Source organism: Canis lupus, chromosome 17, assembly GCF_011100685.1.
Source record: "Canis lupus familiaris isolate Mischka breed German Shepherd chromosome 17, alternate assembly UU_Cfam_GSD_1.0, whole genome shotgun sequence".
NCBI classification, from domain to species: Eukaryota; Metazoa; Chordata; class Mammalia; order Carnivora; family Canidae; genus Canis; species Canis lupus.
In genome coordinates, this window is record NC_049238.1 from 443,294 (window position 1) to 511,572 (window position 68,279).

The following is a 68,279-nucleotide window of genomic DNA, read 5'->3' on the forward strand; positions in this document are numbered from 1 at the left end:
CGCGGCTCGTCACACCACATCCTGGGTCACCGCCCAGCCTCACGCACCCAGAGGCTTAAAGGACACGTGTGTTCCATGTCGCAGGGCCTGCGGGTGGGCGTCCAGGGGCTGCGAGCCGCCGTGCGGGCCACAGTGCGGGGTCCACGCCCGCTCACCGGGGCAGGTCCACTGCTCGGCCGTCGCGAAGCCCCCAGGGGTCACCCCGAGCTCCCGGCCAGTGGGCATCCGTCGTATGGGCCTCACTTCACAAGCCAACAGGAGACCCTCGGGCTCCCGTATGCTCAAGTGAGTTCTCACAGACGGTCACCCAGGCGGGGGGGGGGGGGGGGGGGGCACCCGCCTCCTCCTCACCATTCCCTCCCAAGTAGGAGCAGGTCCCCGCCTCTGCCCTCACTTGGGCACGGCCGCGGAGAGGCAAAGATGAGGGGTTCACTTTAGGATCCTTCTGTGACCATCACCAAGTGCTCCATAAACAACATTAAAAATGAAAAATTAAAAAAATTGAAAAATTGAAAAATATTTATACCATCTACTAAAATGCTTAGTACACTTAATGCACAAATAGTTTCTTAAAAAATCAGTCAAAACAGCAAAATTACCAATAAAGCACCAGGGTTGTGCGGGTGCTATTGTTGGGAGGTGGGAGCGCAGCGGGGAAGAGCGGGTTCCGGCATCGGGGTGCTCAGCTCAGCCTGCAGCTGCCGCGGCCTCATCCCTGCAAGGAGGGGCTGCGGGGCCTGAGAGGAAGTGAGTTCATCTCCCTAGAGCAGGGCCCGGGGGCTCAGTGGTTGAGCGTCTACCTTCGGCCCAGGTCGTGACCCTGGGGTCCCGGGATCGAGTCCTGCATCGGGCTCCCTGCATGGAGCCTGCTTCTCCCTCTGCCTGTGTCTCTGCCTCTCTCTCTCTGGGTCTCTCATGAATGAATAAATAAAATATTTTTTTAAAAATTAAAACAGTAGTATGTTCTTTTTCCAGCCAGACTGGCAAAAACCAAAGAGGATGCCGGTCCCGCGAACGGGGGAGAGGACGGGCACCGTCCCGCGTGTCCCGGTGGGACGCCCGGGTGCCCATTCAGAGGGCTCACCCGAAGACATGTACTAACAGTATCCAAAACACATACAACACTTCCAGGAACTTTTTGCAAGGAAAAAAAAAAGTGAGAAGAAAGCAAATCCATATGTTTAAGGATGATCTTTACGGCGGTGTTTGTACCAGTAGAAACCAACCCCTGGAAACGGAGTGACTGTCACTTAGCAGAACAGCGAAGTAGGAATCACGACCAATCCACCCGGTAGATCGCAGACGTCGAGGTCCTAACACGGGCGCCTCGGGCTGCTGGTCCAGCTCGCGGCAGACGCGCTGGCCTGCGCCGGAAACCAGGCGACCCTGGGCATTAACTGCGCTGGAATCAAAGTGAAAATGACGATAATTAAAAAAAAAAAAAAAAAAGACCACAATACAGGCTGGCTTGGGGGAAATGCAGACAACATACTATTAACTGAAAAATTAACTTTATGAACGGGTGAATAAAATACAATGATATCTTAGTTTTGAAAACTCTAATGTGTCCAAATGACAAAATCCGGAGGGACACATGCCAAAATGTCAGCGATTATTCCCGGCAATGAGCTGCAGGTGATTCGAGCTTACTTGCATTTGTCTTCTGGACTTTCTACACGCACATCAACTGCTTTCACAAGAAGAAAAAGTGTTTTTCCTTGAAACCATGAACACATGTTGCAGCATTGTGCGCTAATTATGACATATTGTATCAATTTTCCTGACATCAGCACAAATATCAAAAAATCTGAGTCCTCGCTGTATTGTCAGAGATTTTTCCTATTTTTTTTTCTAAGAGTAGAAAATACCGCTTTTTTGGAGGAAAAAAATACTGCTTTTTCACGTAACACTGACTTGCAGGCCCCCTTCGTCCTCGGGCTCACGTTGCGGGGCCGTGTCTCTGCTGTGCCCACGGGGACTCGGATGTGGGGGCCTGTGTCTGCCCGAGTCCGAGGGGGAGTCACCCACCGCGTCCCCTGCAGGGCCTGCTGCGCCCGGCGGCTACGCTCGCTCCCAGGGCTCTCGGCGAGGAGGGGCTTCATTGCTTTTCCCTCCACGGCCGTTTCCAGGACACGACCATGCCCAGATCACGAGGGCGAGCAGGGTGTCCGGCCGCCCCGGGGGCCTGAGGCTGAGCAGTGGCCACGGGAGGGACCCCAGCTCCGGAGAAGAGCGGGGCGGCCGCTGGCCAGGGGTCTGGCTCCTCCTCTGCACGGTCCACCCCACGTCCGCCCCGCTGCGTGCGCCCACCGCCTGCCTCGGGGAGGCCAGCGCGAGACGGGGACCGGCCTGAGGCCAGCTGGGGTCCCGCACATGGAAGGCCGTGGCTCTCGCCCGCACGCTCTGCCTCTCTCTCTCTCTCTCTCTGTTTTCGACACAATCTTCTCTCTGTGCCAAGAAACCTAGAGTGTGTGGTTCTGGAAATAATCATCACCTGCACGTTTAAGTCTGCGCTTCATCAAGCCCAGTGAGGTCTGCTTTCATGCGAACTATTAGAGCGTTTGCATTTGATGAAAAGGGTTACGAGAGTCGCTTTTAAATGGAAGACTTTGAGATTGCACCCCGTTTAGAAGTGGAGCATTCCCTGGGAGTGTGGGTGGAATCTGTAAAGACCGTGGATGTATTTAAAGGTCATAGAACATCCTTCATCCTTCTACAAGGACGGGTGTGCAGAGTCCGCTGTCCGTACGCGTCGGCGGGGGCTGGTGGGCCGCGCTGGCCACGGATGGGCCCCGGGGCCGGGCGTCAGGGTCGCAGGGAGAGGGGACGCCCCCCCCTTCTGCGTCACCTGCCACAGTCAGACATGGATCCCCAGCGTCTGCTCTCACCCAGCATCCCGCCGACTGCCAAGGTCACTCGGGCCTGGTCGTGGCCGGCAGGAGCCGTCTGGGACAGAAACGGGCTATAAACACATCGAGGTGTGCACCTGCCTCTCAAAGCTTTGCGAGAAGCGAGTGGTTGGCACTCTCTGCATCCTCGAGATTTCTCTTGATTCATGTTAAGTTTTGCAACATATGCAGATCTGTAAAAACCACGTTTTTCTGCGACATTTGGTGAAACAGGACCTCGCACAAGGTTACCCAGAGGAGGAAAGGCATTGGAGGCCCTGGTGGGCTACTCTCGTCCCGTCCTGCGCCTTCCCTTCCTTGGGGGACAGACTCTCTCTCGTTTCCTCAGACGCCTCCCGGGGCAGCCCCTCCAGTGGGGTGCGGGCGCCGAGGGCCTTGGGCTTGTGTTGTGTCCCAGCCACGGTGTCTGGCAGGGCATGGGCTGTGCCGCTGGGGCAGGGCCTGGCCACGCGGGCACCGCCGCCAACAGTGCTGCTGGACCCCGTACGCTACCACCTGCGCTCGGCTGCCCTAGGGGAGGACCAGCCTCACGCTGCTGTAGGGTCTTCAGGGTTGTTGTGATGTAGCTTCCCGTCTCTGTTTGACCTGGTGCGGTGGCCCCAAGCCCCATGGGGCCCACATGGCCCAGTGGCCGACGAGGGACACAACCAGCTCTGGGAGGGGATCCCAACCGCACCCGCCTGAAGGTACCAGGCCACTTGGAGGTTGGCGTCTCCACGGTTCTTACCTGGTGGGGGGCGCGTCCCCGAGCGTCCCAGCCTCCTGAGTGTGCGGCTTGCTGGACCCAGAAAGAATCCGTGTGCAGAGGGCCTCCGGTCCATGCAGCACCCTCGTGGGGACCCCGCCTGTCCTACTGATGTTTTCTCACCTCCAAACCTCTGCTGGGCTGAAAGGGGAGCGCTCGGGGTCTCAGGGGGCAAAGACACAGGGTCCGCGCTTGCCACGCGTCTGTAGAGAAGCTGCGGCTCCGGCTGTTAACTGAGGGCCTAGTTCATTGTCCCCAAGTCCAGGGAAGGCTGGCCCAGCGGGGTGGGTGGCCTGGACCGACACGGGCCGTCCCTTTGTCGGGGTTGCAGCTGTGCTGATGGAAAGGCCGGTGATTTGTCCCCCTGAGAGCACAAACCAGAGTGGCCACAATCGAGATCCTGGTGACTCCAAGCGAGGAGTGACGTCTCCCACTGCTTGAGGCCGGAGCCCCCCGACCTGACCCCGGTGAGAGCCGGGCCCTCGCGCGGGGAGGGCTGAGCACCCCGATCCAGAGCAGCTGAAGGTGGGGCCGCGTCAGGAGCGGCTCCGGGCACTTAGCCTCTTTCTACACTTTCTAATGTGTGTGTTTTCTTTGAAAGGCGCCAAGAACGACCCAGCTGCATCCTCTTAGCGCGTTTATGTCCATGGAAATGAGGGGGCTTTCAAAGTTTAATTATGGAACTTACTGCAGACACGTCTAAATAAGGGGAAATGAGTCTTCTGAAAAAGACCTTCGTTAAAAGCTTGTACAAATGCGGAAATCATGTTCCTCAGACACAGGAGGGCTCGGATCTGAGTCAGGCAGGAGGCCCGGACGGTGCAGTCAGGACCCCTGGTCGAGGGGCTGGGGTGAGGGGCTGGGACTCCCGGGCAAGGAGCTCGGACCCCCGGTAAGGGGGTGGGACCCCCGGGCGAGGGGCTGGGACCCCCAGGTGAGGGGCTGGGACCCTTGAGCGAGGGGTTGGGACCCCCGGGTGAGGGGCTGGGACCCCCGGGTGAAGGGCTGGGACTCCTGGGCAAAGAGTTGGGACCCCTGGGTGAGGGGCTGGGACTCCGGGACGAGGGGCTGGGATGAGGGACTGGGACTCCTGGGTGAGGAGCTGGGACCCTTGGGTGAGGGGCTGGGACTCCCAGACAAGGATCTGGGAACCCCGGGTAAGAGGCTGGGACCCCATATGGGGCTGGGATGAGGATCTGGGACCCCAGGGCTGGGCTGGGCCTTGCCTCCTCACCCCCCAGGTCCCGGGACCGGCCTGGAGTGTGGGATCCACAGGGAAATGGCAGGAGGAAGAGCCAGTGGCCTCCCCCCCCGCCCCCCGGCCAGGCCACCTGCTGGGCAGAGCCAGGGGACGGGGTTCCCACCCAGGGTCGGGGGGAGTGAGTGAGCGAACACAGCAGCAGAGACAGGCCTTCCCGCCCCGGCAGGTGCTCCGTCGGGGGGAGGTGGCGGCAGCCAGAGGCAGCCCCGAGACCATGGCGCAGAGCAACCTGGCGACGCAGAGGTGATGGTTTCCGCGTCAGTGGGTCCGCGCGCTTCGTGTTCTTATCAGAAGATGTTGAGTCGATGAAGAGACCAAATCCAACGCTATTTTCTATAAAGGAAACATGAGGAAAACAGAGGACTTGAGAGGCTGTGACCTAAAGGAAACTCTTGGCAGTGAGCTCGGGGGCTGGGGTGGGCACGGTCCACAGGAGGCCGCGGGGAAGGCGGCATCCCCGGGGCTCCGTCCTCAGGGCTCCGCCCCGACGCTGCAGGGGCGAGGGAAGCGGGCAGAGGCCCCCGACCGCGGCATGAGGGCACGTGCCACCATCGAGCTCGTCCGTGAGAGGGCGCGGGCTGGGATGCAGAGGACTGGAGCACCTGAAACTAGAGAAATCATCTTTGTGTTAAGTGCATGTGGAGCACTCTTAAATACTGGACCCCGAGAAAACCTAAAAATTTCAAAGACCTAAAAAGAAAAAAATTCAAAAAGAACAAATATCTGATTTAAAAATTCAGATTATGGACGATGAACGAGCAAAAGAGAGCAAAGAGCAGGAATCAATAAAGATTAAAGAAGAATTTGATGAAGAAGAACACAAAGAACAGAACCGATAAATCAGGTATATGTCTTTTTTTAGGGAATTAACAAAAGCAGCCAGACCTAAAGGCTAACTCAATCAAGAAATGAGGAGGAAAAAAAAAAAAAAAACAAATAAATCAGAAATGACACAAGAAAAGTCGCCATGAATCAGAAGGAAAATTTAATATCCCAAGGCGACAGTTTGTGTCCGCACATAAAATGTAAAAACTGAAAGAAAGGTTGAAATTCATTTTATGAATTTTATAAAACTGAGCACAGCGTCAGAAAGTTCGAACCGACGGCCTTAAGTTACTCAAGATCTCTGCCGTAGAAAGCCGTAGGCCCAGATGGCCTGACGGGATTGCTATGAAATGTTATAAACCTGATTATCTCGATGCCCCCTAAGCTCCACGGAGCAGAGGAGACGAGGGGAGCCTCCCAGTCCCCTTCACCGGGGGTAGAGCGTCCGTTCCAGACACGAAGCCTGGGGCCGTGCAACTGCAAACAACTTGCGTTTACTAACAACGGTGCAGAAAAATTAAAGTATTTGCAAAAGAATCCAGCGACACTCGGCCCGCGCCCGCCCCGAGCCCCCTCCCGCGGGCAGCGCCACCCTCCACGTCGCACAACGTCCTCCCGCGCTGGGGAGCGCAGGCCTCAAGCGAAAGGAAAAGCCAACCTCCCGAGGAGGAGGAGGGCGTGCAGGGCTGGCCCGCGTGTGACCCGTGTGCCCGGGCAGCGACCTCGGGGCTGGGGGCTCCCTCGTCCGTGGGGCTGGCGCCTGAGCCGACCGGCCTGGCCCACGCGGCCCAGGGGGCAGGACTGGGTGTGCACCTGAGCGGCCAGAGCACGGTCTGCACAAAGGGCCCCTTCTGCTTCCGCGTGCGGGGTAGACGGCTTGCCCTCCACCCGGACACGGGCGCCCGAGCCCCCCGACACGCAGGCGTTATAAGCAGCTGGACGCTTCCTCGCGTCACTGTCGCTTCTCGTGACCTGGTGTGATTTCAGCTTCGCGCTGTTGGATCGGTCGGTCAGCGGCCCGGCACCACCACACAAACATCCATGGGGAGACAGGCACCCAAACGACACGATTTTAAGTTAAATCTAACCCTGTTGTGACCTATGCTTCCCTCTACTTCCTGTCACAGTTTTCAGAGGGAGAGCTTGGCTTTTGTTTGATTTTTGGTTAATGTAGGAGCCAGGAAGGGGCCTGGGTCACAACTCCGGGAAGATGTTGGTCCCTCGGGGGAGTCGCAGTGAGGCCGGCAGCCGGGCCGGGGGGAGGCTGGAGGCTGTCCGCCCGCCGCGTGGGTAGCGAGACTTTGTTCTCACCTGGGAATGAAGACAGCATGAAATCACCCAAAGCTAACATGCTTAGGGGAATGAGGATCTCAGGAACCAAGAGCCCGGAGGGCGGGGGGGGAGTACAGGCGCTGCCGCCACTCGCCACCGCCCTGTCCCCCGCCGCGGGCAGCGTGGGGACGGACACGCGCCGGACCCCGAGCCAGGGCCGGAGCTGCGATGGAGGACGTCCGCCCGCTGCCCCAGGAGCTGGTTCCGGGGAGTTTGCGGTCCTTTATCTGGTTAGTAACGATCTGGAAAAGGCGGCAAGGAGCCCAGTGGCGACACCTCAGTGGGTCGACATCCAGAGGAGTGACTGACCCGGCTATGAGCCGCGAGGACATCGGACTTCGGAAAAGTACAAGCACACCGTGATCGGGCCACTGTGACGTCAGACCCTGCTGCAAAGGGAAAGGGAGATTCGTTCTTAAATAGCTCTGTTTGGCTAAAGATGAAGCAGCAATTTATCTTAAAGGGCTCGATCATCCCCGAAGACATATTTACAAAGAAAGAGGACGGCTCAGCTCTGTCCCTCCTGACACAGAGAACGCTGCCGTGTAAGCGTCCTGGGGTGGAGGCCGGCCCGGCCCTGCAGAGGCTCCCAGCCCCCCCGGTTCTTGCTGACCCAGGGCCTCCCCGGGCCGACCGCAGGGACAGAGCCGCATACAGAGCCAGCCTGTCCCCCGCGTGCCACCCAGATGGACCCGGTGACTGTCCATGCCGACGAGCCCTGGTCGCCACATCGCTCCTAGTAGGGTCCTGTTTTGCCCTCCAGTTCCCTGGTTTGCGTGGTATTATCGTCCTCGACCCCTGGGTCAGGTCCCACCAGGTCCCGGCTCCCCCCGAGCAGCCTGCGGGCGGCTCACTCACCCCCCTCCAGCTCGAGGCTGCTGCGGGCGCTGTGGGGCCACCAGCCTCCAGCCCCGTGGTCCGACCCGCATGCCACGAGCTGCGTGCAGAGACGCTCCCGCTCCTGATCCACGTCTGCCCACCTTCCTCCTGGTCCCAGGGCACCACCTGGCCCTGCAGATCCACCAGAGAAGGCGGGACCACGGCACCCCGGGTGCTTCTGGACCGCACGCACGGCTCCACAGGAGTGGCCAGGCCGGGCCGCCGGAGGTCTGGGAGAGAAGGCCCGGTGGTGACAGGAGGGCGCACTTGTGCTCCCAGAGAGCGGCGTCCACCAGCGGTGCGGGCCCAGCACAAGGAAGACCCTAACCCGGGGCTCGGAGGTCCCACCACGCGGCCGCTGCAGTCATGGGAGGTGCCCTGCGACGTGACCGCCTGCGAGTGGGGCTCCCGGGGCTCGCGGCTGGGGCAGCGTTGGGGGCGGGGAGGGCAGGGGTCGCTGTCAGCTAACCAGGAGGCTCTGGCCCCAAATAAGTGGCTCCCACTGCAAACCTCTAACCAGGGGCGCCACTCGGGGTGCAGTTACCTGGATGCGGCGGGGGCGGGGGCTGCTGCCGCTGTGGGGTGCCCCACCCGTCTGGGCCTCCGACAGGCCTGGGTAACGTTCCCACAAGCAGGGCTCCCCCAGGGGAACCTGCAGCACCTCGGGCCCCTGCACAGGCTGGTCTCACTCTTGGCAGTGGGTGGGGGGCGGGGAGGGCAGTGGGTTCACCGCCAGCGAGGGTGTCAGCGGACCCGCAGCAGTGACAGCCTGGAGTCCACAGGTGCCTCTGGGGCGGCAGAGGTTGAGCTGCTTCCGCCCAGGTGCCCCCGACCCCGACGGCCAGCCTCCAGGCCCGGGGGCATGGGTGCCCTGTGCCCACCGCTGCTCTCCCTCCCAGCGGCCCAGATGCTCCTTCCAGGGCGTCCTCCTTTGCTCTCCGCGCTGGTGGGCACAGACCCCCACAGCCCAGGAGGCGCCCCGACTGCTCCCTGCCATCCCCTCGGCCCACCCTGGCCCCGGGCACTGCGGCCTCTGCCCATGGAGGTGCCGGCCCTCCCGCGTCCTCGGGCACATGTCGGCGCATCAGGAGGGACCGTGGGGACCGGCCCAGCTGCTGAGGGGCCTGCCGACCATCCCAGGCCGCCCCGTCCCCGCCAGCGACCGCGTTTACACACGCACCCATTTACGTACCAGCGTCTGTGGGGCGATGCGGCTTCGTTTGGGAGAAATGCTGGCGATTCTCTCATTGCCTCCGATTTTCCCGTGTGCCCCCATGGTGTGGGTGGGTTTCCTGCGGAATCGCGCGCAGGGCGGCAGGTGCCGAGGGCAGGACAGGGCCGGAGCCCGGGCGGCCCCTCTGCTTCTGTTGGCGGGCATCACCTCTGCCCCCTCGGTCACCGTGTCATGGGTCCCCACCGGCACTGAGGTCGGCGCGGTGCACCCGGTCTGCGTCACCGGGACTCAGCAACTGCATCGGGCTCCCCACGGGGTCCCTGCCGCCGCCCCCCCTGCCTGTGTCCCTGCCGCTCTCTGTGTCCTCATGAATAAATAAATAAATAAAATCTTTAAAAAAAGAAATACAGCATATATTTTCTCATCGCATATTTTAATTTAATGATACGTGTTAAATATAACACATACGTAATCTTATATACCGCATATATTGTATGTTATGTGATTTCCGTACATGCCTTATATTCCCTACTATACGTGCAGAGCCGAGACACTAGCCCGCGTGTGTCTGTGTGTAAAAGGACATGAATTGCCTAGTGGTCAGCGCCTGGGTGTCCCCATAAAGTGCAAGGGAAAACTCCGGAAGCTGCGTGCCCTCCTGTAACATGGAGAGAAGGGCTGCCCCCCCCCCCCCCCCGGGACAGTCAGCTTGCCCAGGAAAGCTGCAGGTTTACAGGGCGCGGTCTCTGGTGTCTTGAGCTTCGGGGCGGTCCCCACCAAGGCTGGGGGCAGGCCCGTGTCCCCTCTGCCGTCACTGCTGTTGCCAGTGGGCAGGCCGCCCCTCAGGAAGGGTAACCGGGGACGGCCAGCTTCCTTCACATCAGTGGTTTCTCAAGAAGCTCCGGCTGCCGGGGGTCCAGTGACACCTGCGTCCGTCACGAGTCCCATCCGGGGGAACACGCAGCGGCCTCTGCTTCCTCGCCGCCAGGTCACGGCACCTGTCACGGCCGCTGTGGGCACCTGTGACCACCTGTTTCTGAGTCTGTGTTCACATGAGCTACTCTGAAGACCGATCCGTTTGAATTTGCTTATTCCACATGAAAATAGTCGTGTCCCAGGTAGAGTCAGGGTCAACCTAACTCCGGGATTCTTCAATGTAGGGTTAACTGACCCCGATCAGGTGCTGAGTGAGGAGGGGTCGCTGGTTGTGCGCATTTCCTCAGGGGTCCCTGGACCTCGGTGTGTTCGCGCGGCGCCTCTTCTATCCTGGTTTTACGTGGACGTCAAGCAGCGCCCCTGGCACGGCATCCGGGGCGATTATCGATCACGGTTTAGGCGACGCGGTTTGGTGTGGGAGCAGGAAAGTGGGAGCGCCTTTTTACAGGTGAGACCCACGCAGACTTTTTGCTTCCTTGACCCAGTTTTCGTGTGTATGACCTGGACCAGAGGACTTTGATAAAATATCACAGAAGAAACAGAATTCCAACATTGTTCAACCAAAATTCTACTCTTGCAGGTAAGGAAACAGGCTCACAAGGAAAAGTGACCTCTCAGGGAAAGAGTCGTATAGAACACCTTGATCCGAAGCAAGACATTCAGCCTCCCAAACGCCATCGAAGCAGCCTCTAAAAATCTCATAACTGTGAGGATGTGAAATCACATACGTGAAAGCATTTCTTGACTTCTCGACTGCTCCTCGCAGACGAGGCGCTTTGTTATCCCGCTCTTCCCACTCTGGCAGGGGCGGCAGGCGTTGTACTCCTGGGAGCCACTCTTTTTCCGATCTTGCTGTGATAAAGAACATCATTTTTTTGGCTTTCAGCCTGACATAAAGGAAAAGACCAGTCCCAGCAGGCGGCTGTCCTGTCCCTGATGCCTGTCCCCGCGTTGTCAGCGCAGGGACCAACCCCCCGAGCCAGGACCCGAGCCAGGAAGGCAATATCAGCCGCTGGGTGCTGGGGGCAGGAGAAGCGGCCCTGTGAGGTGCACATTCCCAGCGGCCCGGTTTCTCCCTCTGCTACGTGGCTCACATTTCCAATTTTGCCCACTTATGTTAATTCTGCTTTACTGACTCTGGCAGAGTGTCGGTATTGAGCTCGGAAATAGAACAGTAAAGATTGTTAAATGAAGCAAATGTTTTTGTATTTTCTAGGGATGCCTGGGGTGTGGAGATGTTATGATTCCAACTGGATTGTCTGCTGAGATAACGGACGTCGTATTCCAAGTCGCAAATTCCCGGTTGAGGAACCCTGTGACATCTCAGAGTCCTGTGGAGGCCGGGAGCATGGAGGAGGTGACCGCCGCCAGCACCAGGTCACACAAGCTGCCAGAGACCACACACGGCCCCGGACGATCCTGCCTTGAGCTCTGATTCCGAAACACCGGTGTGATGGACACAGTTCCCGGCATTGGTGTTTGCGAGTTTATCTCGCTTACTTCCCCCCGTCTCAGCAGATTCGCCGCCATGGGCCAGGCGTGGGTCTGGTGAGGACGGCCGGGCCTAGTCGCATGCGTCTTTCCTGGAAAGTCGTCTAGCAGAACGTGATACGCAGAACAGCCAACGATGGTGCAGAGCAAATGTCCAAAAGGACCCTCACACCGGGTGATTTAACCATATGTTTTGTTTTGAATGCCGGTTGCAGGAATTCCATTATTGATCCTGTTAGTATTGATCATGGATTACTCCCGACAATCCTATTAAATACAAGGATTTACTAAAAAGTTAATGAACTAACAGAAGCTAGTATCTATTACGTATAAAGATACTCTGCAAATTATTAAGGAAACAACATACTGGAAAGATGCAGAGTACGATGCGGTGATTCTCAGGGGGAGAGTTGAGTCTCGAAGATAATGGTCAGCAAGTGGCGGTGGGTCGCGAGCCTCGGATGCTCATTAACGGCTGGGTCAGAGGAAGAACGGTCCACGGCCGCCAAGGGGGACGGGTGCTGACTGTGAGCTCTGGCTATGCGAGCCCGGGACTTGCATCCGTGATGACCTCTGTGGGCCATTCTGACGTATGGGCAGGACTGGGACTGGCGACCGTCACCTCATGTAGCTGGACACGGGCAAGTTTGGAAATGTCAATAAAACGGATTACTTTATGAAAAAATACAGTTGGCCAAAACTCATTTAAGTTAAAAAGAAATGTGACTCTCTAGTCAATACGGAAACGTTTAAAATAATGAACATTCCCCGTCGTGGTTCTGGAATCGGAAGGTTAGGCCCACGAGTTCTCTCTGGCAGCTTGTGTGAATTGGCGTTGAGTCTGTCCCAGAGTCTGTTCTGGGCTGGAGAACTACCCAGTTCATCCTAAGAACTGACCAAAGCTTGTCGAGCGCCCTGCACAGAAGGACAGCGCGGGCCCGTCCTACCTGCAGCACCCGCGGGAACCCCGAGCAGCGAGACGTCTCCCATGTCTAAGACGCACTTGCTCAGATGAGGAGGCTTGATATTCGGAGGCTGAGTATCGTGCTTTATTATGTCGTTCAGGCGAGTGGGGAGATGTATTTGATTGAGTCCAAAAAAGAAATAAAAATAAAGTCTTGCACCCATTCCGGATAAAAAGGTATCTAAACCAACCGTAGAAATCATATTAATGGGTAATCCCGTTAATAAATATAAGCAGGACAATAATTCCAACAACCTCAGTTACCTTTAAAACATGATTCTGGGAGTTCTCATCAATCTAATTAAGATGAAAATAGACTTTTTAAAAAAATACAACTCTTTCAAAACTATATGCAATAGACATTCAATAAATACGCGAAGTAAGTGAGCAATTGAATAGATGAAAGCGTGCGTCGTTTTAAATGAGATTGCTCTGCGTCCAGCAGGTGATCCAGCCGCACTTTGTGCCCGGAGCTTGGGAACCCGGGCAGCCGCGGTGGGCCACACAGTGGTGGCCCCTCTTGAGACGGTGGCCCTGCTGGGACCCTCGTCTGCCCCCGCCCCCAGTGAGGCACCCGGAGTCCCTGCAGTTGGAGAACCCCGGGGGCCTGGGGACCAGATCCCGCCAGGCCGCAACCACAGAGCTGCGACCGGGCACAGCAGCTCGTGACCACCCCACTCACCTCCGGGACCGCGAGGGCCCGACCCGGAGGCTGCAGCGGGGACGGGGACGAGGGAACGGGAAGGGGCCTCACCATGGCCACGCTTCAGAGCAGGTCACGTTCCTCTGTTGGGCAGCGTGGCGCCCACAGCACCACCGTGCTTCCCCGAGAGGTGCGTCGCTGCACCGAGGCAGCAGGAGTCAGAATAGATGCTTGAAGGGCTCTTGAAGCCGCAGGGCAATGATGGGGGCGACGTTCAAGTGAACCAACCCTGAGATGGAAAGACGCAAATACACTCTTAAATTACATTAAAATGGGGCAGCCCGGGTGGCTCAGCGGTTTAGCACTGCCTTCAGCCCAGGGCGTGATCCTGGGGTCCCGGGATTGAGTCCCGTCCCACATCGGGCTTCCTGCAGGGAGCCTGCTTCTCCCTCTGCCTGTGTCTCTGCCTCTCTCTCTCTCTCTCTCTCTCTGTTTCTCATGAACAAATAAATTAAAAAGAAACTTTAAAAAATTACATTAAAATGTAATTTACATGCAAATTTTCAAAAAATTCAAATCTCCCAAGGTGACAAAAACCGTGTAATTTCAAAGCTGTTGGAATTTGCATGTTGTGAACAATTTCATGTATCAGAAAATATATATCCTGTGGTCCACATCTTAATTACTGCAAAACAGAGGACGGGGAGAGCGTCTAATACTTCATAGCGTGGCGTTCCCGGCAAGACCTTCAGGGTGATGTGAAACATGAAGTTATATATGAAGGGTGTCTTTTAGTGAAATATTTCCCAATTATTTTATGCCTTAAATAAAGTAAAAGATATTAAGACTGTAATAATTATTAATGCTTCAGTTTGTAGCTAACTTGAAAATTCCGTGAACTATGCCACACTGTGTATCTTCATCTATCATGCATGTTCCCTGTGTGTGCTTTTCCTACATATGGTCATATCTCCATCATATTTTGACGCAGCCACAATCCAACCTCTCCATTCCCCTTAGCAATGAACTTCCCTAAAAAGTGCTTACCTCCCACTTATGCTTTTAAAACACTCTTATGAACAATTTACGACTTGCAGAGTTGGCATGAAGTAACACCCAGTTCCTCTCCACCAGTGGCACCGTGTTCGCTTGACAAAAAGCAGATGGTTTTCAACATACCTCTATTAAAAAAAAAATCTCCATTATAGTCAGGAAATAAATAATAATAATAATAATAATAATAACCAGAAAAGAAATGAAAGCAGTGAAAAGTTCCTTTCTCTGAATGTCGTATGTTTAACTAAGACACTACAATCATTTTTAATTAAGAAATAATATGGGGCATCTCAGGGAGGAGGTAATACGGGAACTGTTTCGCTCTGAGGTCGCGCTGGCCGCCGCCGGGGTGAGCCGCTGGCCTGCAGGTTCTGCTTTGGAAGGTGGACGCCGCGGACACTCGGTCACGGCTGCCCGTGGTCACAGCGTGTGGCCGCGTAGCTGACAGCTGCCAGTCTTTCCACGGAGATGGAAAAGTACATTTCAGACATTTTCATCTGGAATTTTTTGTGTGAAGCAACAGATACATGTGCCCATAGGAAACCTCTCAGGCCTTAAGATAATTTTGGTCACTGGGACGCCTGGGGGCTCAGCATTTGAGCGTCTGCCGTGGGCTCAGGGCATGACCCCGGGGTCCCAGGATCGAGTCCCGCATCGGACTCCCTGCATGGAGCCTGCTTCTCCCTCTGCCTGTGTCTCTGCCTCTCTCTGTGTGTTTCTCATGGATAAATAAGTAAAATCTTTTTAAAAAGGATAGTTTTGGTCACAATTTATAAGCATCCCGTTCCACAGCAAATCCCAGAAACAGCAATGCCGTCCGTGTCTGCGATTCTTCACGGTCAAGTCAAGATGCTCTCCAGCGTCCCCCGCTTCCATATGCTCCTGCGAGGACACCTTCAACAGAGAACGTTGGAATTTCCTGACACGTCCAGTAAAGCTGCCTGTTTCTCGCCTCCTCCTAAATCGAGACCATGTCTGGGTGACGCTGCCTGAGCCAGTGCTTGGAGGGGCGCCCACCCCGGGGGTCTGCGGGGGCCCTGACCCCGGCATCTTCCCCTGGGCTCTCGCCGCCTGTCCCCTTGCTCAGAGCTGGACTCAGCCTTTCCCTCTGCCCGCCGTCCGCCGTCACGTCCTGTCACAGATGCGCCCCTAAAATGCAGTCACCTCGTAACTCCGGAGACATGGTGGCAGGAGTCCCCGGAGCCCCGGGTGCCGAGATCCATGAAACATTAGTACCAGGCACAGCTTAGCACCTGAGTCGTGTCGAATTGCAGGCCGTAGAAAAGCAGTCGCTTATGGTGACTCGTATCATTGTTTTGCTTTTTTTAAGACTTTCTTTTTAAGTAATGTCTACACCATCGTGGGTCTGGAACTCACAGCCTGGAGATCGAGAGCCACATGTTCCACCCGCTGAGCCGGCCAGCTACCCCTTACTATAGTTTTTAAACTCTGGACAGACCGCCCCGTGGCCCTGCACGCTCCAGCTTTGTACCCACCACAGGGATCCGATAGCTCAGGAGAGACGACCGTGAGCCCCACTGTCGGCCCTCAGCGGGCTCAGACCCCCGTAGCACCGGGACTGATCACGCCGCCTCTGGGAGTCTCATACCTTGGTTCAGTGCTCCTCGTGCGATGCTCCCGTGCTAACGTGGTTGTAGGGGGTTCGTTCCGTCATGTGTGTCCGCACAGTCAGCGGCGGGCAGAGTGCTTGCACCCCTGAACTTGCAGTCTCCTAGGACGACAGACCGTCAATGATCAAACACAACATGTCCAGGTCCCACTATACAAAATAATATTTATACTGATAATTAAAACCATATTTATCATCAGCCCATTCAGGATGCTGCCACTAAATGCAGGTACGTAGTCTACTTGCAAGGAATGTAATTCCTACGGTATCTCAATTTTCAAATAAGATGCAGTAACATCGCCTCCCATGGGAAGAAGTAGCAGCTCCCAGACTCAGAGGTGGCAAAAAAAAAAAAAAAAAAGGTTTTTTTTGTTTTGTTTTCTTTTTTTTAAAGATGCCATATAATTGGAATAGCACTACATCGAAACTAAGATGTGGAGAAATGCTAGCTAGAGAATGAACACAAATCATATCAGTACAAATCAGTAAAACCTGACAAAAGAGGAAGATATGCGTTGCTTAGGAGAAAAGTGCAGGAGGGGAACCACCTGGGTGTGGAAGCTGGCGAGGGGACTCAGGGCAAGGCACAGGGTATTTGCCTAAAGGGTTTTTACATCTTTTGTTTTCCCATCTAGGGAGTGGAGAAAGCCCTTTATTGTGGAAGAAGACGTAACCCATGAAGATGGGAATCACACAGTTTAATGTCGAGTGGACGTCGCTTGGATATCCAGTCTCCTTCCATGAAGAATTTATGCCAAAAAACCTGTTGAACCAGGAGGTCCAGGATCACGAACACCGATTTGCAAATCCCCTGATATTTTCTCCAAGTAGGCAGCCTACATTTTAAGGGGCTAACATTTTCTCACTTCTTCATTTTATAAGGATAGAATATGTGTGTGTGTGTGTGTGTGTGTGTGTGTGTGTGTGTGTGTGTGTGAGAGAGAGAGAGAGAGAGAGAGAGAGAGAGAGAGAGAGACGGGGGTGGGGAGGAGGGGAGAGAACAGAAAGTCCCTTTGTTTAAGAGGAAAAAGCTTGAAACAAATAGTTTTATTAGGAACAGAATTCGAAATTATGATAATTTGATATCTTGAAATCATGAGGAATCCAATTAAGATAATTTCGTTTCTTTAAGAAAGAACACTACCTAACTGGAAATCAGATATTATGACTTTCTGCAATGATCTAATGCGATGTAGTTTTCCACTCTCCTGTAACGGTCACTGACATTTCCAGTGTTTCTCTCTTACAAATAATGTGGCCATAAAGATGGTTGTAGGTCTCCTTGGGACACGGTGATGGATCCCCAGGGTGCAGAGGCAGGAGGAGAATCACTACACGTACAAATCTCCCCCTGAACTCAGTTTTTAAGGGGCCACTGCAGGCAGATGAGCCACTGGCACGTTGCACATCCAGGCTTGGGGTCTCATGTGACCTCAGATGTGGTATTTTGGGCCCTGCATATTGTTAACCACCTGATGAGTGTCTGATGGCATCTCACTGGACTTTCATTTGTACCACCCGGATTACTGGCATGGTTTCCTGTATTTTTCAATATACTTATGATGATCATTGAGGATTTCTCTTCTGTGAACAGACTTCTTGTGTGTTTTGCCCATTATATTGGGTTTGCAGCATTTTTGTATAATTTTATCAACATTACCCATTCTGTAGAAGCTAATTCTTTTTTTTTTTCTTTTTTTCAGAAGTGTGTTACAGGCGTTTATTCAGTCCCCACAACAAGCCTCTGAGGCAGGGGTCATTAGGGGATGATTACCCTTTATAAAGGTTCTGTAACAAGTAGCCTATTGGAGCAGAGCAGAGAAATAGTAACAGGAATCCCATATTTCAAAAAAAAAAAAAAAAAAGGAATCCCATATTTCAAACATATTTCAAACCAGGTGGGAATTCTGAATCTGTCTTGCCTTTGTTTTGATTAAGTTCTCTGAGCCTTATCTTCATTGAAGATCTCTACTATAATTCTATCAAGATCTCTACTATAATTCTTCTATCAAGAATAAATACTGTATCAAAATAAAATCTCTTGCTTTGCCAAAAGGCAAAATGAGTCCCAGCAAGTACCACTTATAAATAGGGATCCCAGGGGAGGAAGGATATCAAGGGCCAGGGGATGCAGGTGGGGAGACACTGGGGCTGACGCAGCCCCGGGCTCTGCTGGCATTCTGGGGCTTTTTGGGTCTGAATGTGGTAAAAGGTAGCTCAGGAGATGGAGAGCTGGTATTCTTTGAAGGCTTGGCCAAGCCCAAGAAGGCTAAGCGTTGGGCAGGAGGAGTAGAAAAGTAGGCCTTCTGCTCTTCCGAGTAGCGCTCCTGTGGTGTCACGGCTTCCCGGTATGTCCAATCACGTCAATGGAAAGTAAAGCCTTCAAGCAGGGTGATTCAATCAGCTCTTAGGTACACAGTCCAGGGGCTTCGTGGGTGGCAGATCTGGCACCTCTATTCCCGGCAGCAGCACCACTCCTCTGGTGGCACACCAGTCCCCATATCTGGGGTGTATGCACACTCCTGGGTCCCCCAGGGGTCAGCATCCACATCCTCTTGTTGGTAGTAGTAAGCAGCTCCTGCCACATGGGCTGCAGTCTGGGCCAGAATCTTGGGGCGCCGATTAGGGTGTACCCCGTAGTCAGCGATGACTTCTATTTCAACTCCGGGAGGTTCTCTCTAGCGTGGCCCAGGTGGTAGGCCACGCACTGGTCCACGGGTCAGTCAGTTGTCGGAGGTGGCAGCTCTGAAGGAAGGGTGTGAAGGCTCGGTCAAACGTGGCAGGTGTGCCCAGTACCAGAAAGGCCAGGGTAGGTCCTGGCAGGGGTAGGTGGAAGGCTGGAGGCAAGAGTGCATTATACCATGCCACCCGAAAGGGGTAAACCTCGAAGCCAAAAGGGCACAACGTGTCCTCGATCTTCTGCTTCAGTTCTGCGACTTGTGGCTCCATAGCACACGCTTGCTAATTCTTTTTAGACCACATGAGCTCCTTACAACTTTCTAATATATATGTATATATACACATTTTTTGGAAAAGTCATCATGCCATTTTTTTTCCAAAATTGCCTGTTTACATAAATTTTGAAATAACATTTTCAAGATCCATCCAACAAGAACCTGTTGAGATTTTCACTAGAACTACAGAGAATTTAGAGTCATCAGGGAGTGGGTGACATCTTTCTGATAATGAGTGTGCCTGTCCATGAATATGGTATGTAGGTTCATTGATTATTCTTTAATTTTGTTTAATAAAAAGTGATAGTTTTCCTCATTATATTCTCTTGGTTTTGCTAAATAAGCAATTATCTTCAAATCAAAATAGGGCCTTTTTTTTTGTTGTTTAGTCTTTATGGCTTTTTGTTATCTTTTAGTTTACAGAATGGATTATCACTCAAAGTGTGATGTTGAGTAGAAGTGCTACTAGTGGCCATCTCTGGCTGTCTTCAAACCAAGTATGATGCTTACTCCATTTTCTGGTAAATAGCCTTCACGACTTTTATAAAATGTTTAGTTCTTTTGGTTTCCTAAGAGTTATTTTTTTAAAAAATCATAAATGGGTGTTTAATTTGCTCAAATGCTGTTTTTTTTCTATATCTAGTAGGAAGCCCATGTGGTTTTCCTGATTAGCTTGAGAGCAGTTTCTCATCACATTAATATATTTGTAATATTAAAACCATCTAGTCCTTTCTGGGATCATCCTAAATTTGTCTTGATACGTTGTTTTTGCTTTGTTGTGTACGAAGTGTCTATGGTTTGCTACAGATGACTTGAGCAACAAAATTAACAATCTTAACTCAACAGATATAAAAATCCACACCCAACTTGAGTATATTTTCCTCAAGCACATGAGGAACATTTAAGAACTGACCACGTACCAGCTGTAAACAAGCTGAGGTCATTACAATAATTCAGTGTAAGAAATAGAACTTTCCTGACCATGGCACCGTTGTTAGAAATAAAAAGTTGAATGTCATTTTAACATACAATGGCATACATTTATAAAGTAAATTAAATACATATATCATTCACAGATGAAAGAAATACCAAAGAAAGTTAGGAAATATGTGCAGATGATTAACAAAAATACTACGTATTAAACTTTTGGAGACAGGGAAACCAGTGTACAGAGGACAATTTATGGCCACTGGTGCTCACAGCACAGATACTTTTTTTAAAGGCTGAAAAATAATGGTTTAAGAATATAACTAAATGCGTATGCCGTTAAACTAATTAAAGAACTGGTTTAAAACCTCCTTACAAAAATACTAACAGGCTCAAAGGTTTTATATGAATCACATCAATGCATCGAAGTAGGGATAATCCTAAACTTTTACAAACCATTTAGAGAATAAATATGAGGGATTATTTTTTAAATGCCTTAAAAAAATTTTTTGGGGGGATCCCTGGGTGGCGCAGCGGTTTAGCGCCTGCCTTTGGCCCAGGGCGTGATCCTGGAGACCCGGGATCGAATCCCACGTCGGGCTTCTGGTGCATGGAGCCTGCTTCTCCCTCTGCCTATGTCTCTGCCTCTCTCTCTCTCTCTCTGTGACTATCATAAATAAATAAATTAATTAATTAAAAAAATTTTTTTTGATGAGTCTCTTATAGGTGAATTTGACTATCTGTATCCTTTTTGTTTTTTTTTGGGGGGGGGGTTGTTTTATTTTGTTTTTTGTATATTTTTTATCTCTATCTTTTTTGTATTCAGCTGAACAACCATTTGAATCTGACCTTGCACGTTTCACCTGTGTGCACGTATTTTGATGAGAGATGTATTTGCACGTACAACCACCTTGTCTCATGGTTATATGACCCAGGTATTGATAGTTTTCTATTTCCTACTCTCCTAACTGCTTTTGAATTGATTGATTCATTTCATATTTTTCGCTCTTTGTAATTACAAAGCTATTTATTGATTTCCTATTCTCTTTTTAGTGACCATTTTTGAAATGTTGACATGTATCCAAACATTATCCAAAGGTAATAAGTCCCAAAGTGCTGTTTTGATGGGAAATTGGTAGGTCCATTTTAGTAAGTCATACTTGTCTAAGAAATATTAATTTATTGCAACACTTTAATAGTATTATTTTATTATATTTTGTTTAATCTGCAGTTTATATAATTAGATGTCCTTTTTATTCTTGATATTGGCAACTCTGAATTGGCCTCTGTAGGCTCTGTAGAGACTTGTCAATATTAATAGTATTTTTATAGATCTATTCTTTGGCTTTAGGCTTTCCATTGCATGAGGTTTCTATTTCACTAATTACCCCTCTTATCTGGTTGATATTTTTCTAACTTCTTGAGAGGATGACTTAATGTTCAGCCTTCCTCCTTTTCTTTTTTTTCCCTCCTTTTCTAATATATCCTGTGACTCTGCAGCTGACCCCCATGTGCTCCTACGTGGCTCCCACGTTTGGCAGGTGGTGCTACGAGCGCTGTGCGCCGGCGGCTCCGGGTCTGGCGCTGCCCCACAGTCTGTTCTGGATGCAGTGACCCTTGGCAACAGAGGCTGCCTTGTGAGGTCCCTGCTCCCCGTGGGCCCCCTCCAATGCACCCCAATCCACTTTCTGGGGGCCCCGGACCACCCTTCGCCCTCCTCTCCAACTTCATCGAAAGCCGCGCAGCCTGGTGACTACGGTTCTGCACCGGGTCGCCTGCGGGGCACACCTTCCTCTTGGCCCTCCCACTCCGGGCTTCCTCATCGTCCCTGCTCCCACCCTGTCTCGGGAGCCTCTGCATCGAGGCCAGGCTGTTTTCCACGCTGTTGTCAGCATCGGAAGTGTCCGGCTTCGTTGTCTGTTTCTTCCTTTAGGTCCTTCATTGAGCAGGTCTGCTCAGGGGGCAGGAAACCTATTTTCTCACCCATCTCTCTGTCAAGTGCTTGCTGCTTGAGAGGTGTCCAGCCGGTGTTTGCTGACTGACTAAACGCATGAATGCAAAGGTGAGCACAGTGTGGGTGCAGACAAGGTCCCTGAGCCATTTGTGAGGGGCGGGAGCTGAGGGTCCTCGGCCCACATCCTGGTGCAGCCCCCACGCCCTTCACAGCTCACGTTTCCCACCTGCCAATGTGACCTTTAAAAGGGTGTTTGCCAATCACACCAGACAGAGAAGAACACCACCCGGGGCCGTCACCAGGACTGGAGGTGTGCTCACTGGGCTCCCGGGTCTTCAGGGATTTGGGGGGCCTGTCTCTGAGCCTCAGGAGCTTCCAGACTCGTGTGCCCCCAGGAAGCCACACGCAGTGTTGTGGGGACGTCAGATGTGGGAAAGGCCTGCGGGGCCTGGGGCCTCGGGTGGGACGTAAGGCTGCGTCTCCAGGGACCACTTGGGTGGGTACACAGAGCCGTATCTACGCAGTCACTCATGTGTGTATTTCTGTATTTCTTCATTATCTGCTTTAAAGGCCAAAAAGTATGAACGTGAAGGTTTCCTGGCCGAGAGGTCCCACCAGCCTCCCTTACCACCAGGTCCTCGCGTGGCTGACCATGGCTGACCGTGTCAGTGGGTAAAACTCCTCGGGGAGAGAGGAGGGAGCGAGCTGAGGGCGGGCGACGGGAGGACGGAGGACAGGACGGGAGGGAGTCCGGGCAGGGAGCAGAGCCCAGGCCTTGGCCCGTCGGCCGTCCTTCCGTCCGCTCCCTCCGTGCTGACCCTGGGGCCAGCTGTAGGACCTCAGTGTTCCTGCTCGCATTGTCTCCCGCATCATAGTTCACACTGACAGCCTCAAAATATCTTAATTCTGTTCACTTATTTTGATTCTTTTCTGCTGAGTGTGGTTCAGCTCAAGATCGTATTTCCCCCCACTTCCCAGTTTGGAGCCTTTCCGTTTGTTTCCAGCAGCATCTTTAGAACCTACTGGATTAGATGCCAAGCTCTTGCCTCTGTCTCGCTCAGGCTTGCGGGAAGGAAGAGCGAGGCGAGGGCTCCGTCCCGGCTTAATTAACGGTGACGACAGCCTGTGGCCGAGGGCCCGTGTTCGGGCTGCGAGCCGCGCTCCTCCTCGTGTTTTCACTTTCCGCCACCTCCCGGGAAGGTCCTACCCTGGTGGAATACAGGAGGTGGGACGATAAATAAGGTTTCATTACAACGAGAGCGAAGCACACATTATACGCCCCATTCTTTATAACAATTGCCGGGGACTGAGATTGCCTGTTTAAATGTAAAGTACAGCAAAACGCTAAAATTCAGGTGATTATGTCTGTTTCGCTAAGACTTTAAATCCGCTGTCTTTTAAAACATCACTTTGCATTCATATATTATTTTCCAATGACTACAATTCCTTTTATACTACGACTTTATTTTATGAACAAAAGGAGCTTTAAGATCCCATTCTTAGATGGTGTGTTTCTCTTACTATTTAAAGCGAGAATTCCAGCTGTAGGGGAGTAGCTTGAGGAGCTTGGAGAGCACACCTGGTCCCAGCACCTGTGTGGCCTGGGTCACTCCTCCGCGCCGTCTGTCCAGCACGGTGTGCACGGTGTCGTACGCGCACGTGGATCCAGCAGCAGAACTGAAGAAACATCGCACTTTCTTTAGCAGCCGGCACCACTTTTCAAACCTTCCAACCTCGTGGGTCATGTTTCAGTCACCGTCACAGCCAGGGTCTCACTGGTTCATAGACTGTCTTCCCAGGACGGAGAGTCTGAGGGACCCAGAAGCAGGTCAAAGGCAAGGTCATCCCAGCGCTGGCGTTCCCGGGGAGCGCTGCGAGACGGAGCTGCCCCTGGACCACGGGGCTTGGGGTGTCACCCACCCCAGGGAATGGCCATTCCCGCTGAGTGAGGACAGGAGACACTGGGGGACTTGGGGAAGCGAGGGCGGCGACATAGCAGAGAGGCTGGAGCCCCAACACGGATGCGGGTCAGTGGCTCCAGTGACCCGGGAGGCCCAGCCGGGTCTGAACCTGTGCTTTCCCAGGCTCCCGGGTGACGCAGGTGCAGCCGCTGGGACCCCAAGGATGAGGCCTCCAGACCCAGGTCCCCACCCTCACGCTGGCCGATGGCAACCGTGGCCCCTCGGGAACCACGGCCACTCACGTGTCACGGAGTCACAGGGTCACAGTCACGGGGGTCACAGAGCCAGCGGGGTCACGGAGCCAGCGGAGTCATGGGGTCACGGAGTCACAGGGGTCATGGAGCCAGCAGGGTCACAGAGTCACGGGGGTCACAGTCATGAGGTCACAGAGCCAGCGGGGTCACAGAGTCATGGAAGGGCGTGGCCAGGGCCTAGGATGGGGTGGGGAGAGGGTTCCCCCAACAAACAGACGCTCAGGTCAGGCCTAGTATCCAGAGGACACTCAGGGAGGAGTCCGGCATGGCTCCGGCGTGCGCCACCAGGACACGGCACGAGGTTTGCCCTGTGCAACCAGACCGTGGCAGGACAGCCCCCGGCTCCCCGCCTTCCACGGAGGGGTCACGGCCAGGCCCTGCCAGGCTACCTGCTTCCCCGGGGCCCTGCCCAGGCTGGAGCCCCACTGCTCGGGCCCCTCTTCCCCGAGGGTGGTGGGTGCTCGTGCCCCCCCGACCCCCCAGCTGGAGCATCCCGCCCACCCTGGGCCCCCCCAGCTCAGGGCGCAGACGCAGTCCAGGGAGGCCTCGGAGGTCACCAGACGGGGACGATATGCTGGACGAACCACATCCCCAATATCAAATACAGGGATTTTAGGGGAACCTTGGACTCCTAGAGAAGAGGTACGTTTGAGATGAGTAGAAGGAAAGGCTGTTCCACACGGCGGACGGCAAGTCTGCAGAAGGCGCCCGTAGGAGCCATTCGAAATGGGACCTGCTCTCCCGAGGGGCCTGTGCTCCCCCGGGCCAGACTCTGGCCTGGAACAGCTGCTGAGACCAGGGCTGGTGTAGACGGCGAGCGGGCTCGTCAGGCCCCGGGAGCCCCGCTGACTGCCGCCCGGACGCATCCCCAGGGCCTCAGACTCCTGTGAGGAATTTGTTAAAAGGAGAAGCTCTGGTGCCACCTGCTGCTTTCAGCCTGCAGCTGGCTCCTCTCGGGCCCCTACAGGGACAGCCTGGAAGCCAGGCTCCACCCAGAGACCAGAGGGAGGAAGCTCAGGCCCCCACGAGATGGCCCCCCTGGAGCCCAGGGGAAGAGCACAGAGGTATCGCAGCGCCAAATGGCGAATCCAGCCCCGACTCCAACAGGGACAGACGCTACTCAAAGTGTTCTGGCGGCAGGTGGGGGGGGCGGACCTGCGGGGGGTGACCTGGGGGTAGGGGGCCGAGATGGGGGGAGAGGAGCTGACCTGGGGGGTGCTGAGCTGGGGGGAGGGGGCCGAGCTGCAGGGGGGCTGACCTGGGGGGGCGGAGTTGGGGGCGGAGCTGGGGGCAGGGGGCCGAGCTGGGGGCAGGGGGCCGAGCTGCAGGGGGGCTGACCTGGGGGGGGCGGAGTTGGGGGCGGAGCTGGGGGCAGGGAGGCCGAGCTGGGGGGGTGAACTGGGGGGAGGGGCTGACCTGCGGGGAGGGGGGCCGAGGTCAGAGGGGTGGGGGGGTGCCGAGCTAGGGGGGTGGGGACCCGAGCACGAGGAGTAAAGGGTGTAAATGGGAGGAAGCAGGTGTGGACGGTGGACAAGCCCGACGGGCGGGCAGGAACCCGGCTCTGAGGAAATGCCTGCCTGCAGCCAGGCGTCCTGAGTGGGGCGGCCCGGTGGATCCCCAGAGGGACCCCTGAGCTGCTGTAAACATCATGTCTTGTTTCAGGTGGAACCGGCCCCATCGTTCCCCGGGACTCACCCTTAATTCATCACAAAAGGAGCGACTTCAGGATGGGGTATCAGTGCTCCCCGCAGAGCTCCCGGGGCCTCCTCGCATCACCCCACATCTGCCTGGCCCGGAGGGTGGGGCGTCCTGAAGAAGGTTCCAGAAGCAAGGCCAGCTACCCCCCTGCCCCGCGGCTGCACTGTCTGAGCCCGCCTGAACCGCCGAGGTCACTGCTGCAGGAGCCCGTGTCCTGGACTCGACGGGCCACCCTGCCCCTCACCGCCCCCCCCAGGGTTGGCCGGGAACCAGGAGCTGCTTCCCCAGGCACAGGGGGAGCCTCTGCAGGAGGCTGAGCGCCCCTCTGCCCCCATCCCCCGGGCGCACAAAGCCACGTGGCATTTTCACATTATGCCTTTATTTCTGCAGCCGGCGGGGGTGGGGGGGCACCCCGGGGACCCAGACCCAGCTCAGAGCAACCAACAGCGGGGCGGCTGCCTCAAACCCGCGAGCAGACGCAGACTCCCACGCGGGAAAGTCATCTGTTTTACCCAAATAGACGGACCCACGTCCACCGAACCCGACCTGCGAACCACTGAGAGGACGAGCACCTGGTTCAGGTGTCGGATCCGGGCAGTGAGGTCAGAGGTCACCACGCGGTTGCAATCACATCTGAAGACACGTGTCGTGGGGACCCCTTGGCAGAGGCCGGCCCGGGCCTGGGGTCACCCCGCGATCGGAGGTTGTGGCCCAGATGCACCCGGGGCCCCGCGGGGCTCACGTGAAGCCGTGGTGGCGTCTGCTCCGGGGAGAGCCCCCGCTGCCAGGTGGGGGACCCCGCCCCACCACCACGCGCCAGCCCCTCGCCACCCCTCGGCTGGGCCTCTGCTGACGGGCAGGAAACCCCGAGGTGAGGGCGGTATGCGTAGGGCGGTGTGCGCAGGGCCAGAGGTTGACCCGGGCCCGGCCGGCTGCTGGGGTTGCACACGAGCCAACCGCAGGCCGGTCAGGACCCTCCGACTGCTGGGCGTCCGCACCGTCCAGGACCTGGCTGTGGGCGTTGTCTGGGGGTGCCCCTGGCCCCCGCCCCCCACAGACCCCCTCGGTGGCCTGCGGCCCTCACTCCAGTCCTGGGTGGCCAGCTGACTTCCCAGGGTTGTTAGCCCAGCCGCACACTAGTGGGGGTCACTGCGAGCCCCAGGATGTCATCACGAGCCCCAGGGTGACCCCCGCCCGGTAAACCTTCCCCCCCCTCCCCCAGGTGCCACTTCCCCTGCGGTGTGGGAAGAGCTCCGTGCGGAACCCACCATTGCGGGGCCGTGTCACCGGGCCTGAGCCCCGGAAGCTGCCCTTTTGCCTTTTTCTGGATTAAAGTGAGTCCACACCCGCGGCCCCCGTCAGCTGGTGCTGGACACCGGGAAGCAGGGCGAGCTCCCGGGGTGGTCACTGGGGGCGGGGGTGGACGGCGCTGTGCCCCCGGGGCAGAGCCGCCCTGTCAGGTCCCAGCTCCTCCTGTCGCCTCCCCTCATCCGCCCGGAGGGGCTTTATTTTCTTGGGACTGTTGGACGAACGTGCGTCTCAACCTGTCACCTCCCAACCTGCTCTTGGAGCAGGAGGAGGGGATGCGCATGGATACCCCACACGAGGCGTGACTGGTTCAGCGGGTTGAGCAGGTTTCAGGTCGGGCTCCTCTCCCCACTCCTCTCCCCGCCCAACATCTTTCCCGTAAATTCCTCATAAACTGGTTCTTTCCTCCCCGGAAATGCCGCCTCCTCCCTGCGTCCAGCAGACCGGCCGCGGGGGGCGGAGGGAAGGGGGGGACTGGCCCCAGGTCGCAACCCACGTCGCGATCGAGAGCAACGGGCTGCGGAGGGAAGGCGGCCGGGATGCGCCTGCCCAGGGTGCGAGGGAGGGCAACACTCCGAGGCGCGGTGCGTCCCAATGGGACGTGCATTTTATCCATAAACCTCAAAGACATGAAGACAGTTATGCTCACGGGTCAGGTTCGAGCTGCAGCCTCTTAAGTGCAGGAGACACAACTTTTGTCCCGGGCGATCTCCCGGGCCTCACGGGTCGTGTGAAAGCAGTTGAGTCTGAGAACGGTGAGGCCGCCCGGGTTGCCCACCAGACACCAAGTAAAATGCAAAGCATAACGAGACTCAAGCCCATGGGGTGTCCCCTCGCCCCGTGCGCTGACAGATGGGACTCGGTAGCCAGAATCCGGGTTTTCTTTGCAAATACAGATTTGGTGAAAAGGACCTCGAGCAAAGGCGATGGGGGCCGAGCGGGGGGCCGGGGCACGCCAGCAAGGAGGTGGCTGCGGAAGCTCTTACCCGAAATCCCAATCCACCCGCGTCCCCGGGGATGCCCCCGGAAACCACAGGCGGTCGGGATCCTGCTGTCAAGCAGCTGCGGGTCCGCGCGGTGCACACTTCCTGGCAGCCCCTCGCCCGCATCGGTGAGGTAATATTTTCAAAATGACTCTGAAATGCATCTTTAATGAAGTAAGTACAGCGCACCTGCAGGCGAGCGAAGCTACTTGTCCCCTCAGGTGGGCTCGCGAGCTCTCAGAAGCCGCAGGCCCTTAGGGCAACCGAGGCCGGTCGCTGCGTTTCCCGAAACTCGGGCCTTGCGCCAAGCACGTCTGTCTTGATGGAAGGGGCGCTCCTTGCCGCCGCGCCTGCCGCTCCAGTCTCCCGCCCGGTGGACAGTTCAGGCCAAACCTCCTCATTGCTTCTTTTTTTTTTTTTTCCCTGTAGAATCATACCGAGCATGCGCGGAAGGTCGCCTGAATTCCCTGGTCAGTGCCCCGGGTGCCCCGCGTGCCCTGCGTGCCCCGGGGACGATGTGGAAGCCACGGCAAGCCTCCGACCTCAAAATAACTGGCGGTATTCTGGGCAGCGCTTTATCTTGCGTGAGACCTGGTTCCTACGCTTCGTGGAAATTATTATCCGGGTAGATGGATGATAAGGCGGCGTTTAGAGACGCCCAAAACCACGACACGTGTGGTTTTCAGCAAGGTCCGTAGGCCAGACTTCAAGTAGAACGGGGGTGCCCTACGATTCTCTCTGGTTTTTCCAGAATGCTGTGGGAGGAATTGGCCAGGGCTTTTTCCAACAGAAACTCAGGGTTGGGGTTCCCTGGGCGGCTTAGTGGTTGAGCACCTGCCTTCGGCCCAGGACGTGACCCCGGGGTCCTGGGATCGAGTCCCTCGTCGGGCTCCCTGCATGGAGCCTGCTTCTCCCTCCGCCTGTGTCTCTGCCTCTCTCTCTGGGTCTCTCATGAATAAATAAAATCTTAAAAAAAAAAAAAAAGATGTAAAGCTCTGGGACGACAGGAAGTTTGGGAGAGAGGTGTTGGCTCAGACCGGCTTTGCCCTGACGGCCGCCTGGTGGGGGTGAGGACGCGTCCAGGGAGGGCCTGGAGCCCGGTGCCCCGGCACGACCCCAGCCCCTGTGCGGATCACACGTGGCGCCAGGGCAGGGCCTGAAGACCGAGCGGGGTCAGGCAGCTGCGCACGGATCCCGGGGACCATGATCCCGCACGTCGCACAGGACGAGGGAGCCTGGAGGCCTCCCACCGAGTGCAGGGGCCCCGGGTCGCGGCCCGGCTGACCTCCTGGGGCTCCCGCGCCGTGCGGAGCAGCTGTGCAGAGGGCACCATCCCCGCCACGAGCTCCGGGAAATCTGCGTCATCGGGTGGCCCGTCCGTGGGGCCGGCGCTGAGCACGTTCCCTGCACCGAGTCCCTTGTGCCCCAAGCGTCCACTGTCGGGGTCACGTAGCCCCAAGTCCTGGGAAGCTGCAGTATTTACAGTACTCCGTTTATCGGGGAGAGGCAACAAAATCAATACCGGTTGTACCCGGAAAGCCAGGAAGTGATTTTTCCGGAACGGATCCTAAAATGTTTGCGAGTCGGGGGGTGGGTGTAGGGGGCTGCCGCTATCTGGTGAGCCCCACACCAGGACGCTGCCCCTGGAAAGGAGCCTGACACACCGAGCCCCCGGTCCGCTTCCCTCTCCGGGGCCCCGGCCCTGACACGGCCCCCAGCAGCCCTGGGAACCGGGCGGGAGGGGACTTCCCAGGGTCCCCATCACCCCACCCCCTGCCGGGCTCCCCCGCTGCGACCCCTCTCCCCGCCCCTCCCTGGGCCCTCCAGCCCACTCTCCACCACCAACCCGCTGTCTGGCGTCTACCGAAAGCTGGAGACTTGAACAAACGGCTTTCCCGATTCAAGGAGGCCTCGAGTGTGCGCCAGGCGCTGACCCAGCGCAGACCCACTGTGGGCACCGAGCCGACCCCCGCCCCCGTCTCCAGGGGACGCCTGGGCCCCGTGGAGGGATGCCCCGCAGCACCAGGACAGGGCGGGCAGTGAGGAGATGCTGCTCGGGGCACCACCGAGTCTCCTGGGGACACGGCCACAGCCCGGTGGCCCCTGCCTGGGTGCGGCCGTCCCCCTGCAGGGTGGGGTCCCCTCCGGTAGGGAAGGGGCTCCACGGGCTTCACGAAGGCTCCCGGTCGGGAGGCTCTGAGCCACCGGTGGTCCAGGCCTCATCAGGTGAGGGCGGGAAGACTGGGGTCCCCGCAGCTGAGGGCTCCGTCCTCGCTCCACGGCCGAGGCCCGCAGGTGCCAGCGTAGCCTGTCGCTCCCTCCGGCCGGACCGCAGACCCTGAGCTCGTGCGCCGTGTTTCGCAGAATAGGTAACGGATACAGGTGTTCGCACCAGGTATTCCCCGTGATTACCCGCAAAGTGCCCGACAGCTGTTGCTGCTCCCGAGTCGCTGGTGGGCGGCTGGGCCGCGTCAGGAGTGGCACCTGTCGGGAGGGCCCCCTTGGATCTCAGGCCGCGTGCGCCCCGTCGGTGCATTTCCCGGCTGCGGCTTAGAGATCCAGGCACGTTAGTGACTCGGTTGCAGCAGCCGGGGGCCTGGCGAGGCCATAGGAGCCGGCGTGTTGCCGCGTGTGGCCGAGGCCAGGCCGCAGGTGACGGCCGTGGGGAAGCGCAGCAGGTGCGGCGGGACCCGGACCCAGCTCAGCCCGTGTTCTCGGCGTCGCAAACACTCGCGGTGTTGGGGTCCAGGGTGAGCTCCCGGCTTGGATTATGGATCGTCCCCAGCGAGGAAGGCACCGCCGGGAGGCGGGGGCTGGGGTGGGAGCCCCTCGGTTCCTCAGCCCTTGGGGCAGACCCGCAGGCAGATGGAGGGGGGCCACCTGCGCTGCCTGTGACCCTGTGACCTGGGGCCTCCCTCACGAGGAATTTACAGTCGCTGGGGCAATCTCACCTGCGATGAAGCCCATCACTAAACATATTTTTTTCTGTGAAGTTTTGTAATTATTTTTCTTTTAAGGAGCGAACAGGTGAGTAGACAAAGTGATTATCAGAAAACCTAACCAAGGGATCCAACCCGGAACCGCTCCGCGAGGGCAGCTGCAGGGGAGCAGGACGAGGAGGAGACTGAGGGTCCCGGGGGCCCCCGGTGAGGAGGGGCTGGGGCCGCAGGTGGGACATGTGCATCCAGCAGAGGTGCTCCTCAGTGGACAAGGGGAAGCGGAGCCAGGACGTGCGTGCGGGTGGCCGTGGCTGTGGGGTCGGTGATGAGGACAGAGCCAGGCTTCCCCAGGTGAGGCTCTCCCAGGTGAGGTCCCCCTCAGGTGAGGCTCCCCCAGGTGAGGTCCTCCCCAGGTGAGGCTCCCCCAGGTGAGGTCCTCCCCAGGTGAGGCTCCCCCAGGTGAGGCTCTCGCACGTGAGGTTTCCCCCAGGTGAGACTCCCCAAGGTGAGGCTCTTCCAGGTGAGGTCCCCCAGGTGAGGCTCCTCCAGGTGAGGCTCCCCCAGGTGAGGCTCCTCCAGGTGAGGTCCCCCAGGTGAGGTCCCCCCCAGGTGAGGCTCCCCCAGGTGAGGTGCCCCCAGGTGAGGCTCCCCCAGGTGAGGTTCCCCCCCCATCCCGCTGGCACTCAGCTCAGAATTTGGTAGATAGTAACCCCCACCTGTGTGTCCCTGCCATGCACGGAGCCCCTGGGCAGGCCCACCAGGCAGCTCGCTGGCCTGTTTCCCTGTTTCCCCTCCTCTCTCCCACCAATAGGTGACCCACTGGATATAGGAGCAAATGTTCATCAACAGTATAAACATAAACATTAGATGCATTTAAACTTTGTAATTTCTAAAATTATTATTATATATTAATAAAATTATTATTATTTTACGACTATTTTACTTCCGGTTAGAATACATCTTATTAATGAATAAAAAGCAGAGCACACTTGGAGCTGTGGTGATAAACCGGGACCCTTGTAGCTTGTGCCCCGAGGACAGAGGACGCCGTCAAGATGCCTGCACCCCAGCCCCTGGCCTCACCCCTTCCCTGCACCCCTCGGCTACCTGGCTTTACCCCTTCCCTGCACCCCCCAGCCCCTGGCCTCATCCCTGCCTGCACCCCCCGACCCCCTGGCTTCACCCCTTCCCTGCACGCCCTGGACCCGTGGCCTCCAGCCCTGCCTGCATCCAGAAACGAGTGACATCCTCAACCTGCCCTTCCCGTGTCCTTGGTTTCCGTAATTGTACAGGCGTGCGTGCACCATGTCACGTACTGCCCCAGCTCACGTGAGTTCAACTTTCTGTGAATCAACACACGTGCATCAAGTTTCTCTGTGACTTTTCTTCGCTCACACTTTGGTTCTGAGACGTTAAGGATGTTCAGGCTCAGAGCGAGTGGTGGTGTCCTGGGCGAAGGAGCGTCCCCGTGTCTCACTGGGGGACTCAGGCGTAGTGGGCAGGACGGGCTGACGGTGCTCCTCTGGGTCTCTCTGATTTCACAGCCTAATTGGCCGTGGACATCGTGTGCCGTCGTCCCCAGCGAGCCACCCCAGGAAGCACCTGTCCACGCTTGGCCTGATTCTGTACCGGTGGATGTGCGAGCCCTGCGTGTGCTCCCACCGGGACCGCGTGCTCCCCGCGCTCCCCATGCTCCTCGTGCATAGCCCGCTTCTCCCAACGCTGCCCATTCACGGTCTTCGAGGCATCTTTGAGAAAGAAAAATTCATAACATGAACGTAGTCACTGTTTTACATTTTCCCTTCGCTGTTAATAGGTTTTTTAAGGAAAAAAATAGATTTTTTAAGAATCTTGTCTAAGGATAAAGTTTCTTTCTCCACCGAGATCAGAACACTGTTCTGTGGTATTTTCCCTAGATCGTCGAGTGTTCTTGGCATGCTGGAGAGGGGGTAGACCCATGGGGTGATAGTCGGCTGCGGGCGGATTTCTGCGTGGAGTCCTCACCCAGGATCTGCGCGGACTGTCCGTGCAGACCGGGCCTCAGGAGACACGACGGGGCTCACGCAGGGGCCTGCGTTGGCACGAGGGGGTGGGTGGACGCTGAACACATCGCGGAATCGTTGGTGTGCCTGTGGAGCCCGTCCTGCTGCGCACGCTGAGCACCTGGCAAGGGCCTGCCCCTAATTCTGTCCTCGGCTTGTAGCACGGCGTCCGCACGGTCGTGTCGACCACAATGGATTGCTGTTAGCCTCCTGCTGGAGCGCTCCCGAGGCTGCCCCGGCCTGACCATCCGATGGCCCAAAGGGCAGACGGCAGCAGGGGGGCGGACAGCGAGCGCGCAGGCACCACAACCCAACGCCGCCAGAAGCTTCCAGAACTTACAGACTGTCCTTTGAGGCCTGGGAACGGGCGAGCCTCCTACATAATAAACAAGGACCACAGAAGTCTTCTTAAAAGCAGAGGTGTTCTCAACAAAGAGTCTGAAACAAGAAAAGGAAAAATAATGTGCTAACGGAAAAAGCATTTCTTTTTTTTTTTTTTAAGATTTTATTTATTTATTCATGAGAGACACAGAGCGAGAGGCAGAGACCCAGGCAGAGGGAGGAGCAGGTTCCATGCGGGGAGCCCGACGCGGGACTCGATCCCAGGACCCCGGGGTCACGCCCTGGGCCCAAGGCAGACACTCCACCGCTGAGCTCCCCGGGGATCCCCTGAAAAGCATTATTTTCTGTTGAAAGCGCAGCCTGAGTCGCCACCTACAGCTTCCTCTGCGTGCAAGTCCTCGCCGCCAGCCTTCACCGTATCTTAGTGACCTTATTGTGACGACAACCAAACCAAATTTTGTTTTTTCAGGTTGAATCTTGGGCAAACTCCAGGATACGTTTCTCTAAGATCTCTGGTTGTGAATCACGTCACCGTCACCTCGGGGAACCATGAAGCTCCGGCGTCTGCAAGGCTCAGGGCTGGGCACGCGCGGCCCCGGAGAGCCGGCCTCATACACCACCTTCCGTTTCCTTCATTTGGTGGGACGGGAGTGGGAGCCTGTTGTCCAGGGCCTCCGTGTCGGGCCCACGTGGCCACGATTCAGCCACGTGTGACAAATGGACCCTACGGATCACGCGCCCTGTCCTGCACCGTCTCCCCTGCGTGACCGTCCTGCTTCCAACCCACCAGCAGAGACTCTATTTATTCCCTTCTCCTGGTTTATTCTACATCAGAAAATCTTCTGAGGGACCAGAAGGAAATAGCGGCATCCCCAGAACACCGGCTATACCTGATGCAAACCTGCACACGGACCTTAGAGGGGAAAGCTCCCCCTGCTCTAACGTGTGTAGAAGAAACGCGTGGGCTCGGGCGGGCGAGACAGGGCCATCCTGAGAGCACCCGCCTGCTCACCCGCCCGCCAACACCCCTCCTGACCCTGCCCACGCCTGGCCCCCCCCTCCCCTCCCCTCCCCTACCCTTGTTTGCTTGACGCCACCCAGCAGCCCGAGTGGGGCCTCTTCTCAAGTCAAGTCTACATTTTCAGATTCTCGGTGCCTCGTCGTCACCTTTTCGCTCTGGGCCCCAGGCTGTGGTCAGAGGGGAGAAGAGGCGGGCAACCCAGGGGTCGGCTTCTCAGATGCAGTCGCGATAGGACCATCTGTGGAAGCGACAGAGACAGGCTGGAGTCCTCAGAACTGAAGCCTTCTCGCTGAGACGCTGTCGAGAGGTGAGAAGGCAGCACAGGCTGCGAGGGGCCAGCTGCAAAGCGCACCTGAGGCAGGGCGGTCATCCAAAACACAAGAGTCTTCGGCAAGCAGAACACGCATGACCCAGCTTAAAACAGGGCAAAAGATCTGAGCACACAGGTAACCGGAGAAGGAGGAAGGGCAGCAAGAAGCACATGACGCGATGCTGCACGTCACACGGCTTCGAGCTAAAGCAACAATGCAATGCCGCTGCACACCTGGGCAACAGGACACCTGTGGGACCCAGGCCGCGTCGGGGGGGGGGCAGGCTGGGCGCAGGAGGGGAGGCAGCTGGTGTGGCCGCGGTGGAGGACGGCTGGTGGCTTCCTGCAGCACGGGACACGCTCTCGTGCCCCAGCCTCGCAGCCCTCGGGGTCCACGGGGGGCCCAAGCCTATGGGCACTCGAGACCCGCACACGGAGGCTGGCGGCAGCTGTACCCCTAACTGGCCAGACTGGGAGCTGCAGGACGACCTTCAGGAGGTGACGGGGAAATACCCCATGGTGCACGCCCACCCCGGGTGACGTATAAATACTCTGTGCTCCACGCACACACCCGGGGATGGATAGATACTCTGTGCTCCAGGCAGACGATGGAATGTCATTCTGCCCTAAAAATAAATGAACTACAAGCCATGAAAGCCATGGAGGACCTAGGTGCTCATGACCGAGTGAACGACGCCAACGTGAAAAGGTCACACCCCTGATGGTTCCTACTATACAGTAATCTGGAAAAAGCAAAACTCCTAAAAACAGTGAAAACATCAGTAGTTGCTGGGAGTGGGGTGGGGCAAGGACGTCTGGAGCTCGGATAATATTTCGGGCAGGGAGAAGATATAAACGCAATACGCGTCTAACTGCGGCGCGGAATGAGGTGGTGGCCGTGTCGGGGGCCCGGGGGGAAGCGGACCGGGAGCCCGGATGCTGCTGCTGACCTTCCGCAGCTGCTGGCTCGGGGAGCACGTCCACACCAGACTCCCGGGGCCTGGGGCGCAGCGGGAAGCACTGCTTGTGTGTGCGCTGCTGTGTGTGGGTCTGTGGTGACGCGCCCCCGACAGAGCAGGAACGCGGGTGCGGGGGGCAGGGAGTCCGTGTGCCCAGGGGTCCCCACAGGCTGCTCGTCTGTCTCCGGAGCCGTGAGGCCCTCTGAGCTCAGACGTGGCGCGAGGGACCAAGATGCTCCCCGCAGCTTCCAACTTAAATTAATCATTAAAAGGCCCTCCTGAGAGGAAACTGCAGGGCCAGGGCCAGGCCTTTGATCCGCACGCCTCGGGGCCCCACACACCGGGCCGGTAATGAGCTCCCCGTGCACCGCAGCAGCAGACGGTACAGCCTCGTTATCCCCTCCACGTTCAATCGCCTTTACTTAAGCTTCATCTTTAAAAAGTGTTCCAGAAACTAGCAAATACATTATAATTAAATGTGTGCACTAATTCCAGTGGCGTCCAGGGTCTGGGCACGCGTGCCTCCCGGGGGTTCCCAGGCGCATGCACGGGACCCCGCTGTTCGTCTTCCTCTGGCGGCGCATGTCCTTGGTCAGCTTCTGGCAAACTGGAAACTAACCTGACAGCATAACCAGGACCCGGTGAGCTTGCGTCCCGACGGCAGGAGAGCAAAGCACGGTGCCCGGGGCTGCTGCCTTCCATCAGACGGCGGCCGGGTCCTCGCGCCAGGCTTCCAACGGCGCCTCCCTCAGCCTGCAGCGCCCTGTGCGGGTGTCTGTGAAGACATGCCTCCTCGCCGAGAACGAGGGTTCAGCAGCCCGGAGAGCCCGCAGTAAGCAAGCGCCCAGGTGAGCGGCCTCGTGGCCTGTGCCCTCCGTGCCCCCCGTGCGCCCTCCGGGCGCCGGCTACGGCTCTCAGGGCTCGGCCCAGCCTGTCTGCAGCCAGCCCCCCAGAAGCCCCACCTGCACTCCACGGAAACTTGGCACTCCTCGCATCCTTCGCTCCTCACCGAGGCCTCGTTAGAGGGCTGTGCAGCCATTCACACGCACTTCTTTCTCGAGGGGAAACTGAGATTCAGGAAAAAACAGCGATTTGGCTGATGCGGCGTCTCTAACAAGTTCCAAGAGCTGGAAGTGCAAACCAACCCACCCCCTCCCAAGACGCCCTCCTCCAGGCCTCATTTCCCGTAAGACACTATTTCCGTCCGTGCCGGCTTGTGAGTGAGCCCCCGGGACCCGCATTTACACCCTGTCCGCTGTGCCGGAGCCGGGAGTGGACGCGCCCGCGGCGCGGGTCAGGGCTAGGGCCAACGCGGCCGTCTTCACCGGGGCCTCTGTCCTACGTGCTAACCGCTCTCAAAACACACCTTGTTTTTGCAGCACCTTTTTAGAGTCGCCAGGAGCGAGTGTCCCACAGTGCCCGCACCGGGGACCTCAGGCCAGGGACCGTGCGTGACCTGCTGCCGGCACGAAGCTGCCATGTGGGTGGGATGGGCCGTGGAAGGCCCAGGGCCTCGGCGCCTCTCCCGGGGGGCGGATGTGAGGCACCAACGCGAACCTCTGCTGCCCTGAGCGCCACAGCTACTCTGCTCGGTGGAGGGTCCAATGCTGCTTGGCACCCCAACAGCCGGACGAACACGCACCCCCTTCCTCCCACGGCACCAGAGCCGACGGCAGCTGCGAGGCGAGTGACTCAGGCCGAAGGTCAGGCTGAAAAAAGACAAACCCCATAGGTGCCCTCAAATGGATTTCAAAAATGTAAACATAATAGGATAATATCATACAGCAAGAGGGTCCTCAGAGATCCTGGGGGTAGACTTTTACATGAAAAGGAAATGGTTTGAATTTACTTTTTTTTTTTTTTTTTGTTAACCATCACCAGTTTCACCATAAAATGCACGTACCTTCACCTGCAGTGACAGCTTGGCTCCTGTCACTCTGGTTCCACTAACTCCTCACAGGACAGAACATGAAGAGTAAGGAGCTGCTCCCAGGAACCTTCGTGGTGGTGCAAGTCTGGGTAAGAAAACGAAACAAACCACGGAGGCATTTAACATCGGCCAAAACCTACGTAAAATAAGCACCGGCCATGAAGTGACCTCGTCGTCACTGGGTGTCACCCTCCTGCCGGGACGCACGCGATGGCGGCAGACTCGCTTGGTGGGCTGCGGCGTCGCAGACCCTGCGCCCTCCGAGGCGGGGGCAGAAATACAGAAAACACAGGGATTTCCCAGAGTTCTAAACTCTTTTGACAACGGCCGAAATCCAACCCCAAACTAGAAAGACAGCTTTGCCTTACATGTGTTATTGACGTTAATACATAAAACCAGCACCACGTATTTTAAGGGGCAATATTGCGGAAGAATCAAGTGCATGGGTAAGTTACTCCCAAAACACACAAACTGTCAATAGTCGCTTGAAGACCATCAGCCTCACTGGTCATCAACGGAATGGAAATTAAAACAAGGAGCTAACATCTGTGCTTGTTCACCAGCGGGGTAGGTTTGTAACGCCGCCGCCGAGAGTGCACGGGGCCGGGGAAACGGGGGCCAAGATGCTGCTTTCGGCATCCTGAGCCGGATTCGCGGTTTGTATCAACGGTCCTAAAGCGTCCGCCCGTATTTCGCTTCGTCTCCCTTGCAGGATTCGTTCCACGTCAATAACTAACGTGCAAACATCTGCCTCTGAAGCCACACATCAGTGTGTCGCTCATGTCAGGAAAACACGTAGAGAAACTCTGAATCTCCAGGACCAGGAGGTCCTTGAGCAAATGGAGTTTACGTGGTTTGGCTACTACGTCGCCACTGAAAATGGTGCCACGTATTGAAACGTGACTGTGCTCAAAGGGCTCAAGAAATGCTTTATAAGGAATGGACCGGGCAGCCGGGGGGCTCAGCAGCTTGGTGCCGCCTTCAGCCCAGGACATGATCCCGGGGTCCCGGGATCGAGTCCCGCGTCGGGCTCCCTGCATGGAGCTTGCTCCTCCCTCTGCCTGTGTCTCTGCCTCTCTCTGTCTCTCATAAATAAATAAAATCTTAAAAAAAAAAAAAAGAAATGGACTTTCAGGAAAGACGTGGGGGCAGCAAATGGACATTGGACAATTTCCTCCCACGGCGAAAACACCGGCGATTATGTACAAGCCAAGCGGACACGGCCGGCGGGAGCCCCCACAGCCCACATTCAGGACCATGTGCAAACCACTGGCGGTGGCGAGCAGACCCCGGCCCAGGAGGACGCACTCGGGCCCCAGGGGCGGACAAAGTCCACGCAGACCACAGCCAGACCCAAACATGGGGACAGGGAGAGGAAACAGTAAAACAGACGTACCGGGGTCAGCCTGCTGCCCGCAGGTGGACACAGCAAGTCCCCCGCTGTGTCTGCAAATGACCCGCCCACAGGCTCACCATGGAACCGGAGCCCCGAACGCCATCACCAGGCCCTTCTGAACCAGGTCTGGAGGCTGAGGACACGGGAAGGAAGATCAGCACAAACGGGAGCCACGACCCTAGACAAGAAGGCACCACCCCGGGCAGTGTCAACAGTCAGGGCTCACGGGTCCTCGGGGCTCACAGGTCCTCGTGTGCGTGGGATCGCGCTAGCTCGAGCCCCGAGGATGCACCAGGCAGGGAGACGACGAGGAGGCCGGATGCAGGGGGCTGCGCCCAGGTCTCCGTGGCAATGCTAAAGCACAGGGTGGGCAGAGGCAGTGCAGGGAGGGCGCAGGTCCTTGGGGCCCGCTGGCTCGCAGCTTGGCCAGCCCGCGGCAGTTGGGAGCTGCTCCCCGGCACCCGGTCCCCGCAGCGTGCACCCAGGCCACCAGCCCGGACCTGGCAGTGGAGCACTGAGCTTCCCAAGGACGCCGCAGAGAGCAGAGCAGGCATGTCCCCAGGGTGGAACGTGGCCCACCCAAGAGCCAGCGGGAGGCAGCCCGACGCATCACAAGGGAATCCGAGCATCGGGGCCTCTGGGCCTCACGGCCATCAGGCCCCAGCCGTGCCACCGGAGGACGCAGGGAAGGGCTCCTGCATCCCACCCGAGCACCCCACGGCTCACCCCCCAGCCCTCTCCCCTGCAGCCCACCCTGCACCCACATCCCTGCAGCCCATCACCCTGAGGCCCACCGTGCAGCCCACCCCCCAGCCCTCCCCTCGGCCCTCCCTGCGGCTGTCCCCTTGGCCCTCCCTGTGGCCCACCACCCTCCCCCCGCCCCCGGCAGCCCTCCCTGCAGCCTGGGTGAGCAGCCCGTTGAGCATCCAGCTCAGGTCATGGTCTCAGGATCGTGAGATCAAGCCCCACGTCAGGTGGGGAACCTGCTTGGGATTCTAATAAATAAATCTTTAAAAAGGCCATTTGTCCTTCCTGTTTTGACGATTAGTAAGGCTTCTCATCCTCTCGACACAGAGTGGTGCAGGATGCAGTGAAAACGTGTTCTCTAAAACGGGGTAAAAGAAGGGTGTTTGGAACAGGAGGTCCTTCCCCCAACGGGTCACCTGGGTCACCACAGCTCCCTGTTTAAGTGTCACCTGCACTGAAATTCCTTATTCTGAATCCCTACTCAATAAATATTCCAAGTTAAAACTTTTTGACTGTGACTTTTTGGGACGGGTGAGCCCGTGTAGCACGTCCTTGCCGCGGTCACCGTCAGCCCACGTGGTTGCCGTGCTGCTCATGCTCCACGCGGACCGTCTGACTTTCTGGGTTTGTGGCGCTCGGTGCCAGGGGCTGGATGCGGAGCCATGTCCTGGGAGCCCCTGCTTCCTGCACAGAAAGGTCAAAGCAAACATTTCAGGAGAAAAAGCCATATATTATTAAATATATATTTTATTTCCAACAATCAAGAAACCAAAGGTGTCAGATTTGGAATACGCAAAACATATTCTTATCACAAATCTCTTCTCGTCTTTGTTCGTGAACGTGTCCTTGAACGCCTGCTTCAAGCGAGAGCGAGGGGGACCCGTCATGGCACACAGGCCTCAACCCCGCGGCGCCCGGCCAGCTGACACGCGGGACCTTCCTGGGCACGGAAGACCTGTGCTAACGCCACAATTCAAGCCACCAAGTAGGCACGTACTAGACAGTCAAAAAAAGAATTTTTCCGTGTGAAGACAAAGTACAAGTGTCCCCTCAACATCCCACGCACACGCGGAGGCCGCAGAGGCCGCGCTCACGGAGCTGCCACACGGGGGAGCTCACACCCGGACGCGGGCCACCGAGCATGTCCTGGCCCTCCCTCTGCCCGCCTGCCAGGCCGCGGGAGCCCAGGGCCCATGGGCACCATCCACGCCCCACAGACTGGAAACCCGGCCCAATGCAGGACGCTGCTTCCGTGTCATTTTTACATTCGACACAAAAATAAGACGTCAGGCAGGAACCGGCACGGGTCAGGGTAAAGCGCGTGCAGGATCCACCTGGAAGGTCCCCTGGGCTCAGGGGAGCGCGGTCAGAACTCCGGAGGCAGTTCCTCGGCTTATACCCGACGGTCCATGGAAACATCACCTGCATCTCGAGACCGAACTGCAACGTCTTCCAGAGCGCTGCCTGCAGGTGCTTCATATCGTTGGTTTATTTGAAATCTGAAGAATAGGTTTCACTTAGAGGAGAAAAATCTTTGACATTTAGACGGTTGTTCACAAATGGCTGTCGTCAAACCCCCCGAGCACGGCAGCTGCTGTTCGGGACAGTGCGCTTCCAGCCCCTGGGATCTACTCCCGGGACCCCAGCGGGTCCCACACTGGGCGGGAGCCTGGAAGTGGACGCCTCGGAGTCGCAGCAGATCCGCGTGGAAGGGACGTAACCTGGCTACTGGGTAGAAGGATCTACCTGTTGCAACAGCCGAGCTGTCGCTGGCACTTGCACGCGTCGCTGCTCATCCTCACTCGCTCCACAGGCCACCACCCGCTCTCCAGGGAACCCTGACCTCGAGGCCTTCCTACCGTAGCGCCTGCAACTGCTGCGAGGGCCCGAGGGAGCCATGACCTTCCCGTCCCAGGGCGGGCGGCAGGACGCTCACGGAAGCCTCGCCTCCTGGGCCTGGGTTCCCTGCGCTCAGAAGCGCGCGCGTCCTCAGGACCCGACTCCCGGCATCTCGAGTAGGGTCCTCTAGCCCGGGCTTCCCTGTTGCAGCTCGGCGCAGGTTCTGGGCCACGTCACCCCAGCGCGGGGGCTGCCCGGCACGCCCCGGGCTCCAGCCCCCAGGACGGCCCAGAACGTCACCGACTTTGCCATGTACCGTGTGCAGGCCACGCGGGTGACGGTGCCTATGCACGACAGTGCGGCTCGTCACCTGTTGAAGGTTTTACACTGCAGACGCTTCATAGTTACTCCGCTCACACAAAGGGCACGAACAACGAGGGACTCCGGAAGCGCTCCGCAGACACCACGGGTTCATACATTTGGAAAGTCCCAACAGACCCAGGTTCGAGAGACACCCACATGGACGTCAGCATTTATTTTCAGGATGATTTCCGCGTGTGCTGGGTGAGACGGCGCCACGATGAGGGGCGGGGGTGGGCCTGACGAGGTGGCCCCAGGACGCACACGCGAGCCCTCCAAGGACAATGCCAAGGAGAGAGGCCCCTAGGAACACCCACACCCGCGTCCCAGCGTCACTCTTCTTTCCTTTTCCTTTCTCTTCTCTTCTCCTGCAGGGTTTTCAGGTCAGTCATCACGTTCAAAGTCTTGCGGACCCACAGAATCTGAAAACAATCATTTTGAGACGTCTTTAGAAGCAGCAAACACACAGAATGGAGCTAGAGGCTGGAAGGCTATAAAACACGTACCACGATGATCATGGCGTTGAGCAGCAGCGGTGCTGAAAACACGATAGAGATGAACATTCCCCGCGAATCAAAATACTGGTATTTTGAAAATAACCTGTTCCAGGAAAAAATGAAAAATTACTTGGCATGAGAACCGGTGTCGGTAGGACACCCCGCGACATGTGGCTCCTGGAGCACTCCTGCCTGCCTCCAAACGACCCGCCCACGGCTCCCCCTGGCTCTGCGCTGCTGCCCCACGACCCCCTCGGGACACGGGCCGGCAGCCCTGCGGGGAACAGGGCAGGATGCCGGGGGGACCGGGAGCACCGCAACCAACCCAAGGGCATGCTGGGCAAGGGACACACTTGCGCGCCGTGGGTAACGGCAAACTGACCCCCGGAATGCTCTACTCCCGTCACAGCTCTGCAGGCTCCTGCGGGCCACCAGGCAGGACCAGGCCGAGCCGGGCACAGGGCGGGCACCCCGCCTGCGGAACACTCGCCCACACGGCGTTTTCACACCCAGGAGGCTCAGGGCACCGGGGAATTCAACCCGCCACAGGCAGGCCCAGCTGCACCCAGGGTCCCCCTGCGGCCACACGGTAACACGCAGAACCGTCACTCAGGAAGGGACGGCGGCAGAGGGGCCAGGCATCAGGGAAGGGCCGGATCATGACGGTCAGGGCACACGTGTCGGGATCGACCGGAGAGAAAGGAAGCAGGGAGGGCGTGGACTCGGGCATGGACTCGGGCATGGACTGCACAAAGGCCCCTGCACTCCGTGAGTGCGTGAAAGGGGCTGCCCGGGCTCAGGACATGGCTCACGGTGGCCCGCACGTGGAGAGACTGCTGTGGCCACGCTGAGCCACTCGCCACTGGCAGAGCACGAGGAGGGCACCGCTCGGGAGGTGGCTGCTGTTGCGGGTGCGAGGGCAAACCCCGGCGGGATGGAGAAAGCCTCGCTCGTGCTGTGTCAAAGGCCACAACCTCCCGAGGAACCTCAGGGTGGCGAGTGAGGCCCACGGTCCAAGTGGTCAAAGCTGCCGCAAGCACAGACACGGGGCACAGCGCCATGGGGACAGCCCCGCCCGGGGTGACTCCGGATGTGCATCACCATCCTAGCGGCTGGCCCGGCGGTGGCGCACAGGGAAGGCTGGTGCCCCCGCTCACGGAGGATACTGCGGAGGGCTGGGGGGTGGGGTGGCCCTGAGAAGGGCGGAGACTGGCAGGTGGGGTCCTGGGAACCCACGAGCCGGTGGTTTTAGGATGGAAAGAGATGGGGGTCGGTACCACCACGAGGTGGTACCTTGCCGACTCGTGGGCTGAGGACAGGGGTTCAGGGGGGACTGTCGGGCTGTGGGGTGGGAGGTGCTGGGCCACAGGCAGCCCCGAAAGTGCAGGGCAGGGTGGTGGGTGGCAGGGGAGGAAGTGTTCGTCCATCTGGCTTCTACGGGTCCCCAGTACCCGCGGGGGCAGGAGGTGGGCGGGGGGTGGACAGAGCAGGTGCTCCAGCTGGTCGGGACATGCACAGCATCGCGCGCAGCGTGCCACAACCTCCTGGACCGGCCAGACGTCTAGGCGTCACCTGCTTCCTGTTCAGTCCAGAACTAGTCTTTCTTTTTTCTTTATGTTTAAGAGCGTTAAACATTTCAGGGCTTAGAAACGCCAAAACCCTTTCCAGCTCACAGGCCACATAAAAGCCGTTGTGGCCCAGATAGGGTCTGTGGACCTCGGTTTGAAAACCGCGTGTAGACGCAGTGGGAGGGTCGCGGGTGAAGCCCTCCCGGTGGGCACAGCATGTCCTGCGCGGGTGCAGCCGTAGGCACAGGCCTGACTCTCCACAGGATGCAGCGAGAGCTGAACACAGGGGCGAAGGACAGAGGGCGGGGATGCGGGCGCCCGCGGTGACCTGCTGCAGGTCCTGGGCTGCCCCCACCTCAGGAGGGTGGCCAGGGGTTTCCGAGGCCTCGAGAGGACGTGGGGTCTCACGGGCACCCCCGCCGCCCTGCCCACATGCACTCCCAGCTCTCTCCAAGGTCCTGCCTTCTTTATTCTGCAGCTAGAGCCACTGTACAGAGGCCCCGGGAACCCTGTCCCACAGCCACGAACTGTGTGAGCCCATCTGCAAACCCCGGAACAGCTGACAAGCCAGCCCTCGAACCTACACCTATCAGTGCAGAGGCCCTCGGTGTCCCTGGGGCTCAGGCAGCCTGGCTTCCCGCACTTCTCTGACCCCGGTGCTTTGCACGCTGTGCCCATTGCACATGCCCCCCCGCAGTGCAGTCCCTCACCACAGTCACAACGGGGGGGAGGGGCCTACCTCCAGTTCATCGCCGCTATTTCGTTGATATATTCAGCACAATAAACTAAAATCACTAGAAAAGAGAGAAACTACGCATCAGGATTGGGGTGACCAAAGCTGACATTACAGAAGCACACGTTCTTACTGTGATGATACATTTAACGTAAATATAAAAGTAAGAATTCGATGAGAAAACTAACTTCTACAGAAAGCATGAGGTCAAAATTGTAAGATTTTAAAATTATGGACCCCAACCATTTAACAGAAGAAAACCGAGAAAGGTCAAGACCCGTTAAAGCTTCAGTGGTCTGAGTCCAAAGCTGCGGAGCAGGTGCAGAGGGCGGCATCCACGTCCTGTGCCCGAACACCCAGGGCTCACGCATGTGCAACTCTGCCTGCGCCCCTACCTGACCCATCAGGGCTCCCTTGTCGGAGACGCTGGCAGCAGGATGCCCAGAGCTCCAAGCAACCTGTTCCTGCCCGCACGGCCTCCCAGGGCCATGCTCCTGGGCTCCTGAGCCCTGCCCAGCGGGACAGCGGCCACGGCACAACCCGTGATGCTCCCGAGCCTCCCCGGCAGGGCCTTCCTGAGCCCGGCAGGTGGCCCCACAGCCTGCTGCTAACACACCAGCACAGGGCAACCTGCTTTCAACACCGATGCTTTCATTCCTCGGTAAGTTACAACGTGTGAGCCTTGCTGCCCTTGACCCAAATCACAGAACAGATCACACCGGGTTTGCAATCTCCACTCCTGCCTCCATGAACAGACCCAACGGGGCCCATGAGGAAAGCCCAAGAGCCAGGTGAGGGGAGGCAGGCAGGACTCAGAAGGCATGGGGGGGAGGACGGCACCATCTCTGCCAGGCGCTGCGCCTCCAACGCCACCCCGAGTCTCCGCCGTGCCACCCAGGCGCTAAGGGACCCGGGGGGTTAAGGAACCTCTCTGCTTCATCTGCAAAAGTGTAGCAAGAGATGCTGCACCGATTAAAGTTAATTTTGTGCTGGTTTGACAGTGAAATGACCAGTGTGTGTGCACATGGAGAACAGTGTCTATTTATTACTGTGAGTGGGCAAAGCACCCCGTCCTCTCCCTAGACAGTAACAGACCCACAGAGTTCTGAAGTTTGCAGGCTGTTTCTAGCCCTTCAGCTGCTCCGATCAGGCCATCGTGCTGCTCGAGGGGCCTGCCTCTGGGCCGTGCATGGATCATGCTCGCGGCCCACCTCAGCTACCTCTAGCAATGTGGACAGGGCGCCTCACAATACCTGGGGTGCTCTTCCTTCACTGCACTCATCGCAGTTGATGGCAATGCAGGGAGACTGGAAACGACTTCATCAGCGCTGACAGGGGAGGTGCACACCTGCCGACAGCCCTCAGGTGTCCCACCCGCACCTGGCCATATCACACAGCAATCGGCGTTGCGCAGCTGTTTGTCGTACTCACCTAAGCACAGGAAATGCCCGACCTGCAGCTTGTACCTCTGGGACGAGAGACATGTGAGCAGCAGGCACAGCACGTGGAAGACCGCCAGCCCCAGGAGCCACGGTTCCGTCCAGTCCGTCTGCTACAAGACACATGTCATCTCATCGTCAGCTCAGGTGGGGCTCCGGGTCTGTGGGTCAGGGAGGGCAGTGGTCCCTCGCTACTGGGCGTTCCCTGGGCTAAGGGGTCCAGAGCCCTCCCCACAGGCTTCGTAGGCACGGGGGCCGGAGAAGGGAAGGGCAGGATGCAGCAGGAACCCTCTGCCCTGGCTCTAAAGAGGAACACCGCCGGTGTGATGCCTGTGCCTGTGGACCTGCCCCGTCAACGTAGGGAACAGAATGGTGTTTCTAAGGATCATCCTGTGACTTGAGGAGGACATTAAGTGACTCGGTCAGGAGATGCACTTGGTGACTCCAAGGCTTACCAAGAACTACCTTGAATCTTTTACACAAGTACTTAAGGCCTTGGGAAATCCGAGGCATCCCAGTCTACCAGATTTTCTTTTCTCCAAACTTTCTGTGAGCCTTCCAAATAGCACCAAGATGCCGGGTCTCCTCAACTCTGTGGGGCATGTCCATACCCCCAGATGCCCACCTACCCTCCACGTGCTGATTCACCCTCTAGATGCCCAAATCCCCCCGTGTCCAGATCCCCCCCCCCCGGTGTCCAGATCCCCCCCAGGTACTCGGATTTCCCCCCACAGGTGCCCAGCTCTCCCCCCACGTGCTCAGAGCCCCCCCAATCTCAGACGTCCTGATGCAGGCTCACACCCAAGGTCTGCCCTTCCCAGGCCGGCCCTGCCTCCGCGTCCCGCAGAGCCCTGGGGACTCTCGGAGGGCCCCCGCCGCTCCCGCGCGCCTCCGCAGGGCCAACTGGCCACGGCTCCCTGCCCCACCAGGTGCGGAGGGCACCCGCGGGACAGGCGGAGCACGGGGCGTGCAGGACCCCGCCAGGGCCGCTCCGGAGCTCACGCCGCCCCGCCCAGCAACTCCACCGCGGGGCTGTCCACACCGCCGCCAGCATCCCGGGGACCCGCCCACCGCGCGCAAACCCCGCCCCGGGGCCCCCCTAGGGACGCCCCGCCCACCCCGCCCCACCAAGCCCCGCCCACCGCGCAAGCCCCGCCCCTAGACGCCCCGCCCACCAAGCCCCTCCACGGCACATAAGCCCCGCCCCTGGGCGCCCGCCCACCGCACGCAAGCCCCGCCCCGGGAGCCCCGCCCCCACGCGCCGTCCGGTGCGGTTGGCGCCCACGCGGAAGCGGGCAAACCCTGAGCGGCCCCAGCTGTCACCGCCCGAGGCGCCGTCAGGAAGGCGGCGAGTTACCGTGAGCACGGCAGGAATGCTGACGGGGAAGGAGCTGACGGAGAAGGCGGACGGCATCGTTCCGGAAAGGCCCACCCTCACCCCCTCCGCCTCGCTGTCCCCGCCCAGACCGCTCGCACGGGGAACGCCTCCGGCGTCGCCTCTCGCGGCATTTCCACTTGTCGCGAAACTTGCGCGGATCCAGCCATCTCGCGATATCCGCTTGTGGGGGACCGGAGTCACGTCTCGCGGTATCCCACGGCTTTAGAAGGCGTCTGGGGCTGGAACCGGAAGTAGGTCCCGGATGGGCTCCCTCCCGGCGGGACAGGGGAGCGCGTCGGTGTCCACGGTTCCGCGTCCTGACCCGGGGCGGGTGCGCGTCCTGCCTGCACCCCGGGGGGACGGAGGGCACAGGGACCGTGACCGCGCCCGGGGGACCGCGGGGGCAGTGGCCTCACCCCGGGGGACCGAGGGCGACGGTGATTGTGTCCGTGCTCCTGGGGGTTACCAGGTGACTCTGCACACCGCTGGACCCAGAGGGATCGGGGGAGACAGTGTCCCGGCTCCTGGGGCCACACAGGGCCTGGGAGGGACCCCCTTTTGGTGGCACATGCCCTGTGGGTGGGTGCACGTCACCTGGCTGTGGTCGCTGCACACCTGGGCCGTCGGAGTGCTGCCCGGGGAGCACAGGTGCGGTGCGGAAGGCCCTGCCCCGGGGCTTCAGGTGAGGGCAGGCTGGGGGGACGGCGGGGGGCAGGGGGGCAGGCCCCCAGGGTGCTACCCTGGCCTAGAGGTGTGGGCTCGGGGTGCCTGGTCCAGGGCGTGGGAGCCGGGCCCTCGGGTCGAGTCAGGGCCCAGGGTTCCAGGAGCAGGCGAGGGTGGGTGAGCGTGGCCACCTGTAGACTCACCGGCCGGGGTCCCAGGCGGAGTCTCGGCAGGACCCGGCGGAGGAGGGGCCCCCAGGGTGGAGGGACGGCGTCTCGGCAGGTGGGGTTCCTGAACTACAGGATCAAACCCCAAGTCAACCCCAAGGTCCGTGCCCTGGTGGACCAGCCTGTGGGGCTGCCCCAGGAGTGGGGTCCCGGCCCCCTCCGCTGCCCCCCACCCCCGCCTCGCGGGGACCTCCAGAAACCCCATGGTGGCCCGGTCCGCCTGCTGCACACCTCCCGCCTCCTTCCCGGGGCCTCCCCTGCCCCCCCGCCGCCCCATGCCACGTCCCTTCCCTTCAGTGTGCACGTGTCCCCCACGTCCTAACTGAGGCCCGGGCTCCCATGTGTCCAGCGTCCCCTGCACCGGGGCCCCCCGGAGGTGGGACGTGTCACGCGTGTTGGGCCCAGGGCCGCTCTCCTGTCCGGCCCGTGTCCCCAGGCGGACGGGGGTCGGGGAGCCCGTGTGGACGGGTCCAGTCGCCGTCTCACCGGGCGGCAGCAGGTGGCAGCACGCGCCCGGCCTCGGGACTGTTGGCAACAGTGTTCCGTGTTCGCGGCTGTCGCACTGGCGGGTTTTACGGGCGTCCTTTAATTTTAGATGGAGAAATGTTTTCTGAGCGTCATGGGATCGTTCAGACCCGTTATTTTTGACTTCGTGGATCGCCGTTGCGGAATGCCAGTCGTTTAAAAACATGCTTGTGAAAACTCTGTGATTATGGATAATAAAAGTTTATAGGTTAAATCCAAGAACTTTAATATCTTATCTTCACTTTACATATTCTTTTTTTTTTTTTTTTTGACAATTTACCTATTAGAGAGAGAGAGAGCAGCCCGGAGCAGGGGAGGGGCGGAGGGAGGGGCAGGCGCCCCCTGAGCGCGGGGCCCCATCTCGGGACTCGGACGTCCTGACCTGACCCGAACCAAGAGCCCGGCGCTGCACCCTGGAGCCCCCGGCGCCCCTCGACGCGACAGCTTCCGCTCTCCAGGAGGGTGTGCAGCTGGGCGCTCGCAGGACTGCAGACCATGGTTCACGGCTCAGGTCGCGTGTGGGCTTCAGCGGGTTTGCCCCCGTGCCTGGGCCTGGGCCTCCCGGGGCGCGAGCCCTGTGCCCACGTGTCCTACTCTCAGCCCCGCAAGTGCTCAGCAGCTGCCGGTGAAAGGAGCTGTCGAGGGAGCCCGAGGGGAGCACCCCTGGAGATCTTGGCCTCCCTTTCATCCGTAGACAAGCAGTTATGTCTTCTTTTGGGAAAATTGAGTCACTACCAACACGTTCGTGGAGGGCGTCCCCTCCGCTTCGTTCCCGAGCCGGGTGCTGGAGACCGCAGAGTTCCTGGGAGCGCGGCTGGGAGGGTTGGAGGGGCTCGTGGTCCGCAAGGCCCCAGGGTTCCGCGGAGCTTCCTGGCTCCTGGTCACCCCGTAAGAGCAGCGTTTGCGTCTGGAGCTATCGCGCCTCTCGTTTTGATTGTGTCGTTGCCCCGAGGTGGGTCACACCCCAAAGCAAGGTTGAGAGCTGGGCCACAGTGTCATGCATTCGGGTGTTCGCCGCACTCTGGGAGAGCTCGGGCCCAGAGCACGCCCCAGTGATGTCCTGGGCACAGGGCCCGCGGGGCCACGGACGTTGGGACGAATGTCCCTGCGGCGTGGCCTGAGGCCTCAGGTCGGGCTCTGTCCCCCGCCATCCTGTGTCACAGCCGTGGAGGCCCGTCCACACCGGGCTCTGGCACGAACTGGGCGCTTGGGAAACGTCCGTCCGGTTGTTGCACCCTGGCCGCCGCCTAGCATGGCCCGCCTCCCACCGGACGCTGGGCCACCGCCAGGCCGGAGGGGCTGACCCGGTGTGTCTGCGTGACGGGCCGGTGGACACCTAGGATCGCGGGAATAGGAACAGTGACCTGAGGGGTGGAGACGGAGTCGTGTCCATGCTTTGGAAAATTTGGCATTCAGTTAACTTAATTGGTCGTCCTGGAGACAGAGGTCGTCAGACCCTGTCCCTGCGCCCAGTGAGGCGAGGAGGAGCTGGTGGTGCACCTGTCCCGGGCCGCAGGCCAGGAGGTGCCAGGGTTAGGGTGACACTGCTCGGGGCCCGTGCACCCCTGGGGAGAACGCCGCCTCTCATTTCTTGGCCGCGGAGTGTGACCGCGCGAAGGCCTGACGGCTGAGTGTGGGCTCCACGGCCGCTGGCCCGGCCACCTCCGTCCCAGGCACCAACAGGCCTGCGAGTCAGGCGGCCGCCGCCCCCTGGGGGTGGGGTTCCTGGGAAAGGCCGTCCCGCCTGTGCTGGCGGATGCTGCGTGCGCTCGGGCCAGGGGACACCAGGTCCCGGCCACACGTGGGGCTGCAGCGAGGCTGACACTGGTGTTTGATGCTGTCCGTGAGTGGGGCGGCTGTGGGATGCCACCTGTGGGATGGCTGGGGGGACGCGCGGGGCCAGCCGTCCGCCTCGCCTCGCCGGCCCCACCGGCAGTTCCTTAGGGAGCCTCCTCCTTTCCCTCCAGAAGTGCTCAGTTGTACCATCTGTCTCTCACGCGCTCTCTCGCTCTCGCCCTCCCCCTCCACCGCGATCGTGCAGAGCACACGCACAAGGCGCTGAGAAAATCAAGTGTGTCTCTGGCCCGGGAGCCGAGGCCGGACCTCCGGTGTCTGCTGCGGCAGAGAGAGTGCTCAGAGCCAGTTCGCCTACGTTATGCACGCGGTTGTATAAACTTTTCCTAAAGATGCAGCTGCCGCTGGGACCTGCACGTGCAGGCCGCAGCGCCCAGAGCCCCCGGGCCACAGCAAAATACAAGACGGCACGGAAAGATCCACCAAGTGAGTGAGGTAAATAAAGTATGACTTACGAGTGACCTCTTTTAGGAGAAATATTCCTGCAAACACTCGGAAGGGATAGGAAAAATAAAGAAAATAAAATAGACCTAACAAGGTTTTCGGAGTCTCCTGAGCACCTTAATTTCATTTTTTGCTTTTGCTTCTAGCCAGGCAGAGCCATTCTTAAAGTTGAGGCTTCTTAACATGTTTAAAATACGATGATACACGTAGACAATCCTACAGCTTTATGGAGCTTGCACACCACATCAGTTCACCCACCCGTGGATCTTTGCTCCCGCGCCCCCTGCAGCGGGCACGGGGCCCATTTGAAGCTTTCCCTTTGGAAACAAGGTCAACCCCGCTGGACCCGGACGCGCCCTGTCGCCCGGCACGCTGGCACCCGTGGTCCGTGCCCGAGCCCGTGCCAGCCTCTCCTGCAGCCGCCACTCGCAGAAACTGCGGGCCACAGCGTGAGACTGGAGGCCCCCCGGGAGCCTCGCAGATTCCCGGACGCGGGGTGGTCATTGAAGCTCTCTTCAATTATTGCTTAAAAGCACACAATCACCAAGAAACACCCCCAAAACAGTCTTCTTTTGCTCACGGCCCCCTCCGCACACTGCCCACTCGTGGTCCTGCGGCAGCGTGTCTGCGGCCCCTTCGCGGCCCCGGTGGTGCAAAAGCAAACATGCTGGGACTCGCGCTTCCTGTGACGGCAGCTTCCCTACGAAGCAGAGCAACGAACGGCGCGTTCAGACATGGGGTCGGTCACGGATTCGAGGGCCACCTGGAGACAAGTTTCTCTGTGTGACAGTCGAGGCTTCTGAGGCGGGCTCCCCGGGGCCTCGGGGGAGAGCCACGCGTTCCTCGTTCAGTCTGGTTACGTGTGGTTTCCCTGCAGGAGAAGTCTGCATCTTCACTTACGTCTGGAAGGCCAGGGCCTAGCACTGAGCAGCCGGCGCCCATTCTCTGTTCCCAGAGCTGGAGGAGTCTTGCCCCTCTTCTGCCCCGTTCTCGCTCCAGGATGCTCTCTCCACGCCGTCCCCAGGCACACTCCAGCCACACACCTGTAGAGACAACTGAAATGTGTTGGCTCCCCAGAGACTGGCAGGCTTTCCTAGTGGGCGGAGGCTGTGCACAAAAGTGCAAATGAGGCAGGAGAGGAGGACCTTCCAGCTGAGGGCAATGGGGCGTGTGTCTCGCATCAGGATGCAGCTGAGACTCCCGGCTCTGCGCACAGGGACCCGCCCGCCCCAGGCCGTCTCCTTCATCCCCTGCGTGTCGCTGAGGCCCTGCAGTCACGCAGGGAGCGTAACACAAAGCCTGACCTTTGCTTGGAATGATCCGAGCTGGAGCAAAGGTCACAGCCGTCCACACCGCGGTCCGAGAAACAGCACGATAGGATGTGAAGTCAGAGAGCAGGGCTGCAGATTGAAGAACAGTCGACATTGATTCATTTCTTTAAGTGTACTATGTGAATTTGGGATTTTAAAAAGACCATATTTTTTTTTAAGATTTATTTATTCATGAGAGACCCAGAGAGAGAGGCAGAGACGAAGGCAGAGGGAGAAGCAGGCTCCCCGCAGGGAGCCCAATGTGGGACTCGATCCTAGGACCCCAGAGTCACACCCTGGGCTGAAGGCAGACGCTCAACTGCTGAGCCACCCGGGTGCCCCAGACTATGACATTTCTCATTTGCCTTTGATTTGGATATTTGTAATTTGAATTTCATTTCCATTACTTGTGTATTAAGATCTCCCTATTCAATATCCCTCGGTCATCTTAAAATCTTACAGTGAGGATTTGGTACTTTCTTTAGTGAAAGTCAAAAGCTACAGGCCAGCAGGACACCGGCTGTGAGCACAGAAGCGGCCGTCTCGCCGATGATGGGGGGCAGCAGGGAAGGGTGCGCGTCCGTGTCCCTCAGCGCGAGCCCAGACCCCGTGCCACGGGTCAGGAAGAAACAACCCCGCATCGCCTACGGCCCAGCCTCCCGAGGCCGCCGGGCATCCCCTCCCTTCGCAGGCAGCTGCACTCCCGCGTTTCCATCAATGCGCGTGTCACGGCTCGGAGGCCAGGTGTTAGGAGGAACCAGGACGGCTGCATGTCCTGGCCTACCCTGGAAAATGCTGGGTTACACCCTGCCGCGGAAGTGACTACTAATAGCAGCCTCCTTTGTGTTCAAACGGCCCCGTTTGGGATGATAAATTATAGGATCACTCCAGTACCACGGTACATGGTCAGACCACCGGGTCCAACATGGCTTTACTTTTTTGCTATAAATAAGTGGTGTCCTCAGGAATGATGTTTTACATGAAATTTCAGTGATGAGTCAAGACATCACAGTGTGAGTGACCCAGAGGAACCCGGTGAGGACCAGGCTTGCAGTTTCTGGCGATGCCACCAGGACAGGGTCCCTGCCAGGAGCCGACCTGTAGGGGGGCCTCCTGTGTCCACACAGCAAGCAGCAGACAGTGGGGGAGGAGAGCCGGGCTCACTGTGCCAACCCACGGCCCCCCGTCCCACGCTCACCAGCCCCCGCCGAGGAGGAGCTCCCTGCTGAAAGCCTTCTGTGGAGGGGACCGTCCGGCGCGTGTTCGTATGAGACTCAAATCTGCGCTCAGGCATCTCCTTCAATCGTCATCACTAGAAATCTTCCTTAAGTCCCTCTTCACTGATTCCCTGATGGATTTGGAAACGAATGTCTAACTAATTCCGAGAGATACATGAAGATCCCTGTCCATCTCCACCGGTGCACCTGCTCAGGAAGGATCTCCCCGTGTGCACCTGCTCAGGAAGGATCTCCCCGTGTGCACCTGCTCAGGAAGGATCTCCCCGGGTGCACCTGCTCAGGCGGGATCTCCCCGGGTGCACCTGCTCAGGCGGGATCTCCCCCGTGTGCCCCTGCTCAGGTGGGATCTTTACTGTGCACCTGGTCAGTCAGACTCCTGCACTATCCTCGGCATAAAATAGTTGGAATTTCAGGAGACAACATCCTCATTAAATAGGGAAATGTGGATCAATTCATCATAGTTCTAACAACAGAGACAGTATTCCAAAAAAAAAAAAAATCTACATTTAGGTGTTTTTAGGGTTTTTCTTTTTCTTTAATTACAATCGAATGACATTTGGTTGAAATTACTGTGCTCCTCCGTGAGCCCTGGCTATGGGCAGCTCCTTAAAAGACATAAAACTGGGTCTTCCTGCTCCGGTCAGCGCTGTCTTGGTCTTTGAATGAACCAACCAAGGAGTAACGCTGCTCAGGTGAGGGGACGGGATGCAACAGGCCGGGTTCCCTTGCTTGTGCAGAAGACACTTCTGCCAAGTTTGCTCTGTCCTGGGCTGAAGGACGTGTTGTCATCCTGGGACATCGCTAGAATGACACTTGTTAAAAAAAAATATATAGATAGATATAGATAGATATAAAACCATTCCCTCAAATGAAACCGTTCAAATACCTAGTCTACATTGCAAATGAGAGTTTGATGTTTCAAGCAATGTTTTTGTTAAATAATCATCGGTTTGGTGTGTTATTTCTGCTGGAGAGACCGAGCCTGTTTTTACTTTATTGGTTAGCATGTGACGTTTTCCTCACAGACGTCTAACGTAAGCGTGTTTTAATAATTACCTTTACCCAGAGAGACTAACGCTGAATGACAGGGACGTGAGAAAGTCAAGAACTTGTCTTTCTCTTGATTTAGTAATTACTCTGTCCCATATCACTTTCCAGAGCATGCTTTCATTTCCTTTAACCTTCATAAATTTATACTAAGTTCAATTTCATCATTTTAAGGTTCAGCCCATCCAAATACATGTCCCCCACACACCTGGGAAGAGCTTTTACTACAGAAGAGGCCCCTGGACTGTTTTATGGACGCGCTGACCGCAGCAGCCGAAAACCACGGCCCCTCCCTGTGTGCACCTGCTCAGGCTGCCCCGTGTGCACCGCCACGGCCGCGGGCCTCTGTGTCTCGGGAGACACGCCCCACTCCCTCTACTTATTTTCAGGGAGGACCAAGCATCTCTCCCCTCTATAATCTTCTCTTAGCTCTTATGGAATCCCAATTATTTACGTGAGAGTAATATTTGCTATTTCTTATTTCACCTCATTATACTTGCTCTTCATTGGGAATATATTTTTTTTTCTTTTTTTTTCCTTTTTTTTTCTTTTTTCTTTTTTCTTTTTTTTTTTTTCATTGGGAATATAAATGGGATTGGGGTTATATATCTATTTTGAATTCTTTCTGGCATAAAAAACAAGTTAATTTAGAATTCTGGGAGGTGCCGAGACTCAGGCCTTCTCTCCTGCCGGGACCAGTTTCCTAGTTGAGTTCCTGTTCTTCCCACTTGGAAGCGTATCACAGAAAGTATTCATCCCAGTTTCATAAAGGTTCTTCCTCATTTGCCGTTTTGCACACCCGTCAGAAGTGAGGCCCCGCGCCATCTGACGGGCCTGCACGCTCGCTGACCTCCTGTCTTCCTGTGCTCCAGCCCCCGCTGCACAGAAACGTCCCCGGTCAATTTGAAGTTGCGGGGACTGCGTTCTCGGTGACGGGCCGGCAGGCGGCCGTTGCTGGAGGACAGCGGGTCTGCGACGCGAGCGCAGGCCGCCTCCACGGGGGCTGTGATGCAGAGCGAGGGGGCCCTCAACTTGGTGGGGCCTCCTGAGTGGAGGCCAGAATGAAGGGAGGCTCTCCCGGGTCCACGGCAGACGGGGGACGGGGTGTGGGTCAGGCGGGACAGGATGCCCCCGGCCAGCCTGGGGGTCCTGCACACAACGTGATTCTCAGGGGAAAGCTGTGTGTTCTCGTGACGTCCAATGCAGACAGATTACGTAGGTCATGCTGACAGCCGGGCTGTGTGTCCGCGGGGTCCAAGGGGCTCGGCTCCGCTGGGACAGTTCTTCATCCTGACCATCCTGGAAGGAGGAAGCAACCATCTTCATCCCAGATGGAGTTCCCAACGCAGCCAGAAGCATTTCCCTATCGTAGCTGTGATAGAGAGGACGCATTTGGGGCGCCCGGGGGGCTCAGTCGGTCAAGTGGCCAACTCTTGATTTCGGCTCAGGTCATGACCTCAGGGTCGTGGGTTCAAGGCCTGCCTTGACTCCGTGCTCGGCAGAGTCTGCTGGAGATCCTTTCTCCCTCTCTCTCTGCCCCCTGCCTGCTTTCTCTCAAATAAATAAATCTTAAAAAAAAAAAAAAAAAGGAAAAAAGAAAATGATCCCATTTACCATAGCCCTCACATCGGAAGTCATCACGCGCAGACAGCAGATACGCATAAGGCCTCTGCCAGCAGCACCACTCACACATCGTGGAGGCCAAGCTGCATGGACGACATGCTGTTTCCTGGATTGCAGGAAGCGATGCACGGAGGAGAGAAATTCTCCCTAAACCAGAGCAGGTGCTTGTTGCTTGGTGACAGGATACCCACTGACGTAAAGTTCACGCGGAAGCAGAGGGGACCGGGGGCAGCAGAACGTCTCGAAGAAGAGTGAGGTTGAGGGGAGACACCGCCCAACATGAAGATTTGCTGGGAAGTGAGGCTGGTGCAGCAGCGCGGCCGTGGGGTGGGAGGCAGGCCGGTGGCGGCCGTCCAGCCCGAAGGGGGCGTGGGCACAGGGACCTGGGTAAAGACAAGAGTGGCATGACCTAACCGTGGGAACGTCATTCTAGGGAACGGCGGGGGATGGACGGGGAATACTTGGGACAAACCTCAGCTCTAGATGCACCGTAACGTGACCGGACGTGCTCCTGCAGACTCGGCCTGTCACTTCTGTTGGACCCTGGATGGGTTCTGTGAACTCGGGGCCTCAGCTGGTCACACCTGGGAAATGGGAGAGTCAATTCCTTGTGGCAGCACGTGCTAGAAGGGGACACAGACCCGGCGATTCCGAGGCCGTCGGCGGGATGAGGTGTGCGTGTCCCCGGGGACCAAGCAGGGGGCAGGGGGCCGACGGAACAGAGCATGTGTCCTCACAGCCCCTCAGGAGCGCGGGACACACGGAGGACGGAGACCCACAGGCCTTGCCGGGCTCGTCCCCGTGCACCTGCCCAGGCCACATCCGGCGCCCCTCCCGAAGCACGTCCCCCATCTGACACTCCTGGGTGGTCGGGGGCAGGTGAAGAGCTCCTCCTGCATCTGTGGGTTTCAGTGGCTTGTCAACGGCACGTCGTCTTCGTGCTGCGTGGCCCCCACCGCGGAGGTCTTCGGAAGTCCCGGGTCCTGAAGACACCGTGTTGCTGCGGTCGGCGACAAGAGCGGCTGTGCACGCGCTGGACCCGAGGCCAGCGCCCTCCCCTGCTCGGGCTTCGGCGGCCACCTGTGAGCGGACTGGCCGCACGACAGTCGCCCACTCCCCGTGAGGCTCTCGCCACACGGCATTTCCTGCGGCCTTTTACCGTCTCAAACTAAAGGAGCACGATGTAATTATTCACGATTCATACTATTTCCCTTTAATCTGTGTGCAGACCCGCTGTCCGGGTGCCTTAGATCAGCGGGAGCCCGAGAAGCGGCACCTGTGCCCGTGTCCGCCCCAGGCCCGGCCCCCAGGGGGCGGGTGGCCTCTTCCCTCCGTCCTCCCTGCGACTCACTGTTCTGCGTCTCTCCCTCCTCGATCCTTAAACGATGAATATTCATGACATTCCTCTGTTGTCCTTTTAATAATCCTTGAAACTTCCTGTGTCTCCATTATCCCCCCAAACAGGTTATTATTCCAGCGTCCCGCCTGCCAGGAACACGCCAGATGCCCGTCCCACGAGCACAGTGGGTGCCGTGGCCCACGGGAGCTGCAGGGGTGACCGCGTGGGCATCTGCGCATCCACGTCCACTGCCGGCTGCGCCCTTTCTCCAGGGGATCCAGACCCCGGGCGGGGGACTTGACCAGTCACCCCTAAGCCCTGAGCCATTCGATCGAGGTCACATTGCTCTCCGAGGCAGCTCCACCGCCGTCCGGGGCCAGGATCCATACTTACCTGGAGAAAGCGTTTAACGACGGCAAGTGCGCCACCAAGGCGGCCCGCGCCCCTCTGCACCCGGAACAGCCTGGACGGGCTTCCTCCCCCCACCGCCCTCCCCCCCCCCCCCAGCACAGGGCAGCCCGGGGCTCAGCCGTCCAGGGCCTCCTCTGCGTCTTTTCTCTTTTAAATTTAACAAAGCTGTTAGCCACGATTATGCCTCTCACAGGATCCCGGTGAAGACGCTGTGTGACTATGAAGGGAAGAGAAGTTCTACAGTCACGTCTTTATCATTTAAGTGCCACATAATACCATGTTGGAAATCTGGAATTACAGTCCTAAAGCCACAATTCTCAGTCTTTACTGAGTTAAGTATTGGAAAAACATGTCCCCGGGCCTGATGTTTAAGCCACATAACTGCACACACGCAGGTTTGGGGACACATCGCTCTGGCCTGTCTTCTTCCAAAGCATTGTTTTCATCGGAATGAGTTGTGTGCTCCTCCTGCACCTGCGGGGGGGGGGGGGGGCGGTGTCTGTGCTCCTCCTGCACCTGCGGGGGGGGGGGGGTCTGTGTGCCTCGGGGCTCCCAGAGGGTGAAGGTGAGCCCCCGACCCCACTCAGCCCTGGGGCCCTCAGGCTGTGCCTGTGAGGCTCGTCCTGGCTGAAGCTCCTTCCCGCTGAGTTTTCTCAGGTGCGTGTGAGGAGTCCTGGCTACTCACCCGGCCCCAGGCTCCACAGAGGGCAGCGACACACTAACTCCGTGGGCAGGATCAGGAAAGTCTCCCTCTGGTGGTTTTTAGCTGCCTTTTCCACAGAAGGCCGGCTGGCATTCCCGTGGGTGACCAGTCTGACTTCCCAGCGGCTCTCACCCCTTCCGCGCCCTCGCTGAGTCCACTGATGTCTCCATCCGCCTCTTATTATTCGAGTTTCCTCCCTTTCCCCTCCTGTGTTTGTACGGGGCCCCCCGAGGCCAGGAGCGCGGCCCACCCAGGGGGTTCCCACAGCAGGTGCTGCAGTGTAGACAGTGCCGGAGAGCTCTGGATTGTTCTGAATACGAGCTGTGAACCTGTGTTCTTCACCTTCATCCAGATCAAAACTGACTTGGCTCCATCAGTGCTGTTTCTTCCTCAGCAATGCTTCCCCCTGAAGAGTGGCCGACAGTCTCATTGTGCCCTTTCTTTAAAGGTCGGCTGGTGTAGGGGCGCCCGGGGGGCTCAGCAGTTGAGCGTCTGCCTCCGGCCCAGGGCGCGACCCCACCCTGGGGTCCCAGGATCGAGTCCTGCATCGGGCTCCCGGCATGGAGCCTGCTTCTCCCTCTGCCTGTGTCTCTGCCTCTGTCTCTCTCTCTGTGTCTCTCATGAATAATAAAATCTTTTTTTAAAAGGTTGGATGGTTTATTATTTACACGCATAAAGAATGTGAAAACAGAAACCGGGATGAGGCACAGCCAGGATCAGTGCGTCCCCACAAGCTGTCTGCCCCACAGTCCCCAGGGCTCCCGCTGGCTGTAGCCGTGGACGATGCTGTGGATCTTTCCGTCTCACCCGCCAGCCCCACCATCACAGGGACACTCATTGGCATCTGGGGAGTCCACGCAGCCGACACGTGGGCTCACTTGTACCTGGTTGCATACAGTGTGGGGATCTGCTTCTGGTTAGTCAGTGGTTGGGGCCAGAGGGGCGGCTCTCAGCGTCCTCCCCACCCTCCTCCTCCAAACCACCAGGGCTGTCACCACCAAAGTTGTCCTCCTCGTCTGACGGGACTCCCGCACCGCAGTGACCCCGCCCCAAAAGGAATCTGAGTTGCATACAGGGGAAGGTGCCAACACCACCAACGGGGCTGCTTCACATCACTGGCTCTCCTTGCGTGAAACATGCTAAGGAAAGAAAAATCATTGCCATTGTTTTCAGGATAAAGAAATGAAGCACATCTGCTGTAAAGACTGAATAGTTTACAGAAGACTGCGAAGTCTAGAAGAAATTTCAATCTAATGTATTTTATCTTTACTCTTCTCAGACACTGTTGAATTCTAGGTGGATTAATATCAATACTTGAGATCAATTATTTTGAAGATGAGTGCCCGAAACTATCCAAGGCAAAATGAAGGTGAGGATGAATTTTAACATATTCTGTTTTGCTTAATTACGTACAGCGCTTTCATCTCCAGCATATGCAACAACCCAAGTATATAACAAACCTGTGCTTTGTGTCCACCGATTTCCCTTTCAAGCGTCCCATTTCTCCAGCGGACTAAGAGATTCTCCTCTCAGGAGGAAGTCTAGCTCTGCGTTTCCCTCATAGCAGGATATGGGGAACTGGCAGGAGAAGCTCTGGCTTACCCTGATGCATTGGTGTGCATATGCTCAGTGCCTCTCACTGGCTCTTTTACGTGAGCATGAGAAGATCGTTGTTTGGTCAGGGTGATGGGTGGAGTCTCCTGAGGAGCTGCCAGGCCGATGGAGCGTGGGAAGAGGTCACCAAACAAATACTTCCCCTCGCTGCTCCTCACTCCACCTCGCAGGCATTGGTGGTCGGTGGCGGTGCTCTGCCTGAGGATGCACCCAAATAGTTTTTGAAAACACTGCTTTGGTCACTTCAAGGAACCCACTAACTAGACATGGCCCTTGAGGATAAAACCCTTATTTTTCATATTAAATCTTAGCGTGTTCTATCGTTTAGGAGTTCGTGGACTTGCCAGGATGCTTATTCCTAACTGAGGATGGACTCAAGGGTACACTGGTGAGAAGTGTTTCCCCCAGAAAATATAACAATGTGACGGTTACTGGACTTTTTTCTTTTTTTAAAAAAAGAGTTATTTATTCAATTGAGAGATAGAGCAAGGGAGGGAGTGGGAGAGGGAGAGAGAATCCCAAGCAGACTCCACGCCGAGCACAAAGCCCAGTGCAGGGCTGGATCTCATGACCCCAGGATCACCACCTGAGCTGAAACCAAGGGTTGGATGCTTAAGCGACTACGCCACTCAGGAGCCCTCAGTTGTCAGATTTTTGTCCAAAAAAAAAAACCCGCTTTTCTCATTGAGTAAAGTTATAAATGTTTGCTTGAAAAATAAGCATACCGATTGGTCGGTCATAAATTAGATTATATTTCCCACCCTGTTTATTCATTAAAATGACTCCAGATAAAAAGAATCTCTCAGTGTGAAGTAGAATGGAGGGAGCAATCACACCGGTTACTTCCCAAGGCTGCAGGTCACCAGCTGGTACTTTCTGGTGGCAATGCAGAGATGCAAGGGGAGGAGAGAGGGTGGCCTGTCACACCCACAGGTGGGGCGACACCTGGAGAAACTCCTCAGGTGGTTGGGTGTCAACTAATAGCCAACTGGGAGAAGTAGGTAACATCACCGGTATCAACCTGGGTAGAGTGAATATGTGACGTTACAGTGGCACCTGAAACCCAAAGAGAGGAAGTTGAGAGTTAGGGACACAGGACGGAAGCAGAGGCAGAGATGAACAGTGTCTCCAGGAGCAGAAGAGAGCAAGGCTTCTGTGCCAGAGCACAAATTAGCACAAAGTTTCACGAGAGGACATTTAAAAGGCACTAGAACAACTTTATTACGCTTCGTACCATTTACCCGGAGATTTCACATAAACAGGAATTTCACCAAAAGGATAAGCATAAATTCCAAAACTTCTTAACAATGGCTAATACTCGATCAGCTGTTTATCTAGAGAAAATATGGAAACAAAATATTGGAAGTCGCCTAAATATCTAAGAATTATTAAAATAAGTTGTGGCATATGCATGAGATGAAATGCTCCGAAGGAATTATATATTATGATGTAGAGAAATACAAAAATGTAATGAAGCATAAGTATTGTGCTCCCCTTGCCCTACATATCTCCACTTTATATCTCCATTTTATGGCAACACAATAAAGGTACGTTTCCTTTTTGGTTTTACTATTCACTTTATATCGAAGCTTGATTCACGTCAAGTGATGACCGCAAATCTCAAGTGTAGAGTTTAATTGTTTCTTATAAACTGCACCCAAGAAGCCACCGTGCGCTCCTTCACAGGCAGGCACCTGGGGGTCACCACCAGTGGGACCAGCTCACGAGGGAGGGGTGTGTGTGCATGTATGTGTGCATGCGTGTGCGCGTGTGCGTGTGTTTTGTGCCTGGGTGTGTGTTCGTGTCCTTTGTAGATAACGACCACTTTTCCGCAGAGGCTGCACCAGTTTAAACGCCCCCGGCAGCGCGTGGCAGCTCCAGCTCCGCGTGCTCCTCACACATGCCATCCGAGGTCGCCCGGCCCCCCTGCCGCAACGGACCCGACAACACTGCGCTTGTCCCGTGCGATTCCCTGATGACGAATGGCAGTCAAAGCCATTCTTCTATTTATGGGACGCGCAGGCATCGCTGCACACGCACAACTTGCACACATGCACGCGCACACCCACCCCGCGGTCTCGGTTCCTGTTACCCGCCCCCCCGCCCCCGCTGAGGCTGGGCGCTGTGCGTGGGTCACGGGCTGCTCCCCATGGCTCCGGTTTCCGTGTATTTCCCGCCAGGCGGGCCGCCTCCTCTGTCGCTCGGTGGGCCTGTTCTGACACGACATCCCTGGCAAGTGGCTTTCCACACTTCAGCCGGGAAAGCTCGTCGCACAAACAGGGACTCGGAGGCTACGTTGCGCTCCCGCCCGGGTGTCGGCAAGCGGAGCCTCCGGGCGGGGACCGCTCGGGCAGCGACCCGGTGGCAGGTGCGCGGTCAGAGTGGGTGCCAGCGGCGCCGCGGTCCAGGCCCGGAGGGCATGGTGGGGGCCCGAGCCACGGAGGCCCCGGGCTCCTGACCGTGTCCACAGCCACAGGAGGCACTGCTTGGGGTGGGCCACCCACTCCCCGCCCCAGGACGCCAGGCTCGGTTGCGGCGGCGAGGGTGGCCAGGCCAGGCCTGGGGACTGCGGCACCGCCTCCTGCTCGGTCTAGGCCCGCGCTTTTCTGTTCCTGTTTCACTTGCTTTGGTTTGAGACCTTCCCTCGGAGGGACTGGGTCTGCGTGTCCACAGCCCCTCACCCTGAGCCCGTCCTGCGTCCTCCCAGAGCCACCTGGGGGCCCATGAAGCCGGAGCGGACGGACGTGCGCCTTTATCAAGTGAGCACGAGGATGGAAGTTGTCCTAGGCCCCCTCCTGCCCCCCTACCCCTGTCCCCAAGGGGGGGATGACGGCCTGGAGGGCACTGAGAGCTTCAGCTTAGGTCTCGGAGTTGGGAAAACGGCCTCTGCAAACATGGAGGACAGACGCCCAGACCGACTGTGGAATTTCACTGGAATAAAGACGTGAGGGCACAAGGCTGACCTCACGGGTCCTAATAGACACCATGGCCTGGGCACGGCTGTGACCATCACGTGCAATCCATAATGCAAATAAACGCGACCAGGTATGGTTTTCAAGAATCAGGCCCAGATAGAACAAGTGGTAGGCCGTGGGGTCAGGCCAGCATCTTCCAACTTCAGTTTTATGCTTTTTATTGTGAACTATCATTTTTAGAATGTGTCAAGGACATGGGTGTCGGGTTCATGCGTTCACCTGGCTTGCCGCCTTATCAAGTATGTTCCTTTGGATAAGTAACCTTATCATCCTGAACCTCAGTTTTTCCATTTAGAAAATGGGGATGAAAATGCATGTATCTCCTGAGGTGCCAGGAAGAGTAGATGACATCACGTGCTCAGCGTGGGGCACCTGGTGGCTCAGCAGTCCAGCATCTGCCTGGGGCTCAGGGCGTGACCCCAGGGTCCTGGGATCGAGTCCTGCATCGGGCTCCCTGCAGGGAGCCTGCTTCTCCCTCTGCCTGTGTCTCTGCCTCTCTCTGTGTGTGTCTCATGAATAAATAAATAAAATCTTTAAAATATAAAAAGAAATGCTCAGCGTGATTTGCTCACAGTACAACTGCAGATAAACATTGACTCTCCTTCTTATGAATGAAAATGCTGTACGTCGATTTTAAGGAACACAAAAGTCCTTATTTTGTGCTTTAGAGCCGGTCACAGGTCGGCATTGTCCCGTCCTCGCTGGAAGCCTGCAGATGGAGGGCAGGGAAGCCAGGGTTCAGGCCCGCCTGGGCCCACCCAGCGGTCACGTCAGACCCTGGTTCCGCTCCACCCCGGCTCTGCGATGCCGCAAACCCCCCGGACAGTCTGTATCTGCTCGTCACCATCTTATCTTAGTGGCAAAGATGTTGCTGGGTCTTTACCACATTTGTTTCAAAATGTGAAAGAAAACATCTAAATTTGTTTAAGCACGGGATGTGTTGTGCTTTGGCAGGCTTGCTCCTCTCAAGGCATTCCTGTTCCTCTGAAAACTGAAAAGAGATGATGATCCTGCTAGTGGTATTTTTAAACAAACTCTTCCCTGAAATATCTCTGGGTTTCCCTCTCTCTCTCTCTCTCTCTCTCTCTCTCTCTCTCACACACACACACACACACACACACACACACACACACGCAGGCTTGGGTTCCCACACTGGCTGAGCAACCAAGTGGCCTTGTTGACCTCTGATGACTCAGCGTCTCTGCCTCAGTTTCCCCTGCAGTGTGCACGGAGGTCGTGGTCGTGTTTGATGACAGATGTTGAGAAAATGATTTTACGAAGTGGAGTTAACATCCCCCGAAGCTGCCATGTCTTAGCATTTCGCACGTGGCGGGCCGCAGTAGCAGACCCCTGGTGGCTCCGAGGTGGACCAGGTCCCGTCTCTGCGGATGCCCCTCTGGGTGCGCCCAGTGACCGTCTGCGCAGCCACTCGCCCTCCCCGTGTGTCTCAGCCCGCGGGTCTTCGGGGCGGGTTGGCGCCCGGGCAGGGTGTCCCCCCGTCAGCCGCAGGCCAGAGGCAGAAGTTTAAAGGGAAAAGCCAAGGTAAATGAGACATTTCTTCTCTTGCGCAGAAATGCAAGCATCCTCCCAATTTCATGCATTATGGGTGGTTTTTTTTTTTTTTTTGAAATTTCTACTTAAAAATTTCTGAGGACTCATGAATCGAACTAAAAATCACAGTGAAAACTGAAGACTGCTGACATTTGCAGACATGCTGACCTCGCGGCCTGCGGTGTAAAGGAAGGGCAGCCGGGGACGCGGGCCAGCTGTGGCCAGAGCTGCTCTGGTCCGAATCTGAGATGAAGCACAGGTTTCTGTCAATGAACACCTGACAGGTTTGCACCAGGCGCTTGCGAGGGGATGAGCTAACGGGCAAAACCGTCCTAAGTGAGGGAGTGAGGAGGGTCAGTGTGAGGTTTATTGTGTCCACAAGAAGGGGACGAAATCAGGTTTTCAGACGTGGGGTGTCCTGCGAACACGCCAGTGGGTGCAGACCTGGGCGTCGTGGCCATGCACACCCGCGGGAGTCCGCCGTCTTCTTGGGGGACCCACGGCCCCTTCCGACCTGTGACTCCACAACGTGGGACTAACACAGTCGGCGGGAAACCGCGCTCGAGCGATGGCGACCTCACCTTTCTCTGTTGCCTCTGCAGATGCCCCGTCCCTCTCGTGCAGGAGAGACAAAGTGCGGGTGCCCCGGTCGGTGGTGCGTGGCCGTGGCCGTTTGGAGGACGTGAACAAGGGCCTTTGCTGCCCGCGGCAGGTGGAATACCCGCTGGCTGCGGAAGCCCACTCTTCCTAAAAATTAAACTAAGTTGTCAAACGTGTAGGAGCACCTGCTCCGTGCGTGCACCGCTCCACCGCGTCCCCGGTCGTGTTCCACTTCAAATGCATCTCGGACATTTGGGGACAGCGGTGGGCTCAGGGCTTCTGGGCCTTTGCACCCGGAGGCGGGGGGGCGAGCGCCTGCCAGGCTTCCCCGCGGACAGAGGCCACGCACACCCCACGTTCCCATGAGCCCCAAGCCCTCCGCTGACACCCCTCTGCTGCCCAGTGATGCGGGCAGTATGGAGGCGCAGTCGAATCCGCATGTAAAGATTCATATTATTCAGTATTTATTATTCCAACGGCATAAAAGGCTCTCAAAGATGAAGGGACATGCAGAGTGTTGGCTCCAGGGGTGTCCCCCTCATCACCCCGTGCCCATGTCACGGCCACACAGCACAGAGGGTCATGCTGGGCCTCCCGGGGCCCAAGCCAGGTGCAGGGCTCCCCGGACACGCAAGAGGAGGGGAAGAGCAGAACCAGAGATCCCGCACGTGGGGAGGCCTTGGCCGGTGCCGCTAGCTCTGTAGACGGGGAGGCCCGGGAGCCAGGAAGGGGCGCAGACGCGGGTCTGGTGTTTGGTGTCACCCAGCATGTGGGGATCCGTCACTAAGCTATAAGCGACCAACAGCCCAACGCCGGGAGGGGCTTGCTCAGGGCTGCAGTCGGCTGGGGGCACCGCACCCCCGCGCACCTGCCGCAGGTGAACCCGGCGGGGACGCCCAAGTGGACAAAACGGCAAAGAAAAGTGACATGTTGTCTCCATGTTAAGAATTCAAAACTCTCCAAAGGACAGTTATTGGATCTAATTTCTGGAAATAACACCGTGCACACACGCATACGGAACCTTGGCGCTTACGCAGCATACGGGCGGGTGTGTGCACCATGACAATAGGGACGGAGCCGCACACGCGGCCTTTCGTATCCGGAACTGTACAAGTTCCAAATCTTTTTCTGAATAACCAACATGTTCTGGGAATTCTGAGATCAAGAAGTGCCCAAAATTCTGTTGGAAACGCCCCATATCTCGTTCACAGAGTGTGCTCACCGCATCTGCGGGACGAAGTGCTGGAGGAGGCGCAGCTATTCTCCGACTGAAACAGCAACGTGACTGTGTGACGTCACGCGGGCCCGGGGACCAGGCGACACTTCCCACCCCCAGGTCGTGTGGGACTGGACCTTCTGGTTCTCGTTTGTTTGCTGGCTTTTCCCAAAGGAGAAGCGGTTGCTGGTTGGCACGCTGGCATTTTGTGGCATTTCCTCTTCAAGCTCCTGGGAGATTTGGCAAACGGTTAGCAAGCTGGGGAAACACGGATTTGCTGGAGGCACCGAAATGATGGAGGCACACGGAGGTGTGAGAGCAGGTCAGCCACCTGTCCCGGGAAGCACCCGCCATCCCAGCCCACCCCAAAATTCTGCAGAGTGAACAGCTTCAGAAACCATCAACAGGACTACTGGACCGGACAAGTGCTCCGAGCTGTGTCTGGCAAAGTGGGCAGCGGAACCTCGCGCCTCTCCTGGGCTGGGGAGTCCCGGCTGGGGGTCCTGGGGTCCAGGGTCGGGGGTCTGGGGTCAGGGGTGCCGCTCCCGCTTCGGAGCAAAGGGGCCACTGCCTGCCAGGTAGGGGAGGGGCGCACTCTCCCTTCGGGCTCTCACGCTCGGTCTGCAGGTCAGGCCAGCCCCTCCCGGGGCACAATTGTCCCTGGGGAGCCTGGACAAAGGGCAGCCCGGCCGCCGGGGACCCCGCTCAGTCTGCAGCCCGGCGGCGCTGCAGCATCACAGACAGTCGGGCCAGCGCCAGCCCTGAACACAGGCCTTCAGGGGAGCTGGGTGCGCGCCCCCGAGCGGAGGGGGCGCGCTGCGGGGGGGGGTGCTTCACGGGTTCTGGAATGAGAGCCCTGCATGGGTCCCCTGGGGAGCAGGTGCGCTGCATGGTTCTCCCCCAGCAGGTGCACTGTGTGGGTTTCCCCCCCGACCCTCTGGGGAGCAGGTGCGCTGCGTGGGGGTCCCTGGGGAGCAGGTGCGCTCCTTGGCCCGGAGGCGCAGTGGCTGCTTCGAGGTGTGGAGAGGAGGGTTTTCGAAGGAAGACGTTTGCGGGGAGACCTGCAGCTTTGTCTGGAGCCGGGAAATGGGAAGACAGATGGACGGCTGTGTGCGCAGGTGTGACGCACACCTGGGCCAGGAGGCCAGGTGAGGACCCCGCGGCCCTTTCCCGGCAGGTGCGCAGTGCTTGGCAGCACCTGAGCGACGTCATCAGGTGGTCTGTTTCTAGGCCTTGAGGACTTCTAACCTGGGGGGGGCGTCCCAGAAGGGCGTGCTCCTGCCTCCAGCACCTGGGAGAGGAGGAGGAGGGGAGGGGGTGCGGCGGCGCTGGGAGGCCCGCCCCAGGGGACCCCCACCCCTACCCCACCCCTCCGACTCTGTGCGGTCCGGCCGCTGGGCGATTGGACTCGCAGGGCGCCTCCCTCCAGAGCCCAGAGGGCAGGTGCCGCACACGCGGGTGATGTCTGGGCCCAGAGCCCCGCCAGGATTGAAGCCGCAGTTGAGCTCTGGAGGCTGCGAGGGAAGCAGACCAGGAAGGGCAGCGGCGCTGCGCG

The 68,279-nt window shown here is 57.6% G+C and overlaps 2 protein-coding genes, 3 long non-coding RNA genes and 1 pseudogene across 22 annotated transcripts; 2 read left to right on the forward strand and 4 right to left on the reverse strand.

Moving 5' to 3' along the window:
* Positions 1-9,845: 9,845 nt before the first annotated feature.
* LOC111090453 lies at positions 9,846-23,875 on the reverse strand. Of its 4 annotated transcripts, none has more exons than XR_005371944.1 (9): positions 23,601-23,875; positions 23,202-23,489; positions 15,825-15,947; positions 14,983-15,109; positions 14,207-14,340; positions 13,271-13,448; positions 12,500-12,599; positions 11,920-12,183; positions 9,846-11,819 (listed from the first exon to the last, which is right to left on the reverse strand). It is a non-coding gene; the product is annotated as an uncharacterized LOC111090453 (long non-coding RNA). The 4 variants fall into 4 exon arrangements; XR_005371945.1 differs by adding an exon at positions 22,704-22,888 and having other exon boundaries at positions 23,260-23,875; XR_005371943.1 differs by adding an exon at positions 22,704-22,888 and having other exon boundaries at positions 23,202-23,875.
* Positions 17,960-18,794, reverse strand: LOC100687694 (annotated as a pseudogene).
* Positions 23,876-23,877: 2 nt separating the features above from the next.
* Positions 23,878-28,823, forward strand: LOC102155720. Of its 5 annotated transcripts, none has more exons than XR_005371939.1 (6): positions 23,878-24,196; positions 24,503-25,035; positions 25,558-26,464; positions 26,816-27,656; positions 27,798-28,017; positions 28,314-28,823. XR_005371939.1 is itself a non-coding variant. In XM_038560653.1 (3 exons), the coding sequence occupies exons 2-3, from the start codon at positions 27,317-27,319 to the stop codon at positions 28,519-28,521; spliced, it is 909 nt and encodes a 302-aa protein (XP_038416581.1). In that variant the 5' UTR covers positions 26,446-26,464; positions 26,816-27,316; the 3' UTR covers positions 28,522-28,823. The 5 variants fall into 5 exon arrangements, 2 of the variants coding, with proteins under 2 accessions (XP_038416581.1, XP_038416582.1); XR_005371940.1 differs by having other exon boundaries at positions 23,879-24,196; positions 26,816-26,927; XR_005371941.1 differs by lacking the exon at positions 24,503-25,035 and having other exon boundaries at positions 23,879-24,196; positions 26,816-28,017.
* Positions 28,824-31,971: 3,148 nt separating this feature from the next.
* LOC106559908 lies at positions 31,972-39,545 on the reverse strand. 10 transcript variants are annotated; one of them, XR_005371949.1, is made up of 7 exons: positions 39,067-39,545; positions 38,824-38,956; positions 37,401-37,512; positions 36,460-37,206; positions 36,117-36,286; positions 34,285-34,466; positions 31,972-33,303 (listed from the first exon to the last, which is right to left on the reverse strand). It is a non-coding gene; the product is annotated as an uncharacterized LOC106559908 (long non-coding RNA). The 10 variants fall into 10 exon arrangements; XR_005371948.1 differs by having other exon boundaries at positions 39,050-39,545; XR_005371955.1 differs by having other exon boundaries at positions 36,460-36,564; positions 37,055-37,206; positions 38,824-39,545.
* A 754-nt stretch (positions 39,546-40,299) lies between these two features.
* TMEM18 (transmembrane protein 18) lies at positions 40,300-47,522 on the reverse strand. 2 transcript variants are annotated; one of them, XM_038560656.1, is made up of 5 exons: positions 47,364-47,522; positions 45,999-46,119; positions 44,574-44,628; positions 42,276-42,369; positions 40,300-42,191 (listed from the first exon to the last, which is right to left on the reverse strand). In XM_038560656.1, the coding sequence occupies exons 1-5, from the start codon at positions 47,418-47,420 to the stop codon at positions 42,102-42,104; spliced, it is 417 nt and encodes a 138-aa protein (XP_038416584.1). In that variant the 5' UTR covers positions 47,421-47,522; the 3' UTR covers positions 40,300-42,101. The 2 variants fall into 2 exon arrangements, with proteins under 2 accessions (XP_038416584.1, XP_038416583.1); XM_038560655.1 differs by lacking the exon at positions 47,364-47,522 and adding an exon at positions 46,806-47,068.
* On the forward strand, positions 47,255-49,021 carry LOC119877146. The gene is made up of 2 exons (XR_005371956.1): positions 47,255-48,066; positions 48,870-49,021. It is a non-coding gene; the product is annotated as an uncharacterized LOC119877146 (long non-coding RNA).
* The last annotated feature ends 19,258 nt before the right edge of the window (positions 49,022-68,279 follow it).

What these genes read in the sequence shown, in the direction of transcription:
- LOC102155720 (XM_038560653.1), top strand. Translation starts at nt 27,317, where the DNA reads ATGCCGCCTCCTCCCTGCGTCCAGCAGACCGGCCGCGGGGGGCGGAGG. An exon ending in CCCTCGCCCGCATCGGTGAG is followed by an intron (nt 28,018 to 28,313) that starts GTAATATTTTCA and finishes TTTTCCCTGTAG; the next exon opens with AATCATACCGAGCATGCGCG.
- TMEM18 (XM_038560655.1), bottom strand. Translation starts at nt 47,060, where the DNA reads ATGCTGGCGGCGGTGTGGACAGCCCCGCGGTGGAGTTGCTGGGCGGGG. An exon ending in GGGAAGGGCAGACCTTGGGT is followed by an intron (nt 46,120 to 46,805) that starts GTGAGCCTGCAT and finishes TGTGTCTTGTAG; the next exon opens with CAGACGGACTGGACGGAACC. An exon ending in ATAGCGGCGATGAACTGGAG is followed by an intron (nt 42,370 to 44,573) that starts GTAGGCCCCTCC and finishes TTCCTGGAACAG; the next exon opens with GTTATTTTCAAAATACCAGT.